The sequence below is a fragment of the Mirounga leonina genome, unplaced genomic scaffold (genome assembly GCF_011800145.1).
Source record: "Mirounga leonina isolate KUSES-001 unplaced genomic scaffold, KU_Mleo_1.0 Mir_201, whole genome shotgun sequence".
Classification (NCBI taxonomy): Eukaryota; Metazoa; Chordata; class Mammalia; order Carnivora; family Phocidae; genus Mirounga; species Mirounga leonina.
This window is the reverse complement of record NW_023270504.1, coordinates 20,189,299-20,254,034: the sequence shown is the minus strand read 5'-3', so window position 1 is coordinate 20,254,034 and position 64,736 is coordinate 20,189,299. Positions and strand designations below refer to the sequence as shown.

The following is a 64,736-nucleotide window of genomic DNA, read 5'->3' as shown; positions in this document are numbered from 1 at the left end:
TTTTTTAAAGTTCCTTCCATCTTATTCTTTTTTTTTTTTTTTTAAAGATTTTATTTATTTATTTGACAGAGAGAGAGATAGCGAGAGCAGGAACACAAGCAGGGGGAGTGGGAGAGGGAGAAGCAGGCTTCCCGCTGAGCAGGGAGCCCGATGCGGGGCTCGATCCCAGGACCCCGGGATCACGACCTGAGCCGAAGGCAGACGCTTGACAACTGAGCCACCCAGGCGCCCCTGAATTTCTTAATATGGCTAATCTCTTCAATAATTTTACATTTTCCTCTAATTAGTTTGTTAAGTTGTAGAGTGAGCTTCCCTCCTCCCTCTACAATTGCTTTCTGTTTCATTTTTCGGTATTTGTTTTTAACTGTAAAATACACCTACAGTTTACCATTTGAATCATTTTTAAGTGTGCAGTGCAGTGGCATTAGCTGAAGGTTGTGGGGTGTTCTGGGAAGGGGTGAGGCATCGCTGTGGTTCAGTGGGCCAACTTTGCATTGCTCTGCAACCATCACCATCATCCATTTCCAGAACTTTTGCATCATCTCAAATGGAAACTCTGCCTCCGTGAGGCAAAAACTCCCTATTTCCCTCTCCTCCCAACCCCTGGTAACCACTATTCTACTTTCTTTTTCTATAAATTTGCCTAGTCTACCTACCTTATATAAGTGGAATAATGCACTATTTGTCCTTTTTTTAAAGTTTTTTTATTTATTTTTTTAAAAAAGATTTTATTTATTTATATGACAGAGAGAGACAGCGAGAGAGGGAACACAAGCAGGGGGAGAGGGAGAGGGAGAAGCAGGCTTCCCGCAGAGCAGGAAGCCCGATGTGGGACTCGATCCCAGGACCCTGGGATCATGACCTGAGCCAAAGGCAGACGCTTAACGACTGAGCCACCCAGGCGCCCTAGATATTTTTAAACCTAAAAATAAAGTAAGTCTTTATAAAGGAGTTTCAGAATCCTACAGCTATTCAGACAATGTAATCCCTCAATCAGCTTTATTTTAAGGAAAGAGAACAATTTCTGACTGTTTGAACTAATCTGACCAGAAAAAGTTCCAGTAGTCTCTAAGTGCATTAGATTAAGCACATGATTAAGAATAAAATCCAAAGAACATGCTGATGGTAAGTTGCAGAGGACATCCACATTCTACACAAATTCTATTTGGGGCCCAGACCCCAGGATGTTTGCTATCATGTTCTAGGTTTAAGCTTACAAGGCTTAGGGCACCTGGGTGGCTCAGTTGGTTAAGCGACTGCCTTTGGCTCAGGTCATGATCCTGGAGTCCCTGGATCGAGTCCCGCATCGGGCTCCCTGCTCAGCAGGGAGTCTGCTTCTCCCTCTGACCCTCCCCCCTCTCATGTGCTCTCTCTCTCTCTCATTCTCTCTCTCTCAAATAAATAAATAAAATCTTTAAAAAAAAAAAGCTTACAAGGCTTAATATCTCAAAAGCAGAAATAGATTCAAGGAGGCAAGGCAGATGTTCATTGAGCATTTTATGTTGTAAATTAAAAATAATCTAAATTCCCACCATGTAGGGAAATGGTTAAACTGTGATACATCCATGCTTTGGAATCCTATGTTGTAATGTTAGAATGAGTGAAATTGAGCGCCTTTCATATGTTCGGGTTTTTTTCCCCTTTCTAGATCCTCTTATGTGAATTATCTGCTTGTATCCTTTGCCCATGTTTCTGTTGGGTTACCTTTTTTCCTTATGCGATATGGTTTACAATATGGTACTAATTCTTGTTACATATGTAGGAAATGTTTACTTTCATTCAGTTGTTTGTCTTTTAATTATACTCATGAGGTTTTGTAGTCCTGACATCACGTAACCCCATTATCAATCTATCAATATGTCTTTTTACTTTCTGTGTCTTCTAATGATAGACTCTTCTAGGCTTTTAGTGTTCCTTCCATTAATATGTATGAATGGTAAGAAGTAGAAATTTAATATCTCCTTCCAAAAGGAAGGCAAATTATCCCAACATCTTTCCTAGAAGACGCAGTGAATGTTTTCTTGCCTTTCGTGGACTCTGGTCATGCCCATCTCTAGAATAGTCCCCATCGGGCTCCCTGCTCAGCGGGAAGCCTGCTTCTCCCTCTCCCACTCCCCCTGCTTGTGTTCCTGCTCTCGCTATGTCTCTCTCTGTCAAATAAATAAATAAAAAATCTTTAAAAAAAAATCTATGATTTCTTTTGGATTAATGGTCTAAACAGGCATGTTTTACTAGGGCCTTACTTTTTTATTTATCATCGCTATAGCTTGTTTGTTGCTCATTGTACGTATGTCCAGGGAGAGGAAGTTGTTGACTCTCTGTCCAGGAGGGAGAGAAAATAGTTATCAAATTCAAAATATGTATGCCTTATATTCCAGCAATTCCACTCTTAGAAATCTCTCCTACGAAATACTCACCTGGAATGTACATAAACATACACGTGACCACACCCGAGAATATTCACTGTACCATTGTTTGTAATAAGCAGTTCAATTGGAAATATGATAAATGTCCACCAATAAAGGAATGGGTAAATAAATCATGACCCACTCATGAATTGAGTGACAGCTACATGTATCACCTTGGACAAAAATATCTGTATACAAGAGGGTCCTGGGAGGAAAAAGAACTCACCCCAGATGGTTCAAATAAAGAGATTTTTTCCCAAAGACTTTATTTGCTTATTTATTTGAGAGAGAGAGAGAGGCAGAGGAGAGGCAGACTCCCTGCTGAGCAGGGAGCTCAATGTGGGGCTTGAACCCAGGACCCTGGGATCATGACCTGAGCTGAAGGCAGATGCTTAACCAACTAAGCCAACCAAGCACCCCTCAAAGGAAGAGATTTTAAGGAAGGGTTTATTTACGGATGTTGAGCAGTGTTAGGCAAATAAGAAGAGATGGGGAAGTATCTACAGACTAGCAATAGTGGAAAGCTATTACCATCCCTAGGGCTTAAGGTACAAGGGAGTGGACATAATAGGAGCCCAGTGACATGTGAAACAATAGAGGCAGGCCAGAAGTGGAACTGTAGCCAAAGAGGGATAAATCTACTGCAAAAGACAGAGCTGCGGCGGGTGAAAGCAGGGAAGGAACACTCTGACTTCCTCCCTCCTATGCTCTGATCTCCTGCTGGTCCCTCCCATTGGCTGGACCCAATCAGAAGCCTCTGGCAAGGGAGCCTGAGTGAAACCATCCATAGGGGTCAGCCTGCTGGGACACGGAGCAGGGCAGAGAGAAAGGCCAAAAAATGACCTATGGGGATAGGGAAATGACTAGCACAATGTTTATGTTATATTTTTTAAGTGGAAAAACAATTTGCATAGCAATATATACAACAATATGCTATTTTTGTAAAAGAAAATCCCAACACATATTTGTATAAACATTAGGTAAGAACACGTAGCAAACTATGAACCTCAGTGTTACTTCTAGAGCATGAAAACAGATGGAGAGGGAAAACCTAGCTTTCTACATTTTTATATTATATAAACATGTTACAAAAAGTACTTCTTTGGTGGTTAGGGAAATCAAGATAAACTATATTTTCCATGAAAAGAGAGCATTTTTACACCTAATGTGAAGACAAAGTAGGAGAACCCCTAAATGATTAATAAATATTTGATTCACTCATGGGCACTGCAGAGAGAAACACCCCCCAAATCCATGTTAATTATTATTATTATTTTTTTTAAAGATTTTATTTATTTACTTGAGAGAGAGAGTGAGAGAGAGAGAGAGAGAACACAAGCGGTGGGGCGGGGGAGGGACAGAGGCAGAGGGAGAAGCAGACTCCCCGATGAGCAGGGAGCCCCATGAGGGGTTCCATCCTGAGACTCCAGGATCATGACCCAAGCAGAAGGCAGACGCTTAACTGATTGAGCTACACAGGTGCCCCTATTATTATTATTATTTAAACAGTTATTTATTTATTTTTAGCGAGAGAGGAGGGGGGAGGGGCAGAGGGAGAGAGAGAATCTCCAGCAGACTCCCTGCTGAGTACAAAGCCTGATGAGGGGCTCAATCTCACCACCCTGAAATCACCACCTGAGCAGAAACCAAGAGTCAGCTGCTCAACCGACTGAGCCACTCAGGTGCCCTACGTGTTAATTATTTTAATGTTCAAGTCAAAAAGTAGATTTTGGGGGCACCTGGGTGGCTCAGTCATTAAGCGTCTGCCTTTGGCTCAGGTCATGGTCCCAGGGTCCTGGGATCGAGCCCCACATCGGGCTCCGGGCTCGGCGGGGAGCCTGCTTCTCCCTCTCCCACTCCCCCTGCTTGTGTTCCCTCTCTAGTTGTCTCTCTCTGTCAAGTAAATAAATAAAATCTTAAAAAAAAAAAAAAAAGTAGATTTTGTATGCTGTAGTGTTGGTTAGGGTTCTCTGTTGCAAAGATGAGAACTCAAATCAAGATCACTCAAGGAATAAAAGGGAAGTTAAAGAAAACTAAGGATATACAGATGGCTCTGGAACATAGTGATGGAGAGAAAGAAAAAGTGAGACTCCTTCTGTTTGCCTCCAGGTTCTTGTCTCTCTATTGTTCCCAGCAAACATACCTTCTCTGTTCTTTGGGGCACATAATAGGCAAAATATAGCTGCCTCACAGATCTGGACTTCCATACTTCAGTTGCAGTCGCTGAGATTAACTCAACTCTCTTTAGGTTCATATTCTGAACTCCCAGGAGAAAGAAACATTGGCCAAGTTTGGTTCAGCTGGCCACCTCTGGCCCAGTTGGCTATGGTCAATGGAGCAGGATCATGCAATGTAGTACCAACACAGATCCTGGAATCCTCTGGAAGGAGATGAAGAGATATTGTTAGACCAAGGGTAAGGGATATGTTCCTAAGCTACCTACTACAGTTGCAGATAAGGCAGAGAACGTTATAAATTGGTGAGTGAAAAATCACTTTTGGATTGTTCCATAGCTGAAAAGTAAAAAAGATATTCTGAGGGAGCCAGTACTCAAGCCTGGTGTTCTCACTCTACATGCAGAGCGGTTACCTTATAGAATATGTTTTCCCTCTTTTTCAAAGGTAATTTAATTTTTTTTTAGCATAGAAAGTAAAATACTTTTTAGGAAAGTATAAAAAGGAAAAATACTTTTTAAAGTGCTAAATTTTAGGAAAAGTGGATTAAAAAGTTATTTTCTCACCTATTCAAAAGCAAATAGAGTTGAAACCCTACTATAGAAACCATTAATTTTTTTAAAGCAAATAACCAGAACAATAACAATCAACATTCAGTGTATTGGAAGATACATCCCTGCTTCACTATAATGTTTAATGTGAAATGACTAAATTCTTCTATAAAAAATAGGCTTTGAGCAAAGTCAAAAAAGAAAACCAATATCCAACATTCTCTTGCCAATAAGAGACACGCTAAAAATTAAATTCTTCAAGGAGTCTAAAAGTTTTTCTTTTAGATCTTAAGGGGGAGCTTAAGATTTATTACGCCTCCGTACATACAGAGCCAGCAGCTGTCCTAATCCAGGTTGCAACGATTATTGTATATGTGTGAGAACTTGAGAGGTAATGACTAAGCTTGGGAAAGGGAGAGACAAAGGTAATAGTTTCCTGGTGTCCTGTCCTGGGAGATAAGAGAATCTTTATGGCTACTAGTGGGGTGTGGACCCAGCTGCAGTCTTTCTGGCACCAGAGGAAAAGGCATGTGGTAAAGAAGATATGCTGTAATGGAGCCCGTGGGGCAAATGCTTCTATGTTAATGAGGTAATGTATGTTTCACCCACGTGATCCCAGGTGTGCTGTGCAGGTGTGCACACCTGTGGAGGAGGAAGTGGGACAAAATTAAACTGGCTTCAGTTGATCACGTTAGGGAGACTGGGGCAACTGAAGAGCTCTCAGTGTCAGATTTGTCCAGAAGAATAAGTAAGATTATATTTTTTTCCAGAGGAAGGCAATGATGATAGGTTCTCACTTTAAAAATAAAAATCCTATTTTGAAGCAGTGATTTTCAAAATTATATTATATTGAATCAAAACCAGAAATTGGTCAGTGAAACAGAATAGTGCTCTTAGAAATAGTTGTGGACAATAGTCACAAATCAATATAAGACAAATTAGCCCATTTATAGAACACAGTTATAGGAAAGCATACCATCGTTTTTATAAAAGTGATCAAAATAATTATATCGATCTGGAGAAGAATTAGCTTAACTTCCATCATGCACTATTATAAACTCCAGGTAGGTCAAAATAGATGAAAAAATTTATGGTAGATGCTTTCTTTTTCTTATTTCTTTTTTTCCTTAGGCATCGGTTTCCCTCTTCCCTAACACCCCACCATAATTTCCTACTGTAAAATTTCTTCTCCCTGACTATAGGTAGCGTTAGTGGGAGGGTAAAGTTCTGTTACTATCTTGCATTTGGAAGCTGAAATGATTCACTCTCTCTCTCTCTACCCAGTGCAGACAGGGGATGGGCACTTGACCTAAGCTCAGCCAACCCAGTGGTCACTCCTAGAATTTTGATGTGGAAGCTGATGCCCGGACATGAAAGAAAAATGGTTGGTCAGTGGCATCCAAACAGGCCATTCCAGCTATAAAACACCTGTTATTCTTCCAGCTTTGGTTTGGCAGAGCTCCTTGCTTCATTCTCAAGCATGTTCCTGCAGACTCATACCAATAGTTTCCAATAGTTTGATTATACCAGCTGGAGTGAGATTCTTTCTATATTCTTATGGAGACTGCAATTCCAAAGAAATAACTGAGGAGGAAGAGAGTGTATGCGATGGTTCATCTTGGAATATGTATCTCCTCCACAAGAAAAGCATTCTGGTAGATGGTCTGATGGTTTGCATTTCTTCCTCTTGCCTCCCCCTATGGCAGGAGTATACTTCTTTATCCCATCTTTGCTGGCCACTTGACTTGACTGACCAATAGAATGTCAGTGGATATGTACTATGTTGTTTCAAAATATGTATTTTCTTTTATCTATTCCATTCTGTCTTGCCAATACTGTCCAAATCCATGATAATCTCATTCATTCACTTTAACAGCCTTCTAACTCACCTCTGGCCTTTTAGCTGCGTACCTCTGGAAACCATCCTTCATACAACTGTCGGTGATGTCAAATCTAACCCTGTAAAGCCACAGATTAAAGCCTGCAATGGCTCCCGGTCCCCCACATGGCATTTGAGAGCCATTATGATTTACCTCTACATACCCTCTCAGCCTCATCCCTGGACATGCCCAGCTTCCCGCTTTCTGCTTAGCAATGTGAAACTGCCTGAAGCCTCCTGGAAACTCCTCCGTGCCTTTGTCCATTCTGTTCCCTTCTTCTGTCCTCCTCTGTCTCCTAATTTTGTCCAAATAACATCTGTTCAACTCTCAAGTCGACATCAGTGCTTCCAGAAAGCCTTCGTTGGTACTTCCTAGGCGTGCACTTTCCCTGTGCTTTCTTAGTGCACACACGTCTGCCACTCTCCACATTGACTCGAAATGATTTGTTCTGTATCTTTCTCTCTAATAAGTTGCCATTTCCTGGAGGGCAGGAATGGTAGCTTATTCAGCTGTTCTCTTCAAGATCTAGCATGATGTCTGACACACAGTAGGTATTCAATACACATTCACTGAGCTGAAATAAACCAAGCAAATTAACCACTAATCTAAGAAAACCGAGTTGTCTTAAATCCTGCAGCTGGGATTCCTAAAAGCTAGTGGCATTATAAAGTGGTTCTTCTGGAAAGCAGGATAGCCACATGTAACAAAAACTATGAAAATGTTCTTCTTCCTGCACTTGGTATTTTCCCATTTGTGAATACTCCCCAAAGAAATAATCCAAATGGGTAAAATGTACGCAGATGTTCCCAGCAACTCTAGTTATAACAGTGAAAAAAAACCCTGGAAGCTATCCAAGTGTCTAATAGGGAAATGACTAAGCAAACAATGGGATTATTACATAGCTATTAAAAATGACAGAGGTGAGGACTGTGTCAACATAGAGAAGTGTGTATCTGCAGGAACGTTAAGTGGGAAAAAGAACACAGACCAGTGTTTAAACAATAGTGGTTAATGAGGAGTGTGTACATTAACTAAGATCAGAGGCCAGTTTGGAAAAATGAAGATGGCTGGAGTTTCGCTGGGTCTTTTTGTTTCCTGTGCATTCCATGAGTTCATGACAATAATAGTTGAGATATCATTGCAACATAGATATCCTGAAAGTCCTCTGGAGTGTAGGTGCTCTAAGTAACCTACCAGCTTGTATATTCCAAGAGAGTTTCATGCTAAATTCTCATAAAATTAATATGAAAATAATGACATTTCTTTGAGAGAACAAAATACTTTAGTTTAATCCTTTTTTTTTAAGATTAAAAACAAATTTTTTTTTTTAAAGATTTTATTTATTTATTTGTGTGAGAGAGAATGAGAGAGAGCACATGAGAGGGGGGAGGGTCAGAGGGAGAAGCAGACTCCCTGCCGAGCAGGGAGCCCGATGCGGGACTCGATCCAGGGACTCCGGGATCATGACCTGAGCCGAAGGCAGTCGCTTAACCAACTGAGCCACCCAGGCGCCCTTTTTTTTAAGATTTTATTTATTTATTTGAGAGAGATAGAGAGGTAGAGCATGAGCAGGGGGAGGGGCAGAGGGAGAGGGAGAAGCAGACTCCCCACTGAGCAGGGAGCCTGACACAGGGCTCCATCCCAGAACCCGGGGCTCATGACCTGAGTTGAAGGCAGATGCTCAACCAACTGAGCCCCCCAGGTGCCCCTCTTTAGTTTAATTCAACAAGCAATTCTGAGAGCTTCATTATGTTCTAGAGCACTTACATTCCCATGATGTTTATGAAACACCTGGGCAAAATCCTCAGATGGATAGATGTTATTCTTTTCACTTACTTTTATTTATTTGAGTGACTGTACGTATTAGGACCTACTAACCTTTGGCCTACACCTCACATTCACAAATTGTCTCAGTTTTTTACTTTTGATGTTGTCTCCAAAAGAGGTTCTAGGTATAGTCACTGAGATATACTGGTAAAGATTAAAAGGAAAAAGTCATGATCATATAATTCTTTTTTTTAAAAAAGATTTTATTTATTTATTTGACAGAGACAGCGAGAACAGGAACACAAGCAGGGGGAGTGGGAGAGGGAGAAGCAGGCTTCCCGCTGAGCAGGGAGTCCGATGTGGGACTCGATCCCAGGACTCTGGGATCATGACCTGAGCCGAAGGCAGCCGCTTAACAACTGAGCCACCCAAGTGCCCAATGATCATATAATTCTAAACCTGTGTTGCTTTACTCCTGTAGTGCACCGTGAATTAATATTTTATAATCCTATGCTTATCTTGTGAATAGCAAAATATCGACATTGCAAGATACACTGCATTGCCATTAAAAGAAACCACAATTTTTTATTTCTTGTTTGAGAAATGTTTCTTTTTTTTTTTTTAATTCACTGAGATCCTCAAAAAATGGAGGTGGTCCAGGTGTCTCTGGATCTCTGGAAGACCCCGGTCATAATTGTCACTTTATCTTTAAAATGTGATCGTTTTATTTTTTATTTATTTATTTATTTTTAAAAGATTTTATTTATTTATTTAACTGACAGAGAGAGAGAGAGAGCGTGAGGGGGAACAGAAGTAGGGGGAGTGGGAGAGGGAGAAGCGGGCTTCCGGCTGAGCAGGGAGCCCAGTGCGGGGCTCGATTCCAGGACCCCAGGATCATGACCTGAGCCGAAGGCAGTCGCTTAACCAACTGAGCCACCCAGGCACCCCAATGTGATCGTTTTAACAAAGGTCCCAAAACTAATGGATTTTTAATAACTGTATAAACACCTAACTCACCAACTGCTGTCAGCTAGCCCTCCAGTTTCTGCTGCTGTGAAGTCAGAAACCCAGCAGTCAGAAAAGTGACAGCTTCTAGAGCAGAGGTGCACAACCCTGGCAGCAGATCAGAATCCCCTACATTTTCCCAGACCCCACTCTGGACCTCCTGATTTAGACTCTCCGGGACTGGAGTCTGGAGATGACTATGCTTGAAAGGGTCTCTTCCTATCTTCTTTCCTCCTCTTATTTCCTTATGGTTCCAGGACTCAGAATTCAAGCTAGTACTGTTTAGCTTCATCACAGATCTGAAATTTAACAGATCTGAAGGCTAATCTGAGGGTCAATCCACCATTTTCAATGTAGTCTCTCTGGGGCAGTGTGTTACGAGTACCCCAAACATGATTTAGAATAGAAGTTTGAGGATGCCGTCCACAGATTTTTGGGGGGGAAATGCCCACATAAAACTTTTGATCAAAATACTTTCAATTACTCTTCAAATTTCTTATTGCTTACATACATGAAAGTAAATGCTGATTTGAAATGCTGATTTGATATTCGTGTCCATTTCCTTTTTATTTTTTAAAGATTTTATTTACTTATTTGAGAGAGAGAGCACACGTGCAAGAGAGAATGAGCACTGGGAGGGGCAGAGGGAGAAGCAGACTCCCCACTGAGCAGAGAGCCCGACATGGGGTTTGATCCCAGGACCCCGGGACCTTGACCTGAGCCAAAGGCAGATACTTAACTGACTGAGCCACCCAGGTGCCCCTCAAGTGTCCATTCTTATAAATAATTCAAAGTATTATGTTGACCATTCTCCTATACCTTCTATTTCTTCATTATAGGTCTGTATTATGATTACTGATGCTCCAGAGAGGATGATCCTCCTGTATCCCAGTAAAATTCCTCATCCAAGAGATAAAAATTTAATCATGGTCATCTAAACCCCAAACACACAAGAAAATATCTAGGGAAGTTGGGAGCTGAAGAACAGGGTAGGGGGCGCCTGGATGTCTCAGTTGGTTAAGCGTCTGCCTTCGGCTCAGGTCATGATCCCAGGGTCTTGAGATCGAGCCCTACGTCGGGCTCCCTGTTCAGTGGGGAATCTGCTTCTCCCTCTGCCCCTCCTTTTGTTCATACTCTCACTCTCTCTCTCAAATAAATAAAATCTTAAAAAAAAAAAGAGAGAGAACAGGGTACAGTCCCACCTTGCCCCCTGCCCCAATTCACTCTGGCTCACATTCCATTTGGAGTGATTACGTCTACGGGCACAGAGGAAGATATGTTCCCACTTCTTACCTGAAAAGTGCAGGTAGATACTGAAGGCATCTTGACTAAATTTATATTTATCCTTTGAGGAGCTGTAACCAGAATATTTGGACATGGACCAAACTCAGAAAAATCAAGTTCCAAAGGACTATGGTTGTGAGTAGTAGCAAATGGTGTTGTGTTGATACCAAGCATAGTTTTAAAGGTGGGGAATTTAATTGTGTTCCAGAAAGATATGGTTGTTAAGACTTTCTAGATGAACCAGAGAGGTGAGACAATAATTATTTAAGCGAAAAACCAACTTGCCCTTCCTTATTGGAAGGTGCAAGAACGAGAAGGATGATGTATTTGGGGCTTCCCGGCTGAGCTCCAGCTACCTATCTGAATGCCCCAGAAAGCAGCCACGATGCCAAACGTGTGTTTCCCTTCTGAATTATCCAGATAATTGCCCTTCAGCCCCATACTCCGCTAACCTGGGAATAGAATCCGTTCATATAACTATTGAATGGGCTACAATTGCCACTTCAAATGAAAACCCAGGAAGCCAAATCCCAGCTGCCGTTGAAAGTGTATAATTAGCTCCTTGTGCAGCCTGACCCCACTGATTTTTCTGACGCATTTGGCTTGCAGTGTGCCCTTTCTGAGACCTCCAGCATCTTCTCCACAGCTGGAGATGCCCGAAACTGCACGGAACACTTCCTGTGGGTGTGGCCTTACATTTTTAAGGCTCCCCGCTGAATGGATCGCGTTTCAACACGAAGCTTCACCACGCTTTTTAAAATTTGGGAGCGGACTATTGAGTGGCTACATCAGACATAAGAGGGTTCCCTCCTTTCTTTTTCTTTTTAAAAAATGATTTTGTAATGATGTCTTCTCAAGAAACAGTATAATTGGTCAGCCTGGGGTACGTTTTTTGTCCTCCCATACAAGGTCATTAGCTATTCTCAGGAGAGGAAAGGCAGGGTATGCCCCCTGGGAGAATGACAACACTTGTTTCAAGTTGGGGAAGAGCCTGTGGTTCTTTTCCTGCGTTTGGGGGAAAGCGAACACACAATGTTCATTTCCTAAATACGGGATGTGCAGTGTGGCTGGCAGGTCATTTTCCACCATGTCACATCCTTCTGGCTGAAGGCAGCAGGGGCTAGGACAGGAAATGGCAAATTCTCAGAATGAGACAAGGCTTTCCCAGGGCAGTCATTGGTTCTCTGGAACTATAAAACATGCTCATCCAGAAACAGCCTCAGATTTTTCTTTCCTGGAGATAGCCAGAAGTGAATGGTAAGTGGGGGAGCCGAGAGGGATTCTGTCTAAAAGACAGCCATTGGAATTGTAATACTGGGGTTATATTCTTGGTCCACTACATATTTTGTGTGACGTTTCCTCATTTTGCTAAGAGGTGTCTTTGCCTGGAAATTTATCACTGGTGGATGGGATAATGGGGGCATGCAAATAAAATTAAGACCGAGGAGTCAGGAGACCAAGATTCTAGACGGTTTTGTGAAGACTCAGCTGCATCTAGACTGTGTCTGTATTTCGATTTTCTCATCTTTCAGAGGAGAATAATGATTCTGCTCTGATATCTCACAGTATTGAAATGCTCTATTTCTGTGGCTTATTTGCCGCTTTCAAGAAGTTCCTGATAATGAGGAGTACAGTGGATATGAAGGTGGGACTCTGGCAATTAGGAAGGATGTACCTTTAACCCAGACGCACAGTTCTCTTTCTTAATCATCTTCAACTGACTTCAATTCAACTTGGTACAAGGTAGCCCTCAGTGAGTTGTTAAACAGCAATGTTGGACACTTTATTTTATTCAGCTGTTACTCATTTTTAAAGGAAGATTTCGTCATAAAGAAGCATAATAGTATTAATTTAATGCGATTTAGTTTTAATTGTGCACCCACCAAAGAGTGAGAGTTAGAAAAAATAGCCCAAAGGACACCTTAGGCTTGATTCTAAGGCAAGAGCCTGGAAAAATAACAGGCAGAAGAGTTGCTTCAGGGAAACATCTAACTTAGAAAGATTAGTTTCTTCCATTTGATCGTATGACTTTTGAGTTCTTTGGTGACTTGTCTTTTTCACTCATCAGAGGGGGGACAATGTATTGCAAAACTCGTAGGACCCAAGTCTGCACGTAAGGAAGGGGCTTTGTGAGCTGGTACAACCTACCACCTGCAAAGTACTCCCTTTCAAGCAGAGCAGAGGCCTCAGTATTGCAGCAGACTTCCAATGCCACCACGCCCTCCTCACTGAGCTTACGTCTTATGGAACAGTTAGTAAGTGCACCCTTAGCGTTCCCCGGCAGGGACGCGGACGAGAGCCTCACTCCCGCTTGCCATTCGCGTTTTAAGGTCCCGAGAACGTGTGTGGCTCTTTCCAGATTCCCAAACCCGTCTTTGCGAACTTGACACACAGGCCTCGCCGGCAAATGACCGGTTTGTTTGCCCCGGCGGGGCAGTGGCCGTCGTGCCTAACTCGGGCGCGGGCGGGCACCGAGGCTCCGGGCTGACCGCGCGTGTGTGTCCCCCGCAGGGCATGGAGAGGCCGGCGGCGCGGGAGCTGCAGGGCGCCGAGGCGCTGCGCCGCTTCCAGGGGCTGCTGCTGGACCGCCGCGGCCGGCTGCACGGCCAGGTGCTGCGCCTGCGCGAGGTGGCCCGGCGCCTCGAGCGCCTCCGCCGGCGCTCCCTGGCGGCCAACGTGGCGGGCAGCTCGCTGAGCGCCGCGGGCGCCGTGGCCGCCATCGTGGGGCTCTCGCTCAGCCCGGTCACGCTGGGGGTCTCGCTGGTGGCGTCGGCCGTGGGCCTGGGGGTGGCCACCGCCGGAGGGGCCGTCACCATCACGTCCGACCTCTCCCTGATCTTCTGCAATTCCCGGGAGCTGCGCAGGGTGCAGGAGATCGCCGCCGCCTGCCAGGACCAGATGCGCGAGATCCTGAGCTGCCTCGAGTTCTTCTGCCGCTGCCAGGGCCGCGGGGACCGCCAGCTGCTGCAGTGCGGGCGGAACGCCTCCATCGCCCTGTACAACTCGGTCTACTGCGTCGTCTTCTTCGGCTCACGTGGCTTCCTCATCCCCAGGCGAGCGGAAGGGGCCACCAGGGTGAGCCAGGCCGTGCTGAGGGCCAAGATTCAGAAACTGGCCGAGAGCCTGGAGTCCTGCACCGGGGCCCTGGACGAACTCAGTGAGCAGCTGGAGTCCAGAGTCCAGCTCTGCACGAAGGGCGGCCGTGGCCACGACCTCAAGATCTCCGCTGACCAGTCTGCCGCGCTGTTTTTCTGAGAACATCCTTTGCCCTCATGACCGAGGCCAGAAACCATGCCCGTGGGATGCTCCAGATTTGTAGCTCCCTCAGGAAAACAACACCGAGTTGGATTAGGAGCGGAATGCAAAGGATGAGAAATACTGTTCTTGAAATTGGGGGAAGGAGGGAGTCCTCAGAGCCCTTCTTTTCTCATCGCCGTGACATCCTGCCTGGGGTTGCGTGCTGGGGACTTTTACTCGCCTAATCCTATGGGCTATGTGAACTGAAAACTATTTTTCCTTTATCAGAACTGTTCAGTCTCCACACCGGTGGGCACCACTGTATTAAAGTTGTTTCAGGGTCCCTGCCCCAGCCCCGGTGGTTTGAGCAGAGGTTGGGGAGGCTGGGGGTGCGGCCACCCTCTGGGTCCTCTCCAAGCCCCACTAGGGTTTGAGGTCCTCAAAATGCTTGTGAGAGGAGGCGCTAGCTTTAAAGCTTCTCTTCCAGAGTCTGTGAGTATAAAAAACTCCAGAATCCAGAGCAAATCAGGTCCCCTCTGAACTGTGTAGCAGGTTCAGGATGCAAGAGGGGCCTCTTCCATTGATACACCTTTCCCTCCACCCTCAGTGTGCCCCCTCTCAAATCCAGCCTGGGGCAGAGTGGATATTCCTGAGGGGTTTCATAGCCAGACCTCCAGATATTCTGGGAGGGAAACCAACTAAATGGTCGTCTGAATCCCACCCCCTCGCAACAAGCAGCTGAGGTCAAGGAAGATCAAGTGACTCACAACTTTACTTACTGGCATCCTAGTGTACAGAAGACAGCAGTGGATTTGAGTTAGATAGTCCTGGGTTTATTATAGGCTCTGCCACTACTATGGGACCTTGGCCACTTAATTCCTCTGAGACTTGGCTTCCTGGTCTGTGAAACAGATGCTAAAATGTCACCCTGTTGTAAGGTATTGAGATGAAGTGCCAAGCACAGTGTCTGGCTCAGGAAGTGTGGCCCTGGGGCATTAGCATCACCTGGGAACTTGTTAGAAAGGCACATTCTTGGACCCAACTGTCGACTTAAGGAATCAGACTCCGGAGGTGAGGCCCAGCAAACTGTGTTTAAACAAGCCCACAGGGTGATTCTGACACCTATTAAAAAGTTAGGTTTTGAAGAGCACTGCAACAGATGTTCATTTCTGATCCTCTTGTGAGTCTTCATGAAGTCTCAAGGCCTCCCCAGGGGCTCCATGGTCTTCAGAGTCGTTCACAGAAGGTCAAAGACGGACAGGGTCCCAAAAGTAAAAGCAAGAATGTGCGTGGGATAGGCCATTGCGACCTGGGGCGTTTTCCCACCACATGAAGTAAGGGATATAACATAGTAACTCCTCTAGAGGGCAGTGTTGCCCACTCATTGTAGGAACTGGTACACAAAGGAATGTGAACTTAATGCAAATTGACCTTTGTTACCTTCTCTGAAAACTGCCAGACCATGTATTTTTTTTTTAACTTATTTTAAGTTTGTTATTTAATTGCTGTTTATTATTTGCATTTAATTGTATTTAATCACCACACCACGTTTAGAAAATAATAGGAATAGCAAGTTTCTGAACAGGAGACTGCGGAGGCTCTTTTCAGGAGATGAGGCTGAGCTTTGCCTTCCTAAGGTGGGGCATGAGCTGGAAATAGCATCGCTCTCCTTGAATAAGTCTCTCTCCAGGCTAGGGGAATTTTAGTCCTTGGTGATTTGAGTGATCCTTTTAGGTAAATGTGGGAAGTTCTGAATAGAGAGACCACGGGACGAATTTAGGCTTATCAATGGAGGTTTGACTTGCGGGCTATAGAAATGATGCAAACATATTTATCCTGAAGGTACTTTGCCAGCAAATAACACTGGACCTGAAAAGCAAACCTATTTTGTTCAGGGAAAAAAAACCTCAATTAGGGGCATGTGAAAGAGGCACTCAGACCATGGCAGCCTGATGTCTTGTGAAGTTATGTTTTGTGGGTGACAGACAAATGGCTTGTGTCATATTTTCACATTGGGAGCTGTAAGGAATCCGTGAGCTCTCTCTAAGAAAATACTTATCATTTCTTCAATTTCCATTCCTACAACCGTAATGGTGAAAAATATGTTGAAAAGTCTTTGGGACCACACATGCAAAACTTGGCTGGGTTATTTAGTTATTTAACATGCTTTAAATTAACCCAGTCTACCCCTGTGTTTCCCAATGATGGCGGAGTATCTAAGGAACTATAATCTCAGTGCTGTGGGGAAGGCTTAGTGGCTCTATGTTTTTATTTTTCCTATAAATTGCAATTGGTCTGTATCCTGGTTTCTTTCGAAGTTGGTACTGGTTTCTTTTTAAACTGGTGTCATTTCTTAGACCACCTTGCATTGAATGCTAGCATTTTAGATCACCAGAATGTACTTCACATTGTTGTCCACCTTATGTCTCAAAGGTACAACTACTCCCTAACTCCATCTTTTATTAATGCTTAAGTTTGAGTTATAGTCTTCCAGTGGGTGTGTTGTTCCCTAGAAATAAACTGGGTATTTCAGGAAGCAACAGGACCAGCTATAGCAAACTTTTCCTATCATTAGGGTATTTGGGGGATATCAAAATCATAAACTCCCAAAGTTATCATTTCAGTGGCCCACTTTACATCTAAGGAAGAGTGTCTACTTTGGAACAATACTTTGCACATTATAGGAGCTCGATGCGTGCATTTGAATAATTTAAAGAACTGCTTAGCTATAGAAATAGGAATTTGTTGGTAACAAAATGTTATCCATCCTTTTCTGTGTCTGATACAAAAAGTGGAGCCTCTACCAGGATTTAGTCAAGTTCAGTTAAATGGATCCTAGAGACAAATATTTATTTATTTCTTTTGGGGGAATGCAAATAAGGCTTTTCCTTAAGGCCTTCATTCTATAAACAAACGGATTGAAATGGTATGGTGCAAAAGGAAGAAAAGAGAGGGGTATTTAGATTACAAGTGTACTTCAGAAAAATGTCCAAGTTTGAAAAATAAAAATTTTGTACTAAGATTCAAGTGCTTCTGTAAGCTTCTTGGGCTTATAATCGTTTGGATTGTTTTTTTTCCCACAAAAAAAGGAGGTTTATTTGGTTCTGCATTTCAAGGATTCAGTAAAACTACATTCTGCTCTATGAAAAAAATGATCCTTAGCAAACATTCTGATCTTCATCACTTTGATGCATTTGCCCTCAGGCACTTTCATTTCCAAGATGGCAAATGTCAAGGTGGAATGTAGTTACTGGGAGAAAAAAGAGAAGAGTCGTGTAGAAACCACCCTAGATCAGATAAGGCAAACAATCAGTCAACTTGATATATTTCTCATTCAAAATCTTAGTGTGAAAAGGAAGTAGAGGGAAGTGAGACATTGCCATAAAACATTGTGCAGAGATAAATGGGGATACAGTTAAATGCAGCAATTTCTGAGCAGCACATTTTTTCCCAGCAAAATAAGTCCTTTCCTTTCATTGAAAAAAAAAAAAATGGCCCATTCCTCAAAATTTTGACCTTTCTGTAATTAATTACCTAATCTCATGTCTGCCTGCATATGACTTAATAACTCTGAAAAGGGGCAGATGTGTAATCATGTTCATTTAGAATATTCAGTGTTGAACCGTATAAATCAATTTTTAAAGAGTAATCAACATCTATTACAAGAATTCTCTTATTATCTAGAAGTCTCAGCAGTTTCAAAACCTTTGGACATAATTGCAATGTAGGAATTAATTGAAAGGAAACCTAGAATCAGCCAAATCAGCCTTCACAAAACCCAAACACCAGAGAGAGGCAGAAAGGAAGGGTGAAGGCAAAACTCCTCCAGAAATTTCCAGGAGACTTCACCTTGCAAGTAACTGATCTTGACCATGCAAGGCCAGTTGGGAAATGTAGTATTTTTAGCTGCCAATTAGCTGCTCCCAATATACCTAGGATTCTGCTTGTAAGGAAGAAAAGGAGGGTGGACATTGAGTGGGAGGTCAGCAATCCAAACAGAGTCTGTAGTGGTTGCTGCAGTGTTTTGAGAACTTCTGCCCTGGAGGGGCTCTCACTGAGTGCCAGCCTCTGAGTCTCCACCTTGGAAACTCCCCTGGGTCCTCCGAATGTTGCATGCACTATTAATGACTGTGCAGCCAAAAAAAAAAAAGGCTGTGTTGGTAGGACTGTTTGCAAAGGCCAGCCACAAGCTGGGATCCTATCTTTGCGAAAGCATATGCTATTCCTGTCATGACAAGTGTCCTTTTAGTGATTTGCAATAAATCTCTCCTTGTTGAGTTGACAGGAGATTGGGATGGGGCTTTTTGCTCCTGGCAAACTCCTATGAGAGAAGGTAAACCCTGCTGTGGTCTGGAATAGGACAAAGAGTGAGCCCCAAGATCCGGAAATAGTCCCTTAGCGACCAGAGAGTTGTTTGGAGAGGGGAAATCATGCTGATGAAGCAAGACCGCTGCAGGGGCTAAGAAGGAACATTAGGGCCCCTCCACACCCCTGGTCCTGACTGGCAGTAGCATTAGGTTGTGGAAAGAAGGTCCTCCGATGTGCTCTTGCCTGTACAGGTAAAGCTTGGCTATACCAAACTACGTCTGCAAAGAATGATGTTTAATCCCATTTTGTATTTCCAGTGTAACCCCAGGGCTGGGAGTGCAGGCAGGCCTGTGACCTGATTTGCCCCAGAACTTTAGCAATGAGTCACAGCTGAGTCCTCTGCCTCCCAAATACATGGGGTAGTCACAGTATGGCTTGTTCCAGCATTTGTGTGGATACAGCTGCCAAATTTACCCAATTTTTGTAGATGGAGTCAGGGAAGGGTGATGATGTCTCACATCTTCCTTTTAGGTTCAAATGTCTTTTTCCAGGCTCCCTGGTTGACATGCATTTATTCTCCCCCCCCCCTTGTTATTAAAATTGTACTCATGAAACGTTGAAGAATAATACTTTTCTCGGTGCTTAAGTAAAATGATGTGTAGATAATAAATATAAAAAATGTGGATATTTAATGATAATAGTAATAGCTAACATTGATTGAGAACTTACTTGTTCTAAGTACAATTTGACATGTATTATCACACTTACCTTATAAAAATCTTTTGGGGTGGACATTAAGATTACCCCATATTATTAGATAAAGAAAGTAAAGGAAGTGAGAGGTCATACAACTAGCAAGAGGTGTCCCAGGATTTGAATCCTGGTAGCCTGACTCCAGAATTATGCTCTTTAGCTCTTCTGAGAGTGCATATATTCATAATATAAAATAATAGCTCATGATATTGACAACATTATGAACAACAAGCTGACAGATTCATTCATTCACCCAGAAAAATACGTATTGAGTACTCACCTTGTACTAGCTACTGTCATTTGTGAGCAATGTAGACAGTGTTCTAGATCTTACAGTGTTAACAATCCAGTAAACTAGGCAGGGAAATCTTATGCCAGTAGGTTAATCAATAAGAAACTAAAATGCAGCTTCGCAAATGACTAATATTTGCAAAAAAACAATGTGGGTGTGATTTGAAAATGATCAAACTTCAGCCTAGATCATAAAAACTTGCACACAGATATTTTGTAATGCTGCCCCAGATGTCTCAATCACGGCAAGACTTTGTGAACAAAACGTCTAGAATGGAAGGACACGCTTAATAAGAACTTTTTGCTAACCGCTGATGTGCTGGGAAGACATTGTCAGAGACAACACAGACATGCATTAAGAAATGACTGGTTCAACAGGCCTTTCCAGATCTTGTATAAAAACCTCTGAAAATGAAACTTCTGGGGCTCATTCCACTGAAACCACCACTGATCCTGCTTGTCGGTTTTCTTTCCATTAGGGGTGTGTACTCAATTCCACTGTGGTGGTATGGCCTCATACTGCTGGAGGCTGGTGGGAGAGTTGATAGGTGTGAGTACAAATAAGACCTTAGGTATCATGAAACTATTCAAAATAATAATACTTTGTGGATGATTTGTTGTCATTTTTTTTTTTTAAGATTTTATTTATTTATTTGACAGAGAGAGACACAGCGAGAGAGGGAACACAAGTAGGGGGAGAGGGAGAGGGAGAAGCAGGCTTCCCGCCGAGCAGGGAGCCTGATGTGGGGCTCGATCCCAGGACCCTGGGATCATGACCTGAGCCGAAGGTAGACGCTTAACGACTGAGCCACCCAGGTGCCCCAATTTGTTGTCATTTTTAAAGAAGATTTTATTTATTTATTTGAGAGAGAGAGAGCACGCGCGAGTGAGCATGAGTGGGAAGAGGGGCAGAGGGAGAGGGACAAGCAGACTCCCCACTCAGTGGGGAGCCCAACATGGGGCTCGATCCCAGGACCCAGAGATCATGACCCGAGCCGAAATCAGATGCTTAACCAACTGAGCCACCCAGGCGCCCCCTCGTTGTTGTTTTTAAGACTTTAAGTATCTCCACACCCAACGTGGGGCTCAAACTCACAACCCCAAGAGCAGGAGTTGTATGCTCTACCGACTGAGCCAGACAGGCACCCCTGGATGACCTGTTGTTTTTTTGTTTTTTTTTTTAACATTGTTCTCTGATTTTTTGCATAGTAAGCACAATTACTTGTTGGACTTTCATTCTTTCTTTTTTTTTTTTTTTTAAGATTTTATTTATTTATTTGAGAGAGAGAGAGAATGAGAGAGAGCACATGAGAGGGGGGAGGGTCAGAGGGAGAAGCAGACTCCCTGCCAAGCAGGGAGCCCGATGCGGGACTCGATCCAGGGACTCCAGGATCATGACCTGAGCCGAAGGCAGTCGCTTAACCAACTGAGCCACCCAGGCGCCCTGGACTTTCATTCTTTCTAACTTCTCTGCAGCATTTGACATTGTTGATTAGTCTTAAAACACGCTTCTCTCTTGAATTCTGTGACACTGGCCTTTCTTATTTGCCTCTCTGTTTAGCTTCTTGATAGCTTTCTCTCTCCTCCACTCCTAAGATTCCAGGGTTCCCTGAGCTTCAGACCTGCCTCCGTCATACAGGCTTTCACTGAGTCCTTCAAGTCCATTCCTGGTGTCTCACAGTCTTGGAGTCGACGTTGGTATGGATGAAACCAGTGGCAAAGAATTCTCTTAGGTCAACTGAAATTTGTGGGTATCAGATGAGATGCAAACAAAAGTGGAGGTCATTGGCAGAATAAAGCAGATTTCAGGAGCCTGTGCAGAATAGAAGGCCCTAGCTGTTTCCTCCTCACTGGGGTGCTACACTTTGACTGCAGCTAGACATGGTCTTGCTCTTAACAGAATGTCTAAGAGCACTCTCTCTGTGTCTCTTACACAGACTTATCACATGATGCATTTTATTGAAGAGATTTGAACGCACCCAAGGCTCTTATGGACAGAAACAATATCTCCGATGGTGTTAAGCCTTCCCACTGTGTCTTCCCAGGTCCCACCCCAGGACAGGCTCCATAAGCACTTGTTGCACGATCCCCGCACACCTAGAGCCGAACATATCCTCCTTCTCCTCAGCAAAAGTGGTGCAGTTTCACAGTCTTCTGTTCCTACCAAAGAAAGCATTGGGATCCCTGGTGCCTACCTTGAAATCTCGCTGTCATTTCCAAATCTTCTCTTTCCCCATCTCTCCAATAAGCCTGTGCCAAGGTATTGCCTTTCCATTCAACACCTCTCCTCTCCATTTTGATCCTTTCACTGCTACCACCGCCCAGTTACTCCTAACACCTGCAACAATCTTCCAGCTGGCTCTCCTGATTTCAGGTTCTTTTCCTGCTCAAATTCAAGCAACCCTCCAATCCTTTTTTTTTAATTTTAAATTTTTTTAAAAGATTTTATTTATTTATTTGAGAGAGAGAATGAGATAGAGAGAGAGCATGAGAGGGGGGAGGGTCAGAAGGAGAAGCAGACTCCCTGCTGAGCAGGGAGCCCGATGCGGGACTCGATCCCGAGACTCCAGGATCATGACCTGAGCCGAAGGCAGTCGCTTAACCAACCGAGCCACCCAGGCGCCCACCCTCCAATCCTTTTTATCCTCCAATTCATTCACATGAATTATAGATTTCCTCATAGTCTAGTCTAACGGAATATAACCTTAACCTAAAACCTGACCCTGAATTTGAAGACACAACTCAGATCGAGGGTGCTGAGTTCCTGCGGTATTTTTATTATGTTTTTAACAGGGTGTTAGGATTGCTGAGACTGCAAGGGCGAAGATGAACTTGATTCTGCGGTTTTAATGAAAAAACAATGATGTAGTTTGGGGATTTTCCAAAAAGGGCTGAGTCAGGAAAAAGAGGTCCAAGGGTTGTGGTGGGCGGAAGCCTTGGGAGGGGGAAGCAGGTGGAAAGCAGAGGGAAGGCAGTTGGAATTGGCAGGATTGGGCCATCACCAGGTGGATATCCTCCATGAAACTGCAGGCCTGGTGGGGTTTTCTTTCTTTCAGTTTCATTGAGATATAATTGACATACAGCACTGTTTAGTGACCTGACTTGCATATATTGCAAAATTATTACCATAGTAAGTTTAGTTAACCACCATCATCTTGAGACACCTGGGTGGCTCTGTTGGTTAAGCGTCTGCCTTTGGCTCAGGTCATAATCTCAGGGTCCTGGATCCAGTCCCACGTTGGGCTCCCTGCTTGTTGGGAGTCTGCTTCTCCCTCTCCTACCTGCTCGTGCTCTCTCTCGCTATCTCTGTCTATCTCTCTCAAATAAATAAATAAAATCTTAAAAAAAAAAAAAAGCTCTTCATCATCTCATATAGATGCAAAAAAGAAAAAAAAAGATTTTTTCCTTGTGATGAGAACTTTTAGGGTCTACTCTCAGGACTTTCTAATACTCTACAGCAGTGTTAACTCTAGTTGTCATGTTGTCCATTATATCCCTGCTACTTATTTATCTTATAACTGGAAGTTTGTACCTTTTGATTACTTTAATCCAATCTCCTTTCTCCTGCCCTGTGTCTGGTGCTCACAAATCTGATCTTTTTTTTCTATGAGTTTGGGCTTTTTTTTTTTGAGATTTCACATATAAGTGAGATCATACAGTATTTGTGTTTCTCTGTTTGACTTACTTCACTTAGCATCAGGCCCTCAAGTTCCACCCATGTTGTCACAAATTGCTGGATTTCTTTATTTTTTTATGGCTGAATAGTATTCTATTGCATATATATACCACATTTTCTTTGTCCATCGGGCCTGGTGGTTTTGAATGAGCTGGGGAGAAGAATCAGACCATGGTGCACCACCAGAACAAACATTTGCAAGACTTGTAGTGATGAGAAGCAGGAGCAGAGAGGAAAGGCGTTCTATGTTGCACCTGATGTTTCCCCTCTGTGGGATCTCGAACATGTGGGGCTGGCATCAAAAGCCCAAGCCCAGCCCTAGGTCAGCACTGAGTCATAAATATGTGGTGCTGACAGTGAACTTCCTGATCTCTGAAAATTTTCCTCCCCAGAGTGGGCTCTTTTATACAGAGTGTTTTCTGAAGAGGGGAAGACCTCGAATGCTCTGGGGTATCATTTTCCACCTCTCTCGCATGACCCGCTCTGTAAGGTTTCTCATGGAGTTGGTGACCCCCATTTCAATCCCAGGACAGGACAGGAAGACACCATTTCCTTTGGTGTGCAGGAGCTAATAAGAGAGAATTTTCCTGGGGCGTCTGGGTGGCTCAGTTGTTGAGCAACTGCCTTCGGCTCAGGTCATGGTCCCAGGGTCCTGGGATCGAGTCCCACATCGGGCTCTCTGCTCCGCGGGAGGCCTGCTTCTCCCTCTCCCACTCCGCCTGCTTGTGTTCCCTCTCTCGCTGTGTCTCTCTCTGTCAAATAAATAAATAAAATCTTTAAAAAAAAAAAAAGAGAGAGAATTTTCCTTTGTGGACCACAGTCAAGTTGGACCTTGTCCTCACACTCCTGCCTTGTACATGGAAAGCTGTTGGGCTTCTCCTCGCCTCACCAGGGATGACCAATCTGGGTCCAGGGTAATAACCCGTTTCCAGAGGCTCGGTCTAGTTTACTACTTCTTTTACATATAAGCATCTAATCTTTCCACTTGACAACCACTGCTTTGTCTTTCCTCTTCCTCATTCCCTCCCAAACACATCACATACCTACTAGACACGTAGATATTCATTCATTCAACAAAGCATTTATGGAGTGCCCACTATATGTGAGGTATTTTCCTAGGCAGTGAGCACAGAGGAGTGGACAAAATCGCCAAATATCTCTACTATCATGGAACGTGTAGTCTAGTGATGATAGGGAATGCAGGCATAAGTGAAGAAGTAAATATTGTTTGTGAGAGAGTATTTGTTTACTATTGTTGCTGTAACAAATTACTGCAAACTTAGTGGCTTAAAACCACACACATTTATTTTCTTACAGTCAGAAGTCTGACGTGGGACGCATAAAGTAGCTGGGGGGTGCCTGGGTGGCTCGGCTGGTTGGGCATCTGCCTTTGGCTCTGGTCCTGATCCCAGGGTCAGGGATCCCAGGGTCCTGGGATCAAGCCCCGTGTGTGGCTCCTTGCTCGGTGGGGAGTCTGCTTCTCCCTCTCCCTCTGCCCCGCCCCTCACTCGTGCTCTCTCCTTCTGCTCTCTCTCCTTCTCAAATAAATGAATAAAATCTTTAAAAAAATAAAATAAAGTAGCTGGAGGGGCTATGATCCTTTCTGGAGGCTCTAAGGGAGAATTGTGTTCCCGCCTTTTCTGTCTTCTAGAGGCTGCTGTGTTCTTAAGCTGTGACCCTCTTCCTCCCTCTTCAAAGCCTGCAGTGGTGGGTTGAGTCCTTCTCCCATTGCATCATTCTGGCCTCCTCTTCTGCCTTTACTTCCACTTTTCTGGACCTTTGTGATTATACTGGGCCCACCTGGACAATCCAACATCATCTCCCTATTTTAAGGTCAGCCAATTAGCAACCTTAATTCCATCTGCAACTTGATTCCTCTTTGCCAAGTAACAGAATGTGTTTACAGATTCTGGAGATCAGGAACAGGCACAGATGTGGGGCCATTATTCTGCTTATGGTGATAAGTGATATGGAGGAAAACAAAGCAGGGCCAGGGGGAGGAGCTTCAAGGCCTCAATGACAAGGTGACATCTGAGTGAAGACCTGAAGTTGGTGTGTGGGAGAGAACCATGCGGGCACCCAAGGAAAGAGCACACCAGGCTGAGGGACCCGAAAGGACAAAGCCTCTGAGGCAGAACCATGCTGGATGTGATTTCGGGAGGGGGGACGCTCGGCATGGCTGCAGGGGGGCAGGTGAGGGGAGCAGTGTGGGAGATGAGTTCAGAGGGCAGTGGGGCCCATTCGGGTAGGACTTTCTGGACTCTTGTGAGGATTTTGCCTTTTACTCTGAGTGAGATGGGAAGTCACTGGAAGGTTTCGAACAGAGTCTGATCATTAAGTCTGATCAGATCAGACTTACGTTCTAAAAGGATCCCTTTGCTGCCACATGGAGAATTCCTTGCGAGGGGTGAGAGTAGAGGCAAGAAGACCAAATAGGAAGCGATTGCAATACTGCAGGGGAGAGATGTTGGTAGCTGACAGGAGAGAAAAGTAATGAGATTCCAGATACATTATGAAGGTAGACCAACAGGATTTGCTGACGGATTGGTTGTGGGAAGTGGGAGAAAGAGAGGACTTTTGGTCTGAGTGGTTGAGATGGATGGACGTGGCCATTTCCTGACCTGAGGACAGCTGTGGGTGGCGTGAGTTGGGGAGGAGTAGAATCAGGAGTGGCCCATATTAGAGTCATTAAGTTTAACACACTGGAGACATTCAAGAGGAAAGACGAGTAGATCATTGAATAAATGAGTCTGGAGCTTGAGGAGGAGTTAGAGAAGAGTTATGAATGTGAGGATTCTTAGCAAATGGGTGGTATTTGGGCCATGAGACTGGGTATGACACTTCGGGAGTGAGAAGACACGGACAATGCAGGGAATAGCTCCAAACACTCAGCCCTGGGTCTGCCAACATTTAGAGTGAGGAGTGGGTGGGGATAAGGGGGAGCTAACTAGGAAGACAGAAGGAGTGGCCAGTGGGGCAGGAGAGAAACCAGGGGTCTGCAGTGTCTTGGAAGCCAATGGAAAGGATTTCTCAAGGAGGAGGGAGCCAAAGGCTGCTGGAGAATCAAGTAAAATGAAGAATGAGAATTGGCCGTTGGGTTTAGCAGCATGGAGGTTACTCACGACCTTGACAAGAGAAATATCTGTGGAAACAATGGGGCCAAAAGCCTTACTGAAGTAGGTCTCCAATCAGCATGTATAGACAACTCTTTTTCTTTTTTTTTTTTTAAAGATTTTATTTATTTATTTGACAGAGAGAGCAAGAGAGCACAAACAGGGAGAACAGTAGAGGGAGAGGGAGAAGCAGGCTCCCCGCCAAGCAGAGAGCCCGATGTGGGGCTCGATCCCGGGACCCCAGGATCATGACCTGAGCCGAAGGCAGACGCTCAACCATCTGAGCCACCCAGGCGCCCCAATAGGCAACTCTCTTGAAAGGTTTTGCTGTCAAGGGGAACAGAAAAGTGGACACTAGCTGGAAGAGGATATGGGGTCATGAGAAATATTCTGTAAGATGAAGAGAAATCATAGCGTGTGTGTGTGTGCTGTGGAAATGATCCAGGAGAGAGGGGAAAAAGGTGATGGTGCGGGAGAGGAAATGGAGGCTTTAGAGGAGTGTTCTTGAGAAAGTAAGAGGTTGGGGGTGGCCCTTCACTCGCAGGGCCACTGAAAGCACATCCTCAGAACAGGAGGGAAGGTGGGGCAGGCAAGTGTTAAGTATGGCGTGGGAACTTGTGGAAGTTCTCTTCTTTTTCCCCCGAAATAGGAAGCAGGGTCACCGGGTGAGAATGACAATGGGAGAGGGGGCACTGGATGGCTGAGAGGATGTTTAGGACAGTGGGAGAGACAGCGGACAGACACAGGAAATGTGCTAGGCTCACCAGGCAGCGAGCAGCGCCACTTACAGAGGGGTAGCTGAGGAGTGTGTTTTAATTATGTCTACATGGTTTCTTCTTAGCAGCTCTGCTACTTAGAGTTCCTACATGCAAACAACAGAAGCTCTTCCAGCTAACTTAGCAGAAAAGAAATTTATTAGAGCATATTAGGAGGCTGGGAACAACACCCAAACGCCATGACATCACCACACAAGCAGAAACTCCACTGTTGCTGTCAGTAAGCTAGGACACCTCGGACGGCATCCATATGTCCGACGCAGCATCTGGACCCCAGAACCTTCGCCACGGCTGCCCCGGTAGCTGGACACCTCGGCCAATGCCAGGATCCACTTCCTTGCATCACTCTGTTCCGAACTAAGCCTTGGCATGGGTGTCTCTGTTTGGTAGAGACTAGTGCCCTAGGTGTAAGGGAGGGTGGGCGAGTGAGGTTCTGGTTTCTACTTAAGGAAAAGGAATCATACCTGGGGGATCATTGGGAGTCATTGGACAGCTGTTGAAAAGATGCTGGACTATCACTGAGGATGAGAAATGTCCAAGATAGCAGCTGATGTTTTGCTTTATGTTTATTTCAAGCATTTAGACATCAAACTCATTATACTTAAATTCACAGGCTTCTATTTGAAAGAGCGGCTAGAAGTTGCTGTGTGTTGTTATTTCATTGTGGCAACAGTACCTGGATTGCCAAAGAATTACAAAAACACCTCTATCTCTAGCAATTTTTAAAAATTGTGTATGCAGGGATGACTGGCTGGCTCAGTCAGTAGAGCATGCGACTCTTGATCTCAGGGTTGTGAGTTCAAGCCCCAAGTTGGGACCTTACTTAAAAAAAAAAATTGTAAAATTGTGCATGTATTAAAAATAAAACACCTATGTAAAAAGCATAAGAAACAACCAGGAAACCAGGAAATGAGACATAGCTGCCTTTCCTTTATCACCCCCCTATAGTATGAATGAACTGACCTTGAAACTTCAGCCTTTGTGGTTCTTTACGTAAGGATTATAACATAACATTTGAATTTCCTTTTTGTTGTTGACTTTGGGTTAATTCCATTCTTTATATATTTTATTTACATCTTAGAATATTGTCTTCTGCACTGTAATTCTTAGTCTGAGGCAACAGATTTTTTTCAGGTCCCGGACATAGGAATCTCTTATGGGAAAGACCCGAGGATGGTAGTAGACCAGATTGAGGGGCTCTGGCTAATGTTCAAGGGGCCAGGGGGCGCCTGGGTGGCTCAGATGGTTAAGCAACTGCCTTTGGCTTGGGTCATGATCCCAGGGTCCTCGGATCGAGCCCCACATCCTGCTCATGGCTCAGCGGGGAGCCTGCTTCTCCCTCTCCCTCTGCCTCTCCCCCTGCTCATACTCTCTCTCTCTCTCTCTCTCTCTATCTCTGTGTCTCAAATGAATAAATAAAATCTTTAAAAAAAAGTTCAAGGGGCCAAAGGGAAAGGTTGGCAGAGCAGTTGGTTTTACTGCCACACTGAGCGAGCCGCTCCTGGCCACCGCTTACGGGGTGGTGCCCATCATGGGAGCGGCTGCCTGCAGTCTTATTAAATTGGATTCAGAAACTCCCGTGATCCATATAATTAGTAAATAAGTAGGCTTTGGGGATTTATTCATGCTAAGCTCTCTCATAGGAGACTAATCTACAAACCAGTCTCATGTATTCATTGGGCAACTATTTGCTGAATGCTTATTCTCTGCTCGGCCCTGGGCACTGTAGCGGGACAGAACGCAGTGTGGGCACTGCCCTTGTAGTGCATATAGTCTGGTGGGAAACCACACAACGAGAAAGTCCTTGTGGACTATGGTGGTAGTGATGGGAAGGGAGAAGCAGGGGGATTCAAGATACATTTTGGCATGGAGTCTGCAGGACTTGCTGATGTGAAGGCTGGAGGAAAGGAAGATGTGAGACAGGGAGGATGGAGAGGGAAGCTGGTGTGGAAGAGATACCCAGATGCCAATGTTTTAATGTTTATTGGGAGATAAGGCCAAGTTGAAATTCAAAACTAATTATCCACAGAAGAGATGCCCTTTGGGGTATGTAGACTGCCCAGGAGACAAAATAATTTGGCTTCAGCTAACTGAAAATGTTAAGGGCATATTACTTATATTTCTATCTCCCTTAGCCGTTCTAGGGATAACACATATATAATACAGTATGGTGGTAAGAGTGGGAGCTCTGGAGCCAGTCTGCTTGGGTTCAAGGCTCAGTTCCTACAATAACCATTCTCTTTTGAACATGATCTCACTCCCTTTATCTGCCCACATATTTGCCTCTCTTCCAGGGTCTCCTAGCTATGTAAAGGTTCCAGTCTGTTTCTTCTTGCTCATGCCAGACACTGGGAATCATCAACACATCCCTGGCCTGCACCCTCCACGTTAAATCATTCATGAGGATTTATCTAGCCTCTCCACACCCTTTGATTTTGTCCGTTTCTCTCCACCCCCACTGCCCCTCTCTGGTCCAAAATACTATCATCTTTGGCTTGAACACCTGGTAACTGATGTTCCTGCACCCTCCCCCGACCCAATCTGTTCTGCGCTGCAGCCAACTGAGTGATCTTTTCAAATACATCTCTGCCCCAATCTCTTCAAAGGCTTCTTTTATCCTTTATATGGCCCCTAGAGCCCTAGATATTCAGGTCCCTATCTATATTGCCAGCTTCATCCTAAATCACCATCTTATAATCACTATAAGCTTCATTTGATTTTTTTTTTTCACTGCAGGGCCTAACCTAGAAGATTCTGTGTTTAAGCCACTCCCTATTCCCCACACAGCTAGTCAATTCCATGTCTCAGTTTAAAAGTCATTTCTGCGGAGAAAACGTCCATGATTCACAGATAAAACATCCCCTTGCTTTTCTCCTTAGTACCACTCGTCTCACTTGTGATTACTTTTCTGTGTCTATCTGTTCCAGGTCACTGTGAGGATTTCTTTCTTTCTGCTTCTTATTTTTAAAGATTTATTTATTTATTTTAGAGAGAGAGAGAGAGAGAACGAGCGAGCAAGGGGGAGGGGCAGAGGGAGAGGGAGAGAAAGAATCTCTAGTAGACTCCCCACTGAATGAGGAGCTGACACGGGACTCCATCCCAGGACATTGAGATCATGACCTGAGCAAAAAACAAGAGTTGACACTTAATGGACTGAGTCACCCAGGTGCCCCTCTTTCTTCTTATTTTTTAAGCAGGCTGTCTCCCCAACTGGAGCATAGGTTTCATGCTTAATTCTGGATCCTGATGCCTGGCCCAGGGTCTGACATAATGTTTGAGACTATTTGTTGAACATAAAGAAAAAAGAAACAAATACAGATTCCTCTGTATTTTAAGAAGCTTTTCAAACCAAAAGCAAAAAGAAGAAGACACCAACAAACAACTGGGACTAGTTCTCTTTCTTCCTCTAGACACAGGTTGGTTACATAACTAAGTAATTTGTATGTTAACTCTCTTCCGTCTTCTGTTTTTGCCCTCATTGTAACAGTCATCTGTGTCCCTCTTCTCTTAAACATACACATTCAAAGCAGATCTTAATTCATAAGCTTAAGAGAATTTTCTGACTGATTCAATTTGCCACTCGTTCCTTCTTGATGAATACAGAACATGTTGAGAACAGAAAGGGAGCTTTCTCCACAACAGACTACAGGGAATGCAACTTCTGGGAGGATTTTCAGCAGAAACTGATCAGCAACGGATTCTTGTTTGTGTCTTCCACAGAAGTCTTGCCCCTGAGTTTGGAGGCTCACACCACGTTTGGTCCAGGAGCCCTCGCCGTCCTGACTTGCTCATGCCCCACAGCGGCCCAGGGTCGCTGACCTGCTGAAGGCTTCGCCACGGTCCTTCCCTTATGTGCCAAGGGCAGGAGCCACAGTGCCTGGAGCCCACCATACTTTTAGGGGCCCACAAAAAAGGTTTCAACTTCTTTTAAAATCAAAAGGAAAAAAAAAAGAACTTTCACATCAAAGAAACTATTTTAATATGGTAATATTTATATGTCTGTCCTTATACTAATGCAGCCTTAAAGTATAATTTTTAGTAATTTTTTTTGTGGAGAAAGGGCCCTATGAAGGCAGGCGTGCCTAGAGCCTGTGAAGAGCTTTCAGAGTAAGGTGGGGTCAGTCACTTTGCCCTCTCCTTCTGCAGCCAGTGCATTGTTTCAGCCTTGCTTCCCCCCCCCCCCCCCCCCCCCGCCCCGCATAATTTTGAGTGTTTATTTGGATTTCCTCTCGAACCTTCCTCATTGTTCTAAAGTACAGGATATGACACCGCTCAGTTACTAGAATGACTTCTATAATATCCACGACTAGAATATAAATATCCAAATGACTCCACATCGTCAGAAGCAGACAGTCCTCTCAGCTGGGGCAGGCTCTCCCCTGTGGAAGCCTCTGTGGTCCCCCTGCCGGTCTGACGTGAATCCTGTCACCAGGGTGGGTGCTGGGTGAGACCCAAACCTTGCCGGCACGCCCTGGGCCAAGGAATGGCGCCACCAGGCTGCACCACTGTGCCCTGTCCTCTCGGCGTCCCTCTGCGCCTCGGGGACGCTGACACCACAGGAAGTTTTAAAAATAGCTGATGTCCGAATTATCCAAGAACAAACAGAAATGATTTTTGCTTGGCCGAAAAGGGCAGTTTATATTATAAGAGCAGTTGAGTCGTCTAAATCCATTCCCTTTCGGAGCAGCCCCAGAAACCTCCCGTGTGATTTTCTTTTTCTTTCCTGTCACACATTTTACCAAAACCTGGGGAACTTCAGACCCTATATGATAGGCAGTTTATAGTCCTTCCAACTGCTTCTGTCTGGGTCCCCTTTCCTGGCCTCTAGCTTCCCTCCTTTCTCATTGTCAGGGCTTCTGGCTTCCCTAGGCGCTTTTCATTCCCCACTCCCCTCCTAAATGAAATCAGAAAACAAGTCGAAGGGAAGCCGCATAAGTACTGTAGCCGTTCTGTCCCTGTTCTTACAGAAAACTCTGTGTGGCAGAGGGATTCGCAGTGTGATCCGCAGGAGAAAGCTGCTGGGATCACAGAAGCCGATGTTCTCTGTGGGGAAAGTGCCGGCCGGGCCCCCGGAGGCCTGGGTTTCTACTCTTGTTTCTTGTCACCTTGCTGTGTGACATGTCTCTTTACCCTCTGGACTCGAGTTTCTTTCTCCTTTGTCAAACGAAGAGCACAGCGTTTCCAGCAGGTCTACCAAGCACAGTACAGAAAGAGGAAGAGCCGGAGTTAGTCTGGGAGACTTTCTTCGGGATAAGTCAACTTCTCCTTATCCCAAAGAGTATTATCCGCTTTGGAGTTCACCTCGAGTGGCCTAATTCCCAGCCCTGGGAAAACAGAGAGCATGGGGTGTGTAGGGGGCTGAAGAGAGAGCTGGAGTGCCTCAGACTGTGTTGGCATGAGCACAGGCTGATGGAACCGATTTCAGGGAGACCTGTTGTCTTAATACACAGTGTGTCTTCTCTCCTTTCCTTTAACTTGGAGAAACGATATAAAAAGACCGAAGGCCCTAGTGTATTCTGTAGGAGGTGATCTCAAAGCTAGAGACAACTTCACTCCCTTAGGAAACAACCAGCAAAGTTCCTTCTGATCTGCCATCATACTTGATCCTGATGTTTCGCTGAGTTGTCATTCATCCAGGTAGCGCTGATGGAGCATCCATTTTGTCTCTGGCAGTATGCTTAGAGCTGGGGGTAAGAAGATCATCTCTTACTTCTTAGCAAGTTTCTCTTTCCATCCTTTCCTCACTACAATCTGTCAACATAAAAGAGTTAGAGTAATATTTTAAATAGGAAGATCCTGTCACTTCCCTGCTAATACCCTTCAGTGGCTTCCTTTTGTATTCAGGGTAACATCCAACCCCAAACTTTTTTTTACTGCAGGGCCCCGCAGGGTCTGACCTGAGACTGCTTCTCTGACTGCACCCTACCTGTTTTTGTTGGCGACACCAATGTGATTCCTAAATCAGGGCCTTTTCTCAGCCCTGATAGTGGTGGTGGGAAGGACCTCAGGCACACTGAGTTGAGCTGACAATCCTCAGTTCAAGGCACATTGTCGTCAGAAGTCCCTTCTTTTGCTTTGTATATGTATTATGTTTTAATCTCAGTTCCCCAATTCCCAATTTTATCCCGATTCCTCTGGCTCCACAGATAAACAATCTCAAATGTCGAAAGTGTATCGTTCTGTGTGTATGTGCTCCAGCAGAAAGTGGTATTTTGTGGGTGTATATGTTAAAGGTACATGACTTATTGTATACTCTTCTCACTCTGCACTAGGTTTTTGAGACCCAGCTATTTTGTTATAGGCACATTTGCTCACACTGTGAACACATTTTAACTGTCCACTCTCCCAAGAATGGATACCACTTGCCTCCAACTCCCCGCCTCCAGAATAACGATGTAGGGAACACCGTGGCACCATGTGAGAACTGCATGCTGGACCACAGGAGTGTGCTTGCTGGGCACAGGGCATGCAACACAAAATAACTTAATTTCCCTTAGTAGTGGCAGATTGTTTTCCAGAACAGCCTCATTGGCTGCACTCCCTCAAGGCCTTTGCACTTGCCATTCCTTTAGTCTGAAATATCGTTCCCTGGGTTCTTGAAGGGACTTTCTTCTTCTCATCAGGGAGGTCTCAGCTCAACTCTCACTGCTTCCCAGAGGCCTTGCCCAGTCTCACAGTTATCCCCACAACCCACTCTCCCCAGGTTACTCTCCATCATTTTTATTTCCATTTGTTACATCATAGCATTTTTCACAATTTGACATTATCTGTGATCATTTATTTATTATCTGTCTTCTCCACGACAGCAGGGGATGCTGTCTTGTTCACTAGGCATCTAGCATAGCCCTAGCATATGGTAGGCTCTAAACAAATATTATTGAATGAATGAATGAAACAAAATAAATAAATAGTATTGTGATATCAACCTGTTCAAAGCTCTATGGATAGAAAAGCAAGGGACATAACAGGTATGAGAGGTGGGGAAACTTCTTTAAAGTATCCTAAAAGACAGGTAGAAGGCCCACGTCATTGCCCCTTCTGCACTCGGCTCAGTTCTACAAGGCCACACGTTTATATCCAACCCCCGCCTTTTTTTTTTTTTTTTTTTTTAACCAAGTTTCCGCTAAACCACACCCCTAGGGCCGGCAAATCCCAGCAAGCCCGCAGGGGGGCGCCCAGAACATGGTGGCCGATGAGAACTAAAACTACATTTCCCAGCATCCCGCGCGCCGCCGACCCACTTCCGGAGTGCGCGGAAGACATGGCGGCGCCCGAGGAGCACGATTCTGCGACAGAGGCTCTTCAGCCGGCGGTGCAGGAGGAGGAAACAAAAACGTTTAAAGATTTGGTGAGCGTGGATGACGCCGGCTCTTCTTTGTACTGCAGGCACCAGGCGTAGGCAGATTCCAGTGCCTTACATCCTGGCTGGTGGTGTACAAAAGCAGCTGGGGCCTGGTTTGGGTTTCCTTCAGAATTTCCGAAGGTTGGGTTCGGACGCTGTCCCTAAGCCTCTGGGTTTGAATGGTGGGAGGGCTGCCCGTCCCCGAGAGTCCCCATTTGCAGTTTTCTCCATTTTGGTTTGGCGACGTTTGTATTTGCCAGGAGACTACATGCGGCACCCCGCCACCCCGCCAGCATCTTGGGCTGCGGAGTAAGATGAAGGGAGTTTGGCTTCTGACCCGCTTACCAGGGGCACGTTGTTACCTCGTCGTGCCTCACTTTGCACATCTGTAAATTGGGGGTACTAATAAGTACTTAATAGAATTGTGAGGATTAAATGAAATAATACATGGGAAGAACTCGGCTTTATCTCTTTGAGTAGAAAGTGTTAAGTCTTGAGGCACTATCTCAGTGCTCGTAACTAAAGAGCAGACCGCGTAGGCTCACAATACTTTTTGAATCAAAGGGTAAGGAATGCACAGGTCACCAGCAGGATGGCTCTGACAGTCATTTAATTAGCAGGGAGGAAAGTGTCTGTTCTTCTTTGCTAAAATTTGTTTTTCTGAATTCTAAGGGTGTGACAGATGTGCTGTGTGAAGCTTGTGACCAGCTGGGATGGACAAAGCCCACAAAGATCCAGATTGAAGCTATTCCTTTGGCCTTACAAGGTAGGTTGAAAATTAAATTAAATTAAATATGTGGCTCAGTACAGGTTCATTATGAGGTTATACTCAATTAAATACTTACCATTAAAAAAAAAAAAGATTATTTATTTATTTATTTGACACCGAGAGAAAGAGCAGGAACACAAGCAGGGGGAGTGGGAGAGGGAGAAGCAGGCTTCCCGTGGAGCAGGGAGCCCGAAGCGGGGCTCAATCCCAGGACCCTGGGACCATGACCTGAGCCGAAGGCAGACGCTTAAAGACTGAGCCACCCAGGTGCCCAGATACTTACCGTTTTTGAGAGCTATTCTTGCATACTTCGAGTGATACAAAAATATGGCCACTAAAGATACAAAATTTGTGGCTTATTGGTTTTTGAAAAAGTAATTCTCTTGTTCTACTGAGATTACTTTCTATAAGATTTGTTGTCTGCAGCAGGTGCTGACTTCAAGGAAGCACTGGATTAAAGTGTACTAGCAAGCAACTTGTTAGAAATTATGAGTCAGTAAGTGCAGATTTACATAAGGGTGCCTGGAACATTTTTTAGTATCCAGAGGAGTTGAGAGCTCTCGCTCTGTGAGACGTGTTTATCAGATTTGCAAAAGAATGGCTAACAAGCTGGTTGATGACTAGTGGGACCAGTACTAACAGGATGAACTTTCATAGGTATAGAGGTAAAGTCCTGCTCTTAGATTCCCAAAGCCCAACTTCACAGTATTAGGGTTGATAGTAAAAGAGACCTAGCAATGTTAACTGAAATTCATTAAGATCCTTAGAGAAAATGAATGTAATCTTAGCTACATTAAGATTTTTTTCCCAGAAAAAAAAATGTATCAATGTATCTGTACATAGAATTTAACCCCCCCAACCTGAATTCCTCTGCCACATATCCCAGGTTAAGAACTCTTGAACTAGCGGGGCGCCTGGGTGGCTCAGATGGTTAAGCGTCTGCCTTCAGCTCAGGTCATGATCCCAGGGTCCTGGGATTGAGCCCCACATAGGGCTCCTGGCTCAACAGGGAGCCTGCTTCTCTCTCTGCCTCTGCCTCTCCCCCTGCTCATGCTCTCTCTCTATCTCTGTGTCTCAAATGAATGAATAAAATCTTTAAAAAAAAAAAAGAACTCTTGAACTAGCTCCAGAGAGAGGAAAAAAAGTGCCTTGTACTGATTAGAACACACCTAGAATATTATGCTTAGTTCTGGGGACCAGTTTTGAGGGACCAACTGAATGGCAGTGAATGTGGTATAATATCAAGAATACGGGTGCCTGGATGGCTAAATGGGGCACCTGGGTGGCTCATTCAGTTGAGCGTAGGACTCTCGATTTTGGCTCAGGTCATGGTCTTGTCCTGGGATTGAGCCCTGTGTAGGACTCCACGCTCAGTGATTTGTCTGCTTCAAATTCTTTCTCCCTCTACCCCTCTCTGCGTGCGTGATCTCTTTCACTGTCTGTCAAATAAATAATAAAATATTAAAAAAAAAAGTCCTAAATAGTTAAAAGAGCTGAGTGCATTAGGTCTGGAGAAGAGTAGAGTTGGATGGGATATGATAATTGGCTTCAGTGATTTGCAGAGCTGTCATGTGGAAAAGTAATTAAACTTACTCTGTGAAATTCCATTTGTTCCTTCCATAAATAGTAAGTATCTAAGTGTAAGGCACCAGAAGTTAAGATTTGGCTGTCTCTAAGAACTTGGAGTCTAGTAAGGAGATAATTAAAAATCTATTACAAGATGAACAGGGGCAACGGAAAGTTACATGCCAAGTGCACTGATGGAGGAGAATAGATTATTACTCATTGGAATGGATTAGAGAAAACTGACTTTATTTTTTGGCTGGAAAGGTTGGACAGACATTTGAGCTGAACCTTGAAGACTGAATAGGATTTAGACATTCATGTCTGATGGGAGGGGAAGACTTTCTAGGCATAGGGAACAACATGAAAAAAAGCTAAGGAGGCTGGAAAGCACGGGCCTGTGTGGAGGCCTGCAAGTACTTAACAGAATGGGGGGAAAGATTAGTAAGATCGTTGGGGCCAGATTATGCCGGACTTAAATGCTGGGTAAAGGAATTTGGTCTTTGTTTCATGGGCAGTGGAGTGTCTTTGGAGATTATTTTTTTAACAGGAGAATGAAATCCTTGGAGTTGTATTCTTGGACTGTTAATCTCATAGCTTTGTAAGGTAGTTTAGAGATGGGACTGGGGACCAATTAGGGTATTGTGGTAATTTTGGCAATAAATAAAGGGTAGGGTAGTGGTAATGAGAATGAAAAAGAGAAAATGATAGAAAAAGAATCATCGTGATTTTATAACCAGTTTATTAATGGAAGACAAGGGGTGGGGAAATTGAAGATTATTGCCTGTGTGTTTAGGATGTATTACTGTGTGTTTAGGACATATTACATATTAGGACATATTAGGTGTAAAAAGGAGCATAGGAGGAAAAATAATTCCAGGGAAGAGGAGTTCAGTTGGAAATAATTGATTTCAGGCATCAGAGAGAGAGAATTAACTAATACACAGTTGGAATCTGGGGATTAGAGCTTGCTTAAGAGGCCAGAACTGGATACAGACACCATATCCAAAGGGAAGTTGTAGCTGAAACTGTGGACATGGGTGAGGTTGCCACATAAGGTCAAGAGATGGTGGAGGCTCAGTAGAGGGTTGAAAATCATGAGTACAATTTCATACAAATTAGGTGAGGGAGAGTGTTTCAGGGAGGGGATAGTAAACACTTCGAACTTGTTTAGAGAAGCTAGGATAAGGACTGCACAAGTGGGGAAGAAGTTTCAGCAGTCAGAGCTACTGGAGTTGCTTTCAAATAGCAAAAAGAAGGGTTGGTGCATTCCGGCATTTTTCTGCTTACCCTACAGCAGGTGTCGGAGGAAGGAACCCAGATTAGGTGGTGGTAATAATTCTGAAATTATTCATGTTTTCAGTAACAAGTTTGTATTGAATGCAGAGAAGATAAGAGTCAGTGAAAGATTACCAGGAACTGAGTAATGTGATTGACATAATCATCATGGAAAAAGTCTTTATTTTTATTCTTGAGTTTATCTCATTCTAATGAACAATTTATAAATGCTTAATTAAAAAAAAAAACAACCCCTGTAGATGCTGGCCCTAAGCAAGAGATTTAAATAATCTAACAATGTTTTTCTTTTTTCTTCTATTAAATGAACTTTAAATTTTTAGTTTGAGTACTAATGATGATGTCAGTTTCTGAGTTACGGGGAGTTCTGGGCACATCCATTGTTCTTAAACCTTGTAACAGTTCTGAAAGGTAGGAATGATTATTTTATTGGTGAAATTAAAGGTCAGCAGATTAAGTACCTTGGCTAGAGTCACATAACTAATTATTGGTGGAGCTAGAATTTGAATATAGGATGTTCTAGCTGAAAAGCCTGTGTTCATGGCCATATATAACAGAGTGTTACAATGGAGAGATCAAAATCTTTTGGTGGTTTTGAGGATGCTTTTCTTCCTGTCTGTTTCATGTATTAAGTTTATTTCTAATTCAGAGATCACTCAAAGTCCTCTAGGAATTTCAGACAGTTTTTGAATGGCTGTCATATACCGAGCAGTTTGTTAGGTGTTGGCAGTGTGACCAAGGTGAATGAATTTATTCTACTCTTACGGAGTGTGTGTTCTACACAGACACTACCACTGGAAGGGCTTAAGGGTTGTGAGAGGAAGAAAGGAGATAATAGAGAAAAATTAGTCTCACAAAGTGAGTATTACTTTGAGGGGATCGTAAGAGAACTGCAAGCAGTGCAGGCCTTCACTGGTGGCAGTGGGCGTCGCTCACAGCCACGTGAATCGAGAGACTTAAGCTCCTTTACTTCCTTAAATCTTTCTTGTATACTCCTTTCTTCTGAAATTTTAAGATTTCCCCTGACAGTTCCCACTCTTTTTGTTTTTGTTTTTTTCCTGTCCCAGAAGGCACGTTGTACCCCTTGCAGGGAGTGCAGAATCCCCACAGAGTTGGGGAATAAAAAGCTTTGGAAGCCCTTAGCTCACAAATAGGTGGATGCTGTTGGAGTTCATTGTCACTCACCCTACGACCAAGAGGAAAATTAAAGTTAGTAAATGAGGGAGAAATTTTATCCCTATATTATCATTTGTTTTTGTGACCTTAACAAAATTAGTCCATTGTCTGGTCTGACTTATAATTCGTATCTACACCTGTACTTTTATATGGAAAACATTGATGTTACTATTAGAAGGGCAAAGGGTAGCATTCACTAGACTATGCTGTTGTTTGATCTGGCATGGCCTTTCCTAGTTTAAGTGATTAATGTCTAAGAGGTGAATATTGAGAAGTCTGTTCTATTTGATATCAATCACTCTCCTTTCTTGAAGTCCTCTTTCTCCTCAATTTCAAGTCAGTATTGTCTTCTTTCTAGCTGTTCTTCCTCAGTTTCTTCAGGTTCCTTTTTCCTTGCAATGTTAATCTATCTTCATCCTTTTTTTCTCACTCTAAAACGCTAGTAAGATTTTTCATGCAGTCCTGAGCTTTAACAACTGTCTGCATCAGTAAATCTCAGCCAGTGCTCATCAGAATCACCTGTGGAACTTGTAAAACAATAGAGACTTCTAGACCTACTGAATCAGAATTTGTACATGTGTGACCTAGGTATACACAGATGTAAAAATCTCATAGATTATTCTAATGTGTCTGCCCTTGGGGGAGCACCACTGTTACGATGCTCATGGCTCCCATGTCTCTGTTTCTAGTCTACACTTCTCTGCTGAGCTCCGAACAAGTATGTCCAACTGGTTTTTAGATACTTCTCTCTGAGCCTATGGCATAAACCTTAAGTTCCCTATGTTCAAACGAGAGTCATTGTTTTCCTCACCAGAACTAATTTCTGGAAGCCCTTATCTCAATTTATGGTCTTTGAGTTTCCCAAGCTAGAAACCCATGTGTTCAGGCACATTTCCTTGCACAACTTTCTGCATCTCACTTGTTTCTGTTCTCACTGCCTTGCCTCAGTTTGGACCACCATCATAACTCCCCTGGTATCCTCATTGAGCTCTCATTTTCCTGTGTGTTCCCCATTCTGTTTGTTTGGGTCATTTTAGGTCATAAAGAAGAGAGTCATGTTAGCTAACTTCAGGGAAAAGGAGTTTATTGTAGGGTTAATTTCTAGGTAAGGAAATCTCAGCAGTTACACAGTCAAGGAACAATGTCAGCATCAACTAGTGGAGGGCATTTATACTAAGAAGCAGTCCCGGGGGGTGCTGTTCTAGAGCACAGCTACCTTGTGAGCTGTAGCCAGCCAGCCTAGAGATGGTGGTCTTGCTTTGGGAGTTAATTTCCAAATCTTATAGTTATGGCTTGATTGGTGATAACAAACCCCAGGGACCGCTTCTTAAGGGATTACTTATGGCATTCTTCCCTCAGAAGAAGCAGTGGAAACGGCCTGTTGTGTTGAGCTCTTTGGCTCTTTATGCCATCAGGCCTAGGGTTTCTCTTCCTAAGGAATAACATTGATCATGATGTTCCCTGCTTAAAATCCTTCAGTTCCTCCCTCTTAAAGGAAGACATCAAAACTCCCTAGCATGGCTTATGAGTTTCCTTTCTAGCCTAATTCTTCTCCCTTTCCCCTCCTTAACGCTTCTGTGTTCCGGCCACATTGTACTTCTCATTCTCCCTGCACATGCTGTGTTCTTTAAAGCCTCCATCCTCTGTCCTCATATAGGAATGTCCTTCCTTTCTTTCTTTACTTCCAGGTTTAATTTACCCATCACCTCTGTTAGCCTTTCCTGACTCCTGTGGGCAGTAAGTTACTCCTTGTTTTGTGGTTCTCATTGTGTTTTGGAAGGGCCTATTTAAAGTCCTTAGCACATTCAGTCTTTGTGTATGTCACCCCCAGATTTTGAGCTTATCTAGGACGAGACCATGTCTTCTGTCTATTCAGCCTTCCTCTCCCTCCAGTTCATCAAATGTTTATTCATTGTCTCCTTTGTGCCCACATTGGGTCATCGTAGAAAATATGGAAATAATGTAGAGAGCATTTCTTTGCTTTTAGATGTTTTATTTTTCTTCCTAGGTCGTGATATCATCGGGCTGGCAGAAACTGGCTCTGGAAAAACAGGGGCCTTTGCTTTGCCCATTCTGAATGCCCTGCTGGAGACGCCCCAGCGTTTGTTTGCCTTAGTTCTCACGCCCACTCGAGAGTTGGCCTTTCAGATCTCAGAGCAGTTTGAAGCCCTGGGGTCTTCTATTGGTGTGCAAAGTGGTAAGTATCTGAGAGGAAAAGAGTCACAGCGTTTCTTCACAAGTTGAGAATGAGTATAAAAGGAGAATAGAAGAAAGTATTATCAACATGAGTTCATTAACCTTAAGAGCCAATTTGGTATTTTAGCTTTGGAGAATGTTGTACAGGAAGAAAAATTTAAGTAGAAATCTAGCACTGGCTTTAAAAGATGTTCAGTGAACTATGGAAAAAATAAAGCCTCTCTCTTCTATATTCTTTTTATTTCTCTAGCTGTGATTGTAGGTGGAATTGATTCAATGTCCCAATCTCTGGCCCTGGCGAAAAAACCACACATAATAATAGGTGAGTAATTGACAAAGGTAAAAGGCACTGGTGATGATGAATTAAAGAAAATTGACTGATGTTGGGTGTAACTTATTTGTGTGGGAAGACTTTGAAGAAAGGATTTTTGTAACCCTGTTTAATTTTTTTAATTTCTCAAATTTGGGGGTTGGGGGAGGTGAGATGGTTGGTAACTTTCTTTTTTGTCCTTGTTCTTAAACATTGTCTTTCTCCTCAACCTTTCTTGATAGCAACTCCTGGTCGATTGATTGACCACTTGGAAAATACAAAAGGTTTCAACTTAAGAGCTCTCAAATACTTGGTCATGGATGAAGCAGACCGAATATTGAATATGGATTTTGAGACAGAAGTGAGCATTCGGTTTCTTTCCTCCTCTTAGGGCATCTCAGGTGCTCTGTTTCAAAATTTGGTTCATTGCACACCTGCTTTATGTGGAGCCCTGTATCATCATCGGTTAATTTAAATATCTGTGCTGCCTTTTCTCATTCTTGGTGCTCTTCATATTGTCAGTGCCTCTTTAGAATGTAGTTTGACTTTGATTTCAGACATGAGAAGTTTCAGCCAGGTTTCCTTTCCATTTCATTTGATTTATAGACTCTTTCATAGACTTTGCAATATCTTTATTTTTCTGTCATTTTAGCTGACCCACTCATCATAGCTTACTTAGTTGATGAACACTTTTCTTGACTTTTCTCTTAGATTAGCTTGACTCTGATTTAAACTTCTTTTCTCTGAATGGCATTTTTTAAAATAGCATCTGGTATGGTATCAAAAAGTAAGTACTCAGTAAATTTTAGCTGAATTGAATTGAATTTTTGAGTCCCCAGATTCCCACAGTGATACTTGTAGTTTTTTTACTCTCTCTCTCCTTCACAAAGAGTATTTGCAAGTGTCCAGTCTAAATGTTATATTGGTATCCTTTCTTCTTTGTGCCTTAGGTTGACAAGATCCTCAAAGTGATTCCCCGAGATCGGAAAACATTTCTCTTTTCTGCCACCATGACCAAGAAGGTGAAATTTTCTAGGACTTAAGTTTTTTTCTTTATTAAGTGATAAATCAAAACAATAGCAATAATAAAAATAGAGCATTTAAGAATCAGTGTACTACTCCAAGTTTTCTTTCTGTAGGTGCAAAAACTTCAGCGAGCAGCACTGAAGAATCCTGTGAAATGCGCTGTTTCCTCCAAATACCAGACAGTTGAGAAATTACAGCAATATTATCTTTTTATTCCCTCTAAATTCAAGGTAAAGTGTTTACTTTGATCATTCCTGCCTCTCCCTCTCCTTCCTAAGCAAAGCACCTGAAAGTGTGTCCACTTTTGATTAGCTAAGAGCTGTGCTCCTGTTCGTTTTAGAGCGCTTACTGTGCTTATATTTATCACTGATAAAGTCAGACATTCTGGGAATTCATAGCATGCTAAACCACAATAGTGATGTAATTCCTTTCCAGCCCCATTCTTGAAGTAGCTTTTTTTTGTTCTACTAATTATGTGGCTTCTTTTTTATAGTCAGGGGCCCTAGTTTTGTGCTTTGATGTAGGAACTTTTCCTGGTTGCTCACTACAAGGAGTTGTGTTTGACTTTAGGCTGTATGTGAGATTCATCGTTCACAGACATGATAATGCTGCTTTCACGAATGTAAAACTGGCAGCTGGAGTCTGGAAAATTGAGAAGCAACTATATATAGGCTTAGTCTTTTACATAATTTCTATGCCCAGGACTCCAGTTTTTTCTTCTAGGTTCATTTACTTACATTGTTTTGGGTTTGTAACTTAGGATACCTACCTGGTTTATATTCTAAATGAATTGGCTGGAAACTCCTTTATGATATTCTGCAGCACCTGTAACAATACTCAGAGAACAGCTTTGCTACTCCGAAATCTTGGATTCACTGCCATCCCCCTCCATGGACAGATGAGTCAGGTAAAGATTCTTTGGTGTCATTAGTAGTGAGCTGGTGGCATGAGAAGGGTAAGCTTTATAACGGTAGATCCATACAAAAACAACATGAGACATTAATGTATCTTCCCAGAATTATTCAGATTTTATGGGCTTTAAAGTGTTGCTCTGGATGCCTCCTTCCTTCCATGATAGCGAGAGGCTCAAATTGGAATATTCCATAGTTATTTATCTGGTATGGAAGCTCTTGAGTTGATTTATTCAGCCCTATAGTGGTAGTAGTGATTCTTTGGTCTCAAAAGATTTTTAATTATTTTTCAAACTCTCTGTCATGTTAAATCATCCTTATTTCTTGTTAGTATTTTCTAGCCTTAGTCTTAAATATTTTTTGTGTTGCTTCCATGTTTCCTTTTGACCTGTGAAGTCCAGTCTGGATTTAGGGGGAAATATCCTTTTGAAAATTTCTGTCTCTGTTCTTAATTTAGTGTGTCTATCAAGATAGATACTAAATTCTAAGATTCCTTAGCTTTCCAAGATTAAAATTTTTTCCATTTCTTTTCATCATCTCAGAGCAAACGCCTAGGATCCCTTAATAAATTTAAGGCAAAGGCTCGTTCTATTCTTCTAGCAACTGATGTTGCAAGCCGAGGTTTGGACATACCTCATGTGGATGTAGTTGTTAACTTTGACATTCCTACCCATTCCAAGGTGAGTCCTGTCGCTGACCTGACTTTCTAGTCCCAAAGTATATTTCTTTCTTTTTTTAAAATTGAGGTATAATTGACATATAACATTAGTTTGAGTTGTACCACGTAATGATATGGTATTTGCATATATCATGAAATGATTGCCACAAGTCTAGTTAACATCTGTCACCATACATGGTTACGGATTTTTTTTCCTTGGGATGAGAACTTTTAAACTGTACTCTCTTAGCAGCATTCAGATGTGTGATACAGTATTATTAACTGTAGTCGCCAAGCTGTACGTTACAGCCCCATGACTGACTTATTTTGTAACTCGAAGTTTGTGCTTTTTGACCGCTTTCACCCAGTTTATCCACAACCCCCATTATTCCCACCCTTGGCAGCCACCAGATCTGTCCTCTGTATCATGAGCTCAGTTTGTTGTTGTTGTTGTTTTCTTTTTAGATTGCACATATAAGTTAGCTCATACAGTATTTGTCTTTCTTGGACTTATTTCACTTAGCATAATGTCCTTAAAGTCAATGTCTGTTGTTGCAGATGGCAAGATTCAATTCTTTTTTTTTGTTTGTTTGTTTGTTTGTTTTAAGGTTTTATTTATTTATTTGACAGAGACACAGCGAGAGAGGGAACACAAGCAGGGGTAGTGGGAGAGGGAGAAGCAGGCCTCCCGCAGAGGAGGGAGCCCGATGCGGGGTTTCGATCCCAGGACCCTGGGACCATGACCTGAGCCAAAGGCAGACGCTTAACGACTGAGCCACCCAGGCGCCCCGATTCAATTCTTTTTTATGGCTGAATAATATTCCATTGTATCCAAAGTGTATTTCTTTCTTTTTTTTTTAAAGATTTTATTTATTTATTTGACAGAGAGAGACACAGCGAGAGAGGGAACACAAGCAGGGGAGTGGGAGAGGGAGAAGCAGCTTCCCACTGAGCGGGGAGCCGATGTGGGGCTCGATCCCAGGACCCTGGGATCATGACCTGAGCCGAAGGCAGATGCTTAACGACTGAGCCACCCAGGCGCCCCGATTCAATTCTTTTTTATGGCTGAATAATATTCCACTGTATCCAAAGTGTATTTCTTTCTTTCTTTCTTTTTTTTTTTTTGAAGATTTTATTTATTTATTTGACAGAGAGAGACACAGCGAGAGAGGGAACACAAGCAGGGGAGTGGGAGAGGGAGAAGCAGCTTCCCACTGAGCGGGAAGCCGATGTGGGGCTCGATCCCTGGGATCATGACCTGAGCCGAAGGCAGACGCTTAACGACTGAGCCACCCATGTGCCCCTCTTTCTTTTTTTTTTTTTAAGATTTATTTATTTATTTGAGAGAGAGTGAGTTGAATGGTGGGAGGAGCAGAGGGAGAGGGAGAAGCAGACTTCCCTTGCTGAGCAGGGAGCCTGGTGTGAGGCTCGATTCCTGTACTCTGGGATTATGACCTGAGCCGAAGGCAGACACTTAACCAACTGAGCCACCCAGGTGCCCCCAAAGTGTATTTCTTTTTTTTTTTTTTTTAAGATTTTATTTATTTGAGAGAGAGAATGAGATAGCATGAGAGGAGGGAGGGTCAGAGGGAGAAGCAGACTCCCTGCTGAGCAGGGAGCCTGATGTGGGACTCAATCCCGGGACTCCAGGATCATGACCTGAGCCGAAAGCAGTCGCTTAACCAACTGAGCCACCCAGGCGTCCCCAAAGTGTATTTCTTAATGGAATGTTTTCTGTCTCTCCTTAGTCGCAATGTCATTTTATTTATTTATTTATTTTGTCCTCAATTAGTTAAGTATCAAAAACTAGGAAAGCTCTTGATTTATTCATTCTCTTTATCTTGCATGTACTTGAAGATGTGATATTAATAAACGTGAAAGAAAGTAGCCAAAGAGAGGTATTGGGTGTTTACAGCCAGATGGGTAGGTGCAGCATATGCTGATCTTTGTCAGTCTCATTTCTTCGGAATGGTAAGCTTGTAGTTCTTAGTGTATCTCAGGGTTTCTCAGCTTTGGCACCATTAACGTTTTGGGCGAGCAGATTCTTTGCTGTGGAGCTATCCTTTGCATTGTAGGATGCTTAGCTGCATTCCTGGCCTCTACACATAGGTGACATTGTGACAACCAGATAGTTTTTTGACATTTCCAAATATTCCCTGGTGAGGATAGAATTGCCCCCAAAACAACTAATATCTATTGGCTTTGTGTTTAACTGTTGTCTCATTTGATTTTGACAATGACTCTGAGTTTGGGCATGCATTTCTATCCTGTTTTATAGAGAGAAACCAATTCAGAGAGACTGTGTGACTTGGAGACAGTGGTGTAGCTGGTGGGTGGTAAGACCAGAACCATATCTAGGTCTGCCTCTAGATCCAGTGCTGTTTTCCTTTAGACCATGTGGATACGCTTTAGATTTGTCTTTCTGTAAAAGAAAAGAAAAAAGAGTCAATTTAGTGCTGCAAGGAGAATAAAAAAGAGGAAATAGGGGCACCTCGGTTTCTCAGTGGGTTAAGCATCTGCCTTCGGCATGGGTCATGATCCCACAGTCCTGGGATCGAGCCCCATGTTGGGCTCACTGCTCAGCGGGGAGCCTGCTTCTCCTTCCTCCTGCTCATGGCTTGCTCTCTCTCTCAAATAAATAATAAATAAAATCTTAAAAAAAAAAAAAAAGAGGAAGTAGATTTATCTCAATCTGTTGCCCAGTCCATTTTTCCATGTTTCAACACAAGTCTATTTTCTTTCAGAGATTTGCGGTAAAACTCTACGTTCATAGTTTTTTGTTTATATTTTATGTAACTCACATTTACACTTTTTGTTTCAGGATTATATCCATCGAGTAGGTCGAACTGCTCGAGCTGGGCGTTCGGGAAAGGCTATCACCTTTGTCACACAGTAAGTGAAGTGACTTCAGGGGCAGAACAATGGAGAGAAAAGAGCAGAGCTTTGGAGCCGACTGACTCGGCGCCTGACTTTGCCATTTACTCTAATCGTCCCTTAACCTCCCTCATGCTGTTTTCGTCATTTGTAAAATGGAAATAATACCTACCTAGCAGGGTCTTAATGAGGGTTGGTGATACACATGTAGAAGATCTAGTATGGTGTTTGGCACACAGAAGCACACAGAGAAACCCCTGCTGTTTTTTTCAGCTGCTGAAGCTGGAGCGCAGTGACCTTTCCCTCAACTCAAAGTATTAGAATAATTATTTTGGTTTTGTTTCTAAAAGGAACAAATTTTTATGTAGCCAGGGTTTTTCTGGGAGTAAAGAATACATTGGCCAGTTTCTAGTGGACTGTACAGAAGATGGCATGTAATCAGTATTCCGAAGAGGAATAATGGGTTTGGTAGTGTTTAAAACTGGCCTTTGTTGTATCATATCACATAATGTATACTTTTGGAATGGACAGACATTTGCATTGTCAGCCAACCAAAGCCATGCCAATTTTCCTTCCTCAGGTATGATGTGGAACTCTTCCAGCGCATAGAACACTTAATTGGGAAGAAATTGCCTGTGTTTCCAACACAGGATGATGAGGTTATGATGCTGACAGAACGTGTGACCGAAGCCCAGAGATTTGCTCGCATGGTATGCGACTTATTTTCTCACCAACTTAAATGCAAACAGTGTTAGCTGTGTGCTAGACGCTGTTGTATGAATCCTCCTAACAAACCACGGAACTCAGTATTATTTTAATCCAATTTTAAGATGAGCATACTAAGGTATAGAGATGGTAGGTAATTTGAATAGGGGTTTGGGCTCAGTATGACCACAGTGACCACATGCTCAGCCTCTCTTCCGTGTTTCATGTGTAGCAAGAAAACCTTTGGATTTGAGATCAGAAGACCCAGCTGTGAATAGGACATTGTGGGTTTGGACAGTGCATCTAACCTCTCAGAATCAGTTCCTCACCTGAAAAATTGGGAATAATAATTACCTTGATACTGTACAAGGGTTTTTTTTGGCACCAGATAAGCTAACGTGAGCTGCATAGTTACTAATAGTAAGTAGCAGTAATAATAGTGGTGGGGATATACGGGAAGATTCTAAAGGAGAATCCTAGCAAGTACTGTCTGCTCCCTATAGTTCTAGTTTGAGAGATAAGGCAACTGAGTAGCCGATGTGTGGACTTGTTTTTGTTTTCCTGCTTACATGGAATTCTTTGGTATTTTGGTTTATAAAAGTATTATATGTACATTGGAAAAAATTTCAGAAAATACAGAAAAGATTAAAATAGCAAAGGAAACATAAGCCATCCCGCACAGAGAACATTTGGCTATTGATAACATTTGGCTAATTTTCCTTTTTTAGCCATACTTAGATTTTTATCTAACTGTATATGATTAACATTTTTCTGTTTTAACAAATAGAGAGCCATGTGATCACTTTTTAATGGCTACAGAGAATTCCATTATGAATATATAACACGACTTTTATTGGTGCATGTTTATGCTTTTTCACATGTTTTGTACTTTAAGTGGTACCATGTTGGACATCCTAATATGTATAGCTTTGCATACTTGCTTCTTTTGAATAAGTTCTTAGAAGTAGAATTAATTGTTGGGCCGAATTAATTGTTGGGCATTCATAGAGAATGCCAGATTTCCCGCCCCTCCCCCCTGAAAAGCTGTAGCAGTTTAAACTGTCAGTGACAGTACATGTGGATGTCCCCACACCTTGACCAATAAGAGGTATTACCATTCTCTTAAATCTTTGCTACCATGTGAAAATAATAGCTTATTGTTTTAATTTTCATGTAAACATTTTTGTGTATTGGGATTTTGGTCTTATCCCTTTGCGAATGTGAGGTGTTAGGGAGTTACTTAGTGTTTGAGTTTAGGGAGAGGAGACCAGGATGTGTTACCCTCTGTGACAGTAACTTTCACTCCCATCCTTTCTCTTTTCTTGCAGGAGTTAAGGGAGCACGGGGAAAAGAAGAAACGCACGCGGGAGGACGCTGGGGACAACGATGACACGGAGGGTGCTATGGGTGTCAGGAACAAGGTGGCTGGAGGAAAAATGAAGAAACGGAAAGGCCGTTAATTTCTCTTACAAAGACTCGACTTCAGCCTTCTGTTCCATAAAAGGGGATTGTAGGAAAGAATGAAACCTCCTCCGGCAGAGTTCTTCAGACCGGAATCTGTCAGAATCATGTCCAGAACCTCCTCTCAGTACTCGTTCCCCTTCTGTAGAGCACCATGACTGCAGACTGGCTTTTCCAGCGCTGAGGTCAGCTTTGGATCCTTGGAAACGACCTGAGTAGGATGTGCTCCTCTTTCACTTGACATAGACCTTTTGCTCTTTCAGCTGAAAGTCAAGGACTAGGTTGATGAAACGCTGGACTTGTTATTGTAAAGGGAAGCTCCTACGTCTGTAAAATGGTGATACTTTAAGCAGTCTCAGCTTGTGCTTCATTAGACCTAATGTGGAATAATAAATTTAAATATTTTTAAAAGTTTCAGACTCCTTGAAGACCTTTATAGGTTGAGGGACTTTAGAGATTTAAGTAAGATCTTGCTAATAGGTAAGAAACTGGGAGTGGCAGTTATGTGGCAGATTCATTGCTCATCCATAATTAAGATAAACATTATTTATGATTTAAAAAAATCCACAAAGGGGGCGCCTGGGTGGCTCAGTTGGTTGAGCAACTGCCTTCGGCTCAGGTCATGATCATGGAGTCCCAGATTGAATTCCCGCATCGAGCTCCCTGCTCAGCAGGGAGTCTGCTTCTCCCTCTGATCCTCCCCCCTCTCATGTGCTCTGTCTCTTATTCTCTCTCAAATAAATAAATAAAATCTTTAAAAAAAAAAAGATCCACAAAGGAACAAGATGATGGATGGCTTTGAAAGGGAAGTCCTGCTTAAAAGGAGGTTGTGTTTTTTTTGGTGATGGACCAAAGTCCATAAGTAAGACTGCAGATTCTGTTAGATCACTAAATAGATTCACTTCCCTGGCTTCTTGGATTAAACACTTGGATAGGAAGACTGGTTTCTTATATAGACTCTTATCCCCACGTAACTAGAGTTAAGATCAAGAAGCATCAAAAATAAGGGTAATTCCAAGACCCAATTTCACCCCCTTGTCATCGATGCTCATTGGCTAATACCCTTTCTTTTGTCTCCATCTACTGGGTGATGTAACTCAGGAGAAGTAAATCTGGGCCATCAGCTCCTGGAGAGAAAATAGACCGTGGCTCTTTAGGGACTGGGTGGGATAGGGGAGAGTTGATAGAATGCAGAAACAACTGTGAGCTTCATGGTTGTGAACAGTCTTGTGCTCTTTTAACTCAGAAGATGCCTAATCATTTTTGTCAAATATAACAATTTTATTAGAAGAGGATGTGTCTGGAGTGGCACAACCAGGGTGAAGAGGTTCCAGTGATTTAAGATTGATAATGAATTTTGGCAGAAGAGAAACGTTCCATATATATTTTAATGAAAAGTACGTGTTTCAATGATTGTGTTTCTTAGAGTCAAAGTGGTGAGAAGTGAAAAGTAGACGTCAGTAAAATTCTCTGTGGTAGTCAGGTGTGGACTGTTGATTGCAGGAAGATCTTTATAAACATAGGTGGTGGGGTACATTCTGCCACAAATACATCCAAGAGGAATGCCTATGGGTAAGAAGGCATTTATAATTAATTGAAATCTAAATACATGGCTTATTTTGTTGTTTAGTTTGCTCCACATTTCATTGCTCCTCGTTATGGTGCATTTGAGCGAAGGTTAAGTTAGAGAAGTCAGAAGTCAGTAAGAAAAAAGGAAAGGAGAAAAAGGATAGAAAAGGAGAGGCAAGTAGTTGAGTGGAGCTGTAGTTGTGACTGTTTATTTTGAGTTGTGTGTACCACTGGAGGCTGATTCTTCCTGAATGTTGTATTTTTCTGATGGGACTCTCCAGGGTGGCTCAGGATAATAGCAACTCTCTCTCTCTCTCTCTCTCTGAGCCTTTGGGTAAAAGTGAATAGATGGTTGCTGTTTCAGTTCATTGGAGGACTTCAGAAGCAAGCTGGCATTGAATTGGGTGGTGGGTGGTGGGTAAGGAAGAGAGACTGGAATTATCCTGAAGGAGTCTGAAGTTTCTAAATAGGTAGGGATCTCTCACATAGGATCCGTAGACACCTGAAGGTATGCATATTTCTGGGGAGACCAAAAGGGTTAAAAACTGCTCTAAAGCTTAGCTGTTGTCTCTAAAGTATATACGTGATTATGCTTTGCTAGGATGGGACAATAGGCCACTCAGTGAAGAAATGTGAATGATCTGTCTTTGGGCATATTAGGAGGTCCAGACCATAAGCTGGGGTCCCACACAGGATGAGTAAAGATGTTACTGTGAAGGATAGGAGGCACAGAAATAAATAAATGTGATCTGTTAGTGAATAAGGACAGAGCTGTGGGTTTGTACCATTAATCGGATCTGTTCTTGTTCCCTTAGCCTCTGAGGCAAGGTTGCGAGGTCTTGCTGTTAAAACCCTCATCGAGGTGTGTGTTAGTTTTCTAGGACTGCTGTAACGAAGTACTACACGTTGGGCGGCTTGAAACAAACTTACTGGGTCACGGTTCTGGAAGCTGGAAGTCCGATGAAGGTGTCAGCAGGGCCTTGTGCCTTCTGACACCTCAAGAGAAGACCCCTTCCTTGCCTCTTCCCAGCTTCTGGTGGCTGCCAGCAGTCTTGGTGGTCCTTGGCTTGTGGCTGTGTAGCTAATCTCTGCCTTCATCTGTATATAACTTTCCTCATGTGTCCTGTCTCCACATGGTCTTCCTCTGAGGGTACCAGCCATTGGGTGTAGGGTGTATGCTAATCCAGTATGACCTCATCTTAACTAATTATATCTGCAAAGACCCTATTTCCAAATAAGGTCACATTCTGGAGTTCCAGGTAGACGTGAATTTTGGGGGGAGATTATTCAATCCAGTATGGACCTATCTTTTTGGACTGCTATGTTGTTTGGGGTTTAAGACTATATGGTGGAATAGAAGTGGTAGATAGAGTTGATGACGAAGTGGAGAAAAGACAGAAGATAGGGCTTCAGAAATGGTTAAGATGGGTGGAGGCAGAGAAGTTTAAAATGAGGGGTGCCTGTCTGGCTCAGTTGGTAGAGCACGTGACTCCTAATCTTGGGGTGGTAAGTTCGAACCCCATGTTGGGTATAGAGATGACTTAAAATCTTACAAAAATAAGTTGAAGATGATATTCTCTTAAATGAAATGTAAATTATCTTTGCAGTCAAGGTATCAAAGGCTCTAGTTTCAGGAATGGGGAGGGTGTTTCTGACCTTTCTGTTTCCTTCTTGGTGTAATTCCTTAGTTCTGCTTTCCTGATTTAAGAAACAGAGCCTTCAGCCTGGGTGGCTCAGTCAGTTGAGCGTCCGGCTCTTGATTTTGGCTCAGGTCATGATCTCATGCTCACAAGATCAAGCCCTGTGTCGGGCTCCATGCTGGAGTGTGGGCCCTGCTTAAGAGTCTCTCTCTCCCTCTGCCACCCCCCCCCCCCCATCTCACTCATTGTCTCTCTTTCTCTCCAAAAAAAAAAAGAAACAGCTTCAAAATAACCAACCAACCTCACCCCCTCCCCCAATTGCAAACAATTCCCACAGCTAACTTGTATGACTTCATAAAGGAAGTAGCTTACAATGTAAGCTGTAAGTCATGTAATGCTCTCCCAGAGATTTTCCCCCTATTTCTCATCTGAATCATGAAGCCACTTTATATAGTATTCATTGTATCATGGCTTCATGATACTAGCTAGTTTCATTTTATTTTCTCTGTCTAGAGCTGAAGTGAGATGAGGAAAATACCTCTACCTTATGAAGGGGTCCAAGGATCCCTGTGATAGGATTTTAGTTGGGTCGGCTATTCCAGACTTAAAGCAGGCCCAGAATTCCATGCACTCTGGAACTTAAGGGTACTTGGAGGGGATTCTAGTGGTTGCCAGGAGGGGTCTAGACTCAACTAGCTTATCATGATGATTATTTTTTTTTAAGGATTTATTTACTTGAGAGAGAGCACAGAGAGAGAGGAGCAGGAGAGAGAAGCAGACTCCCCGCTCAGTAGGGAGCCCAACAAGGGCTTGATCCCAGGACCCCAAGATCATGACCTGAGCGGAAGGCAGACTTTTATTTATTTTTTTTGAAGATTTTATTTATTTATTTGACAGAGACAGCGAGAGCAGGAACACAAGCGGGAGTGGGAGAGGGAGAAGCAGGCTTCCCACTGAGCAGGGAGCCCGATGTGGGACTCGATCCCAGGACTCTGGGATCATGACCCGAGCCAAAGGCAGACGCTTAACGACTGAGCCACCCAGGCGCCCTAAAGGCAGACTTTTAACCAACTGAGCCACCCAGGCGCCCTGGTTATTCTTTCTTAGTCCCTTAAAAATGTGATGAATATCCTGGAACTTGGCTGACTATAAAAACATCTGGCTTATAGCCAAAGTGTTTTCCAGGTAGCTTCCTACCTGCAGATATCCAAAAATCTAAATCAGGGGTGCCTGGGTGGCTCAGTCAGTTAAGTGTCTGCCTTCGGCTCAGGTCATGATTCCAGGGTCCTGGGATCAAGCCCCCCCATCGAGCTCCCTGCTCACAGGGAGCCTGCTTCTCCCTCTCCTGCCTGGTTACTTGCCTTGCTTGTGCAGAGAGCACAAGCTCTCTCTTTCTGTCAAATAAATAAAATCTTAAAAAAAAAAAATCTAAATCAGAGACTATCTACCCTAGCTCCCTCAAAGCCTGGGAAAGGAGACCAGAAAGAACTACAAGCTGGGGCATTGGTCACAGAATATGAAGGCATCCAAGTTATCAAAAGCAGGTAACAATAACGTCAAGAAAGTATGTTCCGAGAACTTGAATACAAATTTAGAGAATATACAAGAAGTTTTAATCTCACATAGTTCTTAAGGTGAAATCTTGGCTCAGGGCAGATAATAAGTCAGGGTGTGAGTCATCTCTCTTCAGTTGGAATGACAAGAGACCCAGACCTTGGCACTAGAGATTCAAGGGTTATCCACACCCACATTCCTTTTCATGCCTCACCTGTCCCAGGTATGCACTAAAACTCCAGCTAAAAATAACTACAGAAACTCGATCTCTGGGAAATAGCACTTAACAGTCTAACCCTAAAGTGAAGAGCTGGTTTGTGCCAAATAGAAGAGAGACAGGAAGAAAATGGGCTCATGTGGGACCATGTAATCTCTAGGATGTGGGCCCTGATGTCTGTTTTTATTCTTGGAAGTTTTAATCTGCTCACAGCCATCCCTCCACCTGATACCTCCGTTAACCTGTGGATGCCATCTAGGGGCTGACAGAAACCAGAAGGATGGGGGAATGCAATGGAGTGTGGCAAAATGTTAGTCAAGAGACCTGTTGACTTGCTGTGTGACCTCGTGGGAGTTACTGAATCTTGATTTCTCTCATTTGTTAATATGGAAATAAGAGAATCTATCCCATCTGCCTCCCAGAGTCTTGCACCTAGTTTTTGTTTTGCATTTTTAAATTCTGTCATCGCCCTCCCTTCCAGTATCTGCTATATCCCATCTACTGTGCCTGGTACCAGGAAGACAGTTCTGAAAAAAAGTTAGATGCTCCCTTTGCTGAACTCAGCCTTAGGTGAATGCAGTCTTAGCAATGTACTGTGATTATGCTTGCCTAGAGGGCAGGGACTGTGGCTTATTCATGGATGCAATTTTAACAACTTGTAGGGCCCAGCACACAGCAAGTGTTGAATATCTGTCATTTTCTGGAACATACTATGTTTCAGCAACTTTACATGTGTGGTCTCTAGTTCTTGAACAATCCTGAAGAAAGGTGATACTACTGTTCACATTATAAGCTGTGTGGCCAGATGGTCGAATCTGCCCCTTACTAGCTCTGGGACCTTTGGCAAGTTATTCAAACTTTCTGTGTTTCAGTATTATCTGAAGACATGCAGATAGCAATATACCTACCTTACAAGGTTGTGAGGTTTAAATGGGGTAGACTGGCTCATCATATGATTAGTATGTGTTAGCCATTATGAGTATATTATTGTTACTATTATCATAGATGGCTAAGTAGATTGCCCAGGTCATACAGCAGGTAAGGGGCCAAGCAAAATTTGGTTTCAAGACTCTACCCTTGATATTACATACACTGTGTGTGTGTGTGTGTATAACTTCATATTTGTCATTCAGTAAGTGCTTATTGAATGAATGATTGAGCCATAATATAGTATATATTTTTTCTTTTGGAAAAATTTCTTCGACCAGCAAATAAGTATTACCTAAATGAGCTTTCAGAGTCCACAGCCTATTTGCAAATTGGCAACAGCCTGGTGGGAGAATATGAAATTTTATTTCCACCAGTAGATGGCAGAAGGAAGAAAAGGTACTTGTGAAAGGACAGGAGTTGTCACTCTGAGCAGAATGATTAATAATGAGACACAGTGGCTGATTACAAGGGCTCTTGGTGTCATATCTGGCCCACAGTGACTAAGGGGTGGGGGCTGGTGTGGGTATGAGAACTCCCCACAGGTATTTGAAGAGTGGCAGCCTTCGAGAAGATCTAGGCTGACCCACAGGATGGGCCCTGGGAGACTCAAGTACACAGAAGTTCAGATGTAGTAAGAAGAAAAAGTTGCCTTCTGCTCTTCTCCCAGCTCCACAGCCATAGTCCGCATTCTCCCCTTTTCATCTTACGAGCAGCTTTTTCTTTTCAAAAGTCTGCCCTTCCCTTCTAGGGTTTTGATGAAATCACTTCCCCTCTGTTTATGCCCTGCCCGCCCCCGCAGCCTGAACCTACAGATACTGTTATTCCCTCTCTGCCAACCCCAGTACACGTTGTTTGTGTTTAGAATCTAAATTCTCCAAGCCATTAATGCCCTTCTGTTGTCGCCCTCTGTCTTACTGCATATCCATCTGGTAAGCCTTGTTGCCCTCCCTCTGTCAAACCAGCATGGTGCTGGTTAGCGGGTGAGCCACTCGTTGGTCTGTTCTGTTCTAAAAAGCTGTCTTTCAGCTCCAGTGACAGGGAAGTGTCCCTCTGGTTCCATAAGAGTAGTAGAAGCACTCAGGCATGGTGGTCAGAGACCCCGGGCAAACTGCCGTCCCTGATTGCCCGAGCTGGCTCTCCTCCAGGCATTCCTTTGCGGGAGGAGTCTACCGATGACTCTGGCTTAATACCCGACTTCTTAGAAATTCGAACCCAACCTATTCAATCCAATGCCAGCTTCAAAACAACATCCTTGTTATGTTTTCTGGGTGGGTCAGGAGAGCGGGGACCGCCGGAAGATTTCTTACTTGACATATTCTGTTTAGGTACATTCATAATGGCTCGTTTGTGATTCTTTATAATAAGAGAGAGCCCGCTGTGTGCTGGGCATTGGCTAGGGGCTTGGCATATGTTAGTTCATTTACTGGAAGTAATGACTCATTTCTTGAGGAAACCTAGGAAAGCTTGTTTATGATATGTTAAAACCACAGCCTGATCATTCCTTATTCTGCATCTCCCATGATTGCGTATGTGCCTCCAAGGGTGTTCAGGGACTTTTGCAGGGAAGGCTTATGCTAACAAAATGAAGCGGAGGTTCCGGCACATCGTAGTTAATCTGTGGCTTCTGTTTTTCTTTCATTGATTTGGGTGGGATTCAAAGGGCTGGGGGTGAGGGGCAAGTGGGAAAGATGTCCCTCTTCACTGTAGTTTTGTGTTTTCGCCAAATCCCTAGAAAATGAATAAATTTGACGCTTGGACTCGGCCATAATATTCCCGTGTGCAGCCTCCCACAAAATCAGAACTTGAGGGTTGAGAGGATCTTGGCAATCAACCAGATTGTTCATTTTTCCTTCGAGTCAAGGAAAGTATGTGTGTGTTTATAAGTTTGGATATGTTTTATATTGTGCTCCTGAGGTTATAGCTATTTAAAGAGAGACTAAAATAGACTCATTCTCTTCACAAAAGTTCTAGTGGAATTTTGTTCATAATACCTGCCTAAGGAAAAAAAAAATGCTTGCTTTTTAGGACTAACATCTGGAGACTGGAGTCTCCTTTTGGAGAAGAGTGGTGGAAAATGTTGGGAACAAAAATGTGTTTTAGAAAACCCTGATCAGCCTAACCCATTTTCCTAATAAATGCCAGTGTTGTCCCTAACCAGGTTCTGGGTGCTGTCTCTGGAGGAGTGTGGGTAAGTCACATTTCATGCCTCACCTCATCAGCATCTTTGTCCAGGTGAACTCCAATTATGTGCGTTCACCAAGGGAAGCCAAGAGGGAGGCCAAAGTCGACATGAGGACGAGGGTCAGGCTGAGAAGTTCATGTGAGAATGGAGAAGAGTGGCACACCTCTCTGTTGATCCCCTGGGTAGGGTGCAGGGACAGAGAGGAAAGGAGGGAGAGAAGCGTGTCATGTGAGACTTATAACCTGTACATAAATGGCAGAATTTTATGGTACTTGGTACGGTCACTTCCTGCCCCTTCTCCTCCACTCTCCACACTCCCGGGGTGGGTCACTCTCGGGCCAGTGGCCTGTGGCGGGGCTCACTTCTCTCCCCGTGACCTAGAGGAGTGGTTTCCACGGTGGGCACATGCATCCAGGGGAGTGCATGATGGTTTTGGGATGTGGGAAGAAGTAACTAGAATTTTTATTTAGACTTCATTTTAAACGCATCCTTTTCTGATTTCTATTTTTGTGTGTTTTAGAATGTACATAAAGTATGGGAATAATTTATAATAAACATATACAAATATGGAAGTTTGTTAAAATGTTATGTTAAATAGGGGTGCACTATCAAGATTTGAGACAAAAGCGCTAGGGAATTATTCTGACAACAGTCCTTTAAAAGAATTATTTCATGTTTCATTCTGAAATTAAATTTCAAACAAAACTCTGATACATCCATATATATATATATTTTTCTTTTAACTTTTTTTTAGAGCAGTTTTAGGTTCACAGCAAAATTGAGAGGAAGGTACAGAGATTTCCCATATGTCTCCTCTCACTCACATGCACGGCCTCCCTTGTTATCTACAGTCCCCAGCAGAGAGTACATTGGTTACAATCCATGACCCTACACTGACACATCACAGTCACCCAAAGTCCATAGTTTACCCCAGGGTTCATACTTGGGGTTGTGCATTCTGTGCATTGGACAAATGTTATTTACAACTATCGTATCATACAGAGTATTTTCACTGCCCTATAAATCCTGTGCTCTGCCTCTTCATCCCTTCTTGTACCCCCAAACCCTGGCAACCACTGATATTTTCTTTTAAGTTGAGGAAGTTCCCCTATATTCTTAGCTTGCTGAGAGTTTTTTATCATGAATGGGTGTTGGATTTTGTTAAATACTTTTTTCTGCATCTGTTGATATGACCATGTGATTTTTCTTCTTTAGACTGTTGATGTGATGGATTACATTAATTGATTTTCAAATAATAAGCCAGCCTTGCACAACTGAGATAAATCCTACTTGGTCATGATATAGAATACTTTTTTTTTTTAACATTATTATATTTGGTTTGTTAATGTTTTGTTGAGAATTTTTGCTCTATGTTCATTAGAGATATTTGTCTATAGTTTTCTTGTAATGTCTGTGTCTGGTTTTGGTAATAGGGTAAGGCTGGTCTTAGAATGAGTTAAGAAATATTCCCTCTTCTATACTCTATTAGTATAATTTTTTTCCTTAAATGTTTGATTGACTTTACCAGAGAACTCCTCTGGGTCTGGTGCTTTCTGTTTTGGAAGGTTATTAACTACTGATTAAATTTCTTTAATAGATATAGGTCTATTCAGATAGTCTGTTTCTTTTCAGTACTTGGATATTCTCTTCTCTTTTTAATTTTTCAGTCTATGTTCTCCTTGCTTTTCAGGTTTGGAAGTTTGTACTAAGATATCCTCAAGCTCAGATATTCTTTCCTCAGCCATGTCCAGTCTATTGATAAACCCATTAAAATTTAAAATTAAATCCATTCAGTTCACAATGAACTGAAACCATTCATCAGTTACAGTTCAGGTTTTCCTACCCTGGCACTCATTCCCACAGTTGTTTGTTTTTTTAATCTCTCCTCTGGGAAGCCATGACTTCCTGTATTCATGTATCACTCTCCAATCTTGGGGGTAGCAGTTTGACATGTATCCTTACCTGTCTTATAGATCCTGGAAGAGTTGTTGATTTTTCAGTGTGTTTATCTTTAACTTGTTGTTAGGATGAGGAGGTAACTTCCAAGCTCCTTACATGTTGAAGTAGAAATGGAAAAACATAAACCTGCTCTTAGGTTTTTCGATTCATAGGTTGTTAGAACTTACTGTAGCCTCCAAATTCTAGTTTCAAACAGAGATTTGTCCACAGTTCCCTAAGAGTTCACAGAAGGTGTGTAAGCTATTTTCACTATTTCCAGAGCCCAAGAAAAGTCTTATATTTACCCAAAATAAGACTGCATAGGCCAACTGAAAGGACACGTGCTTTGTGTTGGTTAGAAATATTAAGTAGTTGGAGTGGTCCTCTCATACTGGAAGAGTTGTTGATTTTTCTTCATTTCTGTTACGTTTTTCATCTCTAGCATTTCATTTTTGTTCTTTCTTAGGATTTACATCTCTCTGCTTATATTGCCTGTCTATTCTTGCATGCTGTCTATTTTATCCATTAGAGTCTTGAATATATTGAAATATACGTAGATTTCTAGATTGACAAGTTTCTCTTTTTATTTAGCTCTTTAAGGGAGATTTTCTATTGTCTTTTGACTTACATTGTTTCTGATAAGAAGTCAGCCATAATTCATAATTGTTCTTTTTAAAATTTGGATGCTTTTAAGATTTTATTTTATCTTTAGTTTTTAGCACTTTAACTATGATATGTCTATGTGTGGTTTTCTTTGTATTTATCCTGCTTGGAGTTCATTGAGCTGCTATGGTCTGTGGGTTGATTTCCTTAATCAATTTTAGAAAATTTGTGTCCATTACCTCTTCAAATATTCTGTCTCATTCTCTTTTTCTGAGACTTCAAATACAAATATGTTAGGCCATTTGGTATCATCTCAGCATCTTAGATGCTCTGTTTTATACCCCCCTCCCCATTTTTCTATTTCTGTTTTAGTTTGGATAATTTCTATTGATCTATCTTTAAGTTTACTGATTATTTCCTCTGCTGTGCCCATAATTCTGCTAAGACCATCAAATGACTTCTTCATTTCTGATATCATATTTTTTTATTTTTAGCAATTCCTTCCTTCCTTCTTTTCTTCATTTTTTCCCTTTCTTTCTTCCTCCCTCCCTCCCTCTTTTCCTTTCCTTTCCTTTCCTTTCCTTTCTTCTTTCTTCTAAAATTCTTCATTTGTTTAGACATGGTGTTTATTTTTTCCACTAGGTCCTTTGTCATAGTTATCCAAGATATTTTAAAGTCTCTGATAATTGCAAAATTTAGGCCTACTCTGTGCCTGCTTTTATTGACTGTTTCCACTCTTGATAATGGATCCTATTTCCTTGCTTCTTTATGTGCTTCATAATTTTAGAAATTGAAGTAATATTTATCCTTGACAAAGGACATACTCTATAGGAGGCTGAAATTTAAAATGGGCCTGAAATTTAAAAAGGGGGCACCTGGGGGACTCAGTTGGTTAAGCGGCCAACCAGCCAATTCTTGATTTCAGTGCAGGTCATGATCTCAGGGACCTGGGATCAAGCCCCATGTGAGGCTTACCACTCATTGGGGAGTCTGCTTGAGGATTCTCTCTCTCTCCCTCTCCCTCTGTCCCTCCCCCGCTCACTTGCTCTTTCTCTCTCTCTAAAATAAATCTTTAAAAAAATGGGCCTGGGCTTTTTGTTGTTTTAGTTTGATTTAGATCACCATTGGCTTCAAATATTTTGAGGGCAGGATAAGGACTTTTTTAGCAGAGCTTGGGATCTGACATTAGCAGGACCACAGAGATCTCTTTTTGTTTTATATCCAGCCACCAGCTTCACAAACTATGGAGATCTCTCTCTGTTTTTAGCACAGCTGCTTGGTATGTGTTTCTGGAAAGTTCTCTTTGCTTTCCAGTCACGTTACAGGCTTTATGCACCTTAGGAAACTTTTCTTTGCCTGGCTGTCTGTCCCCAGTCTTTGGAGGACCCCTGAAGTACTCTCCCTGAAGACCAAGAGTACTCAGAGGGATTCCTTTCTAGAAAGCTCTCTTTTCATGGCTATAGCTGTGCACTTGAGGAAGACCTGCATACTAGAGGAGATCTCTCTCAGCTCTCCTACCCTGTCCCCAGCATTTGAGTTACTACCCCTGTGCATTTGGTGAAGGCCTTGGGAAAACACGGGTGGGTGGCTGCACACTTGCTCTGTAGCTTGCCACATGCAGCCATTAGGGGCCCCTGGGTAGCTCAGTTGGTTAAGCGACTGCCTTTGGCTCAGGTCATGATCCTGGAGTCCCAGGATCGAGTCCCACATCGGGCTCCCTGCTCAGCGGGGTGTCTGCTTCTCCCTCTGACCTTCCCCCCTCTCGTGCTCTCTTTCATTCTCTCTCTCAAATAAATAAATAATACTAACAAATCTTTAAAAAAAAAAGTTCATTGAAAGTTAAGCAGCTCTTCTCATTCCCATCTCTTATAGATGTTTTATACTTCACTACTCTGTCAGAAGTGACAGCTTCTATGGAAGCTTCTAACACTGAAATTTAGTTCATTTAGGTTTCTTTGTGTCCTCATATCTCTGATGGATTTTCTTTTAAAGCTGTGATTTTGTAGATTAACCCCCTTATTTTCATTGTTAGGGTGTGAGTCTCTTGTGACTCTCCACAACCCCATTCATGTTTTAAAAATAAGTTTAAGGGGCCCCTGGGTGGCTCAGTCGTTAAGTGTCTGCCTTTGGCTCCCGGTCATGATCCCAGGGTCCTGGGATAGAGCCTCGCATCGGGCTCCATGCTCAGCAGGAAGCCTGCTTCTCCCTCTCACTCCCCCTGCTTGTGTTCCCTCTCTCACTGTCTCTCTGTCAAATAAAATAAATAAAATCTTAAAAAAAATATTTTAATTTTGAAACAATCTCAAGTTTATAGAAAAGTGGCAAGTATAGCAAGTAACCTTTTTCTCCCCAAATAACTTGAGAGAAAATTGTTGATACAATGCTTCATCATCCCCGAGTACTTTAGTTTTTATTTTCTACAAACAAATATATTCTCCTACCTAACCTAAACGCAACCATAAAATCAGGAAGTTAGCACTGACACATTATTACAGTCCAATCCTCAGATCCCATTCAAAACTGCAGGCCATTTATTTTGTAGCATATTCCTCAATTTGGAATCTAATGTGTTCCTACGATTAGATTTGGGTTATGCCCTTTTAACTGAAAATGATAGAATTGATGCCATGTTCTTTACATGGCAGCCTCTGAGGTGGCTCCTGGTTTTGATTTTCTCATTACTGATATGGTCACTTTGATCATTGATTATGGTGGTATCTGTGAGGCTTCTTCACTAGGCAGTTACTTTTTTTTCCTTTTGTAATTAGTAACTTTTATGGGAAGGTGGTTTGTAAGAATATAAATAACCCCTCTCCATGAAGCTTTTGATTTATTTCTTTATATCAGTATGGATTTATGGCTTCCTGTTTTATTATTTATGTTGATGCTTAAATTATCCCAGACTTGGCCAGAGGAGAGGCTCCCTTTCAGCTGGCTTCTGTATCCTTTTGATATACCCCCATCATTCTTCCAGTACTTCTTTATTTCTGACAGCACACGGCATTCCAGGCAGTTTTTGTACTTTTCCTCCACAGTCTGGAAAGTTATTTCTTCAAGGGGCCCTCGTTCCTTTTAGTATATAATGACATTTAGAAACCAACATCTGAGCTCTGTGTGTGGTCATTGCTATTGGGATGTCACTGCTCCTAGGCCCTCTCAGTGGACAGAGTTGGAAAATATATGTGTTTGTGTACATATAAATATACATATAGACTTATATTTACATTTATCTCTATTTCTATTTCTATATCTCTCTCTCTATATATTGGAAAACATGAGTTCATACCAATATTTCCAATTCCAATCTAACAGCACAGGGTTTATTCTAGTTTTCTTCATTTCAATTTTTCAAATTTCCTTCTCCAACAGTGATGGCTCTTATTAGCCTTCATATTAATTCTTTTTTTGATCAATCTTTCTGTATATAACCAATATCCCATAACTGCTACTAACCCACTCCAGAGTAGATGACTTCATCACTCCATTTGGGTGCTCAAACACTGTGCCAGATTGCCCCCCTGTTTGGACATCTTATTTACCCTACTTGGTTTTGGACTTCTCATTCTCGGCTGCCTTCAGGTGTGGATGTCTTCCCTACCCTGCTCAGGTTCCAATACCCTACTCCAGGCTATCTCTCTATGGGGACTTCACCCTGCTTAGACTCTGATACCTTGTGCCAGTCTATCTTATAACATACGTGTACTCCTCATCTGCTTGGGCCCCAATATCTCATGTTAGTCCCCCTTCACACATATACCCTCTTCATACTACTCTGGCTCAGACACATCACACTGTGACATCCCTCTCTGGGGATACTCTTCATCTCCTTGGGCTCCAGTTCTTCATGATGGAGCATTTTTCCTTTTACCCTCCCTGGCCCCCTATAGATGTTTTCCTCACCCTTCAGTTTCTAACTTGCTATTCTGGGCAACCATCATGCAGGGACATTCTTCTAATCTTGCTTGGGCTTTAAAACCCAATATCTGGGCTCAGTCATACCCTTTTCACCCAACATAAGATTTAAAACCAACCCCATGCCCTGTTCCAGACATGCCCTCCCCACTCCCCTCCTCACCTCCCATTGTATCTCACCCTGACTCTTTCTGGTCTGGGAATCATTCAGAGTTTTTTTGTTTTGTTTTAAGATTTATTTATTTCAGAGAGCAAGAGAGCAGGGGGGTAGGGGCAGAGGGAGAGAGAGAGAGAATCTCAAGCAGACTCCCTGTCCAAGGTGGAGCCCAACTCGGCGCTTGATCTCATGACCTTGAGATCGTGACCTGAGCCGAAATCAAGAGTTGACGCTTAGTCAACTGAGCCACTTAGGCGCTCCAGGGTTGTTTTTTTTTTTTTTAAATTAAAAAATATTTAATGGTTTATTGAAGCATCATTTATGTAGCAAAAAAATCCCCTGTTTTAATTGTACAGTTTGATGAGTTTCCACAAATTTATGCAGCCATCACCTAATCCAGTTTTAGAACACTTCCTTCACCCCAAAAATTTCCTCATGCCTCTTTGCTTTCTGTCCTTATTGTTTTGCTCTTTCTTCTTCTTTCTTTCTTTCTTTCTTTCTTTCTTTCTTTCTTTCTTTCTTTC

At 42.9% G+C, this 64,736-nt stretch overlaps 2 protein-coding genes across 2 annotated transcripts; both read left to right on the top strand.

Annotated features, from left to right (window-relative positions):
- Positions 1 to 12,241: 12,241 nt before the first annotated feature.
- On the top strand, positions 12,242 to 18,456 carry APOLD1 (apolipoprotein L domain containing 1). The gene is made up of 2 exons (XM_035028190.1): positions 12,242 to 12,326; positions 13,581 to 18,456. The coding sequence occupies exons 1-2, from the start codon at positions 12,324 to 12,326 to the stop codon at positions 14,322 to 14,324; spliced, it is 747 nt and encodes a 248-aa protein (XP_034884081.1). The 5' UTR covers positions 12,242 to 12,323; the 3' UTR covers positions 14,325 to 18,456.
- DDX47 (DEAD-box helicase 47) lies at positions 12,253 to 49,922 on the top strand. Its single transcript, XM_035028189.1, has 13 exons — positions 12,253 to 12,326; positions 34,341 to 34,571; positions 35,238 to 35,331; positions 41,378 to 41,566; positions 41,816 to 41,887; positions 42,118 to 42,236; positions 42,826 to 42,897; positions 43,015 to 43,131; positions 43,662 to 43,808; positions 44,355 to 44,492; positions 47,292 to 47,362; positions 47,925 to 48,054; positions 49,378 to 49,922. Exons 1-13 carry the CDS (start codon positions 12,324 to 12,326, stop codon positions 49,507 to 49,509), a joined length of 1,515 nt encoding a protein of 504 aa, XP_034884080.1. The 5' UTR covers positions 12,253 to 12,323; the 3' UTR covers positions 49,510 to 49,922.
- Positions 49,923 to 64,736: the final 14,814 nt, after the last annotated feature.

Excerpts from the sequence above, each read along its gene's own strand:
- DDX47 (XM_035028189.1), top strand. Across the intron at positions 35,332-41,377 it reads TATTCCTTTGGCCTTACAAG|GTCGTGATATCATCGGGCTG; the intron begins GTAGGTTGAAAA and ends TTTTCTTCCTAG. Across the intron at positions 43,132-43,661 it reads TTATTCCCTCTAAATTCAAG|GATACCTACCTGGTTTATAT; the intron begins GTAAAGTGTTTA and ends TTTGTAACTTAG.